The 72089-nt window shown below is 36.6% G+C and overlaps 1 long non-coding RNA gene and 1 pseudogene across 1 annotated transcript; both read right to left on the bottom strand.

Annotated features, from left to right (window-relative positions):
- Positions 1–38533: 38533 nt before the first annotated feature.
- On the bottom strand, positions 38534–39589 carry LOC110704701. Its single transcript, XR_002507990.1, has 2 exons — positions 39391–39589; positions 38534–38694 (listed from the first exon to the last, which is right to left on the bottom strand). It is a non-coding gene; the product is annotated as an uncharacterized LOC110704701 (long non-coding RNA).
- Positions 39590–46203: 6614 nt separating this feature from the next.
- Positions 46204–54323, bottom strand: LOC110704779 (annotated as a pseudogene).
- Between the last annotated feature and the right edge of the window lie 17766 nt (positions 54324–72089).

The following is a 72089-nucleotide window of genomic DNA, read 5'->3' as shown; positions in this document are numbered from 1 at the left end:
GAGGTAGTAAAAATGACTTTAAAAATTTTTCCAAGGACTAGAAAGTTGGTGCAATGTTTGTTCAAAACCTTGAACAAAAAGTGAAAACCAGTAAAGGGGGTTATTGTTTTGATTACTGTGTTGATGAAAGCAGGCACTTGACACGTGTTTTTTGGGCTGATGCTATTGGTGGAAGAGATTATTAATTGTTTGGGGACTCTTTATCTTTTAATTCTACCTATGATATAAATAAATACTCATTGGTTTTCTGCCCTTTTACTAGAGTTGATAATCATAAGAGATGTATTACATTTTGTGTTGCTTTATTATCTAAAGAAGATGTAGAATCTTTTGTGTGTGGCTATTTCAAACTTTTTTGAAGTGTATGGGAAGAGAACCCTCTTGCATAATCACTGATCAAGACCCTGCAATGGGTATTGCCATACAAAAGGTTTTTACCAAGACTAAACATAGGTTATGTATGTGGCACATAATGAGGAAGGTTCCTGAAAACGTTGGAACTCATTTTTGTAATGAAACCAAGTTCTTAAAAAAGCTAAGTGCTGTAGTTTGGGATAAAGAAATTGATCCCCGCCCATGTATTTGTTGATGGATGGAACAATGTTATGGAGGAATTTGACCTTGTAGATCATGAGTGGTTTGCATACATGTTCAAGATTAGGCATCTTTGGATCCCTGCATATTTCAAGGACTTGTTTATGGGTAGGTTATTGCGCTCTACTTCTAGGTCTGAAGGTGACAACAGTTTCTTTCGTAATTTTATAAACCCTCATGTGACCTGTGTTAAATTCTTTGTTCGTTATGAAACTGCTATTGATGCTCAAAGGCATGAACAGGATGAGTTAAACAGGCTTAATAAATCTGAGCCTCAATTGGTTACTCATTTACACATGGAAAAGCACGCTGCTGTTGTTTACAGTCGTGCCATCTTTTATGATTTTCAAGAAGAATGCCAGGCAGCCTGTTTCGCATGTCGTGTTGAAAGTTGTAGTTATCGAGATGGTGTGGAGTTTTCTGTAATTGTTGATCATGAGAAAAGGAAAAACTTTGATGTAAATTTTGACTTGGCCACATATGAATGCAGTTGTACTTGTAAAATGTTTGAGAGTCAAGGCATCTTATGTAGACATATTCTGCTTATTATGAAAGGCAAGTCTATACGTGAAATTCCTAATCTTTATATCATGAATTGTTGGAGTAAAGACATTCTAAAGAAAGCTTCAGGCATAAATGCTATTCTGGATGATGCTTCTAAGTATGATAAGAAGAAGCAATTGGTGAGTGATGTGTGGTCCAAGATTTTCAATTGTGTGAGTTTATCATCAGAGCAATCTGAGGATGATTTATCTGAGCTTATTAGGACATTATGTTCATTTGAGGATAAGATAATGATAAAGAATAATCTTGAAAATGCAACTAGTTCAAAAGAGGTGAAAGATGCTGATATTCAGGTTTTGGTTGGGTCAAATGAAGTAGATTTAAACATCTTGCCTCCAAATCAGTGTCTTAATAAAGGTTCTGCCAGAAGTTCAAAGCAGTTGAAGAGTGCAAAAGAAATAGCTTCTGAAGAAAAATCCAAAAAGGGCAGAACCTACAGAACCTGTGGGCAATCTGGTGTTTCACATGACAGTAGAAACTGTCTATACAAGTAGTTCTTCTGGTATTTTACTTTTACATGTGTTTCATTTACTTTAATCTATTATTTATTTACTTTAACATTTAACTTGATTTACCTTTTATTTTTGTGCAGGTGTTATCATACTTGTACTTTTTTTTTTTAGGTATTTTACCTTTGTACTTTTCTCATTTACTTTAAGTTAAAATTTATTTACATTACAATGTAATTTATTTACTTTAATCTGTCATTGATTTTTTAGATGTGTATTTTTGTGTAGTTATAATAATACTTGGAAATTTAAAGATGTTTTGGAAGATTAAGATATATAGAAGAAATATTAATGTTTTGGTTGGGTCAAATGAAGTAAATGTAAACATCTTGCCTCCAAATCAGTGTCTTAATAAAGGTTCTACCAGAATTTCAAAGCGGTTGAAGAGTGCAAAAGAAATAGCTTTTGAAGAAAAATCCAAAAAGGGCAGAACCTGTAGAGCTTGTGGGCAATCTAGTGTTTCACATGACAGTAGAAACTGTCCAAACAAGTAGTTCTTCGGGTATTTTACTTTTACATGTGTTCCATTTCCTTGAATCTTTTATTTATTTACTTTTACATTTAATTTGATTTATTGTTATTTTTATGCAGGTATTATTATACTTGTACTTTTTTTAGGTATTTTACCTTTGTACTTTTCTCACTTACTTTAAGTTGAAATTAATTTACTTTACATTGTAATTTATTTACTTTAATCTGTCATTGATTTTCTGATATTTATTTTGTGCAGTTATTATAATACTTGGAAAATTCAAGATTTTTTGGAAGATCAAGATCTACTGAAGAAATATTAATGTTTTTTTTTTTGGTTTTTTTTTTGGTTTTTTTTATGTAATATTTTTACATTTACTCTAAGTAATTGTACTGTAGAAATAAATTTCAGTTTATTTAATTTTACCTATTATACTTTAATTTTATGAAATATTTCATTTACTTTATGATATTGTTTTTTCGTGTCTTTCGCAATGAATAACATATCATATGAATTGTATTATCATGTAATATTTCATCTTCTACCACCGAACAACCATCGTATGGCCACCAACACTATCACATGACCAATAGTTGAAAAATATGGTGCACGACCTTCCAACCAACAATCTTTCGGAAAATTTGTACTTTTTTTTTAGTGTGAACAAGCATTGAACTACCACCTCCACAACCACCTCACAACCACATCCACCTCCACAACCACCTCACGAAGACTATTTTTTGAATTTTTTCTTTTACTTTTAACTTCATGTCTTTTACTTTAAATCGAACACCATATTTCTGACTATTTTTTGAACATTATTTATCTCTTAAATTTGTTCCTTTTAATTTAATGATAATTTCATATGCTTTTGGATTAATTTTTTTTACTTTAACATTACTTTTTGATTGATTTCTTTTACTTTTATATCTAGCACCATTTTTCACACGGAATAAATCTACTACTTCAACTCAGAGATATAATATGTATTCTTCATACCAAAATACTACTTAAACCTTCAAACTAATGTTTTAGATTAATACTATATAACTTAAATTACTCTAATGCCTATGATATATTCAAATCTTAAAAAAAAATTTACGATACTTCAAATGCCTTTTGCTTTCATCACTTCCCAATCCTCAACATTTGTGAGCAGTTTCTCTTGCATTTGATTGTTATCATTGAGAAGTAGGTCAACTACTGTTTTTATATGATGTTGTGTCAATCTTTGAAATTCCTGTAAAAAAATAAAAGATTAACCTTAGTTTTAATAATTATGCTCTAAGTAATTCATATAACTTACAGAATTTAAGAACTTCAGAAATAAGTATGGTAACTTACCGCTTTTATGGTTCCCAATCCTATCCCATTAACACCATCATACACCTTCATGTGCAGCATTAGATAGCTTCCTGAGTAATTTTCTTGACTTTGTTTTTGGAATGGAAGTTCAATTATTCTCAGGTTGTAGGACAACATATCATCTGCCTTTGGATGCTTTCTTTTTTTAAACAACTTCTGCATTTGTATGATTTGCAATGGAGTGAATATTAATGTAATCTGATACATTGAAAAATGAATTTAATGACATTTTGTTAATCTATTTATGCTTTACCGTTTTTGAGATAAAACTCTTTACAAGCTCCCATTCATCAATGTTCTCGTATTCAGTGTTGTCTAAATGGTCAATTGTTTCATTTCTAAAGTTTATGACAACAAGAAAATAATGATCTTCCTGCTTCAAAGGTATATATACCTGCACATAGAAAATATTTACACATATTTACTTTAAAGTTGTTTTTTTTATTATTTTAAACATATATCTTTCTACTTTAAATATTTATTCTATATCTTACACATTCAGCTGCATCCAAGTCCAATGATTGTGATTTTGTCCAATCAATCCACAGTTTTTACAGTCTTGTTACTCCCTTTTTCCCATGTGCATTCAAACACATAGTTAAAGCATCCTGCAAAAAAAATTCCCAAGTTTATTTCACATATTTATACAATGCATAGTTTTATATTATAAAAGTAAATATAAGAAACTTACCATGAAGTCAAGTCAAAAGAAGAATCTGACCATGTCATTTTCAGACCTCTCTTTTTAAGTTTCATTGTTATTGAGGTGGTTTGACTAAGCAGTGATCAGATTAGTTGAAGCTTTCCATTCATTAAGCAAAGTGTTACAATCTTCCCTTATAATTTCAATTGATTCTCCAAACCAACCTACTACTTCGATGTAATGTTAAATTAAATTTTAAATTAAATTTATGCCAAACAATTTAATATATGATGCAACAGGAGTATTAATTTATTTGCAAGTATAACACATACCTCTTGTTTGGAAAGTTTTCATCATCATTGATTTCTAAGTAGTCAATCACTTGCTTACATTTCAAGCTCATGTTTTCCATTACTTCCTTGTGTGTTTTCAAGAAATCAGAAACATATATCATATCTTTCACCTCTTTCTCCTGCTCAAGTTTTCAAACTACTTTGAACCTTGAAACTTTTTCCACAAGACTTTTTCTTTCAGTGTTTATCTCTGCCAAAGCAAGTGCAGCACAGATTTCTACACGATACACCTTTCTCCTATTTGCTAAATCAAGGTCATAATCAAAAGGGTCTCCAGTAAAACAGAGCATATGCATCATCATAAAAACCCCACAATCAAGAGTATATTTTTGGTGTTTTCCACTTGAACTTAACTTCATCAAACTCATAATCTAGTATTTCATTAGCTTTTTCATGATTAATTCTGTTCAGGAAGTTTGACATTTTCTCCACCTATAACATTTGTAAAGCAATATATAAGTAAAACAAATTTACAATACAGTTTAATTTAAATAACATATGTATTACTTTAATGAGAACATCATTTGCTTTATATTTTATCTTACTCTTTTTACAGGCATAATAATGTATATTTTTAATACAAACTTAATTACTTTAATAGTAATGTCATTTACTTTATATTAATAATAATTTACTTTTGAGAATTTAAAAAATCTTACCACAAGAGATGCAAGAATTTTGTAGAAAGGCCTATGCCTGTCATCATACTCCCTGTTATCCAAGTACTAAATGGTCTCTTTCAACAAGTTAACCACTACCAAACTATAGTGGTTACTTAGACAGATTGGAGCAAAGATCTGTCATTAAAATTACACTTATTAGTCTACAAATTCAAAATCATAATGCCCTACAATGTAGTTTAATTGACATGAATAAAAAAATACCAACTGAGCTGTCATAATTTTCTCCTTTGCATCACAGAGGCACATCCAATCATACCATGCCTGATTCAATTCTGCCGAGTGTGTTGAAGGAGATGGTATTTCTTTTTTATCTGTTTTTAGAGTTAGCTGGGAAGGATCTTGTGACATGAGAGATATCTCTAGAGGTATATGTGTATTATTGAGGACATAAAACATGTTACTTAATTAGATCATATACATTTAATTATGTATTTAGCTAAACATTTAATTTAACGCTTACATTGTAGTCAATGCCAAAGAAAAAGCATGTTGAATCTTCTTTCAATCGTGAATTATTCATAAGAAATGACCAACATTGAACTATATTGGATTTTATCATTTGAGGGGGGGGGGCAGTTGGAGCTAGGGATACTGTGTCATCCCTTGTTATCATGAGAAAAGCTTCATATTTCACAAGCTCTTCACTGTGCACATTTAAATGTTTATAAAGTAAATAAAATATTATTTAAAGTAAATTAAATATTAACTAAAGTAGATAGAATATTTTTAAAATTAAAAAATTTCATAACTTACGGTTTGAATGCACTGTACTTCACAAAGCAGTAATCAGCCACTACTTGATACAGCTCTTCCATTTCATTCATTCTTGATTTGTTGCTTCTCATTGACTTTGAAACAAAATTAAATTCATCTTTTTCTCCACAATCTACATTGATGTTTATCTTTGAAGCTATTTCTTGGTGAATGTTCTTAAGCACAATGGCTTCTCTTGCAACAAGTTGTTTATCACCATCACCTAAAATAAAACAGCAGATGTAGTTTCAAAGAAATCATACACTATCTACTTTTAATTGATTTGTATTTACTTTTATACAATATTTACTTTCTTTTGTTAACAACTGTTCAAAATCAAAGATAACAATTGAAAAGTTAAATAAAACAGATCAAACAGTTATTTATTAACTTTTAACCAATTTTATCTACTTCTATATAATTTCTATTTACTTTTATCTACAACTATTAAATTTCAAAGAAAACTACCCAAAGTTAATTCAAAGAAAACTACCCAAAGTCTCTTCAGCATCTTTGAGTGCCTTTTTACTTTGTTCTTTTGTGACAAGTGGCTTATCTTTGCTTGCGTTTTTCCTTGGTTGTTCACCATCTTCCTTAGCATTATCACTATCATCTTTTGTAGCATCCTCTTGAACAGCGGTATCCTTTAGGATACTCTCAGTGACCGAGATTATTACATTATTAAGGTCTTCATTTGGTTTTTCATGAAAATCATCACCATCATCAGCTATATTGACTTCAGTATCTGGATTAATATTCTCAGCATTCATTTGATGTTGATTCAGATCTTATTTGTGTTTAGCTGCCTGCTCTTGATAAGTATCGTAGAAAACGTTTGTAACATCCTTCAAATCATCATACAACCTAACCACTTCATCAAAAGCTCTTTGCACCCGTGGGTCATCCAAAAGTCTCTGTGTTTAAGTAACTATTTCAACTTCCTCTGCCAATATTGTATTTCTATTAGCAACATCTCTAAGCCTCTGTGTGATTGCATTGATATGATCTGCATGTAACATTGAAAATAGAGATGTATATCTAAGCAATAGCATTAAATCCTCTTCAAGTTCCTACAAGTTATAAACATTTTACTGTTATTAAAATTAATATACATACATTTACTTTTTATTTATTAATGCTTAGTTTTCATATGTCCAGGACCTTTTATGCCATTTAGCATTTACTTTTAAAGGTAAATTGTTTACTTTTAGAAGTAAATCATTTACTTTTTACAGGATGGACAACAATAAGTTTACAGTAAACATAATCAAATAGTTCCAACATATACTTGTACTCACTTTTCATTAATATCTATTTACTTTTACTTAATTTTATTTACTTTTAAAGTTAAACTATTAACTTTTAAGAATAAAATTACAAGTATAAAATAAAAGCAGTAAAAGTGATATAAAGTACTTACATCTCTTGCTTTTTCATGGATTTCAATATCTGAAAACAAAGAGCTTGGAATTTCATATGTAACATATCTTCTTGTTGCAAAATGTTGAGATGCGTTAAACCTTCCTTCTTTAGCACAAACTGGATAACTTTCTTTTTGCAATTCTCCCTGGCCAAACGACGTTTTTGCTTCCTTTGATATTCTGGTTTTTATTTTTTCATCCGTCCAGTGCTTGATCAAAGGTAGCTCTATTGGTTCAGGGTGTCCTCTGAATGCAATGTGGTGAAAGTAAGCAATCTGAAGGACAAGAATGCATCCACTGATTCCAGATCTTGCTTCCTTATTTTTGTTGTTTTTCAATCTCTGAACTGCGTTGCAAAGGTTTTCAAGAATATAGGAACACCAATCCAAATTTGGTATTTCCTTCACATTATCACAATACTTGATAATCTTGTTATCAATAACCCTATTTGCAACAGGTGCAAGGAAGGTGCTGCATACATACATCACAAAGTACTTCTTGAAATCATCACCTCCTTGTTTTAAGGTCTGAATTTTCTTTTCTAGAATATTGACAGTGATTTCATCTTCTAAACCAACTCCAATCATTTATAATCCTCAGATTAGTTAAATTTTGCTTTCTTAACTTCACTGTCAACTTGTTTCCAGTGGCATTTGGAAGGAGAAATATATCATGCACATCATAGGTGCTCACATAGAACTCCTTCATCATGTCTACTTTAAACATACAGCTCTGTCCATTGAAGTGGTGACAAAGCCATGGAAGCATCCTTGTTTGAACATATGTCAGTTTCGGTTTAAATAATCCTCCAAAGCCTATGTCTGACACTTCCTTTTTCTGATCTTCACTGAAATCCTTCATCAAATCTATTACAGCATTTGGTCTGCAGTGTGTATTTTTTTATTATAATACCACCATTGTCTTCCATAGATCCATCATCAACAATTACAATCTTGTATCTCTTTATCTTTTTTCACTTTTTTTTATTCTTTTCTTTAGAGGTGGTTTTGTATCGATGAAGGTTCATCTTCTGGTTTATGATCATCTTCAGCAGCTGGTTCCGGTTTTCTTTTTTTGCTTCCTGTAATTTCATAAACAATGAATTATATTAGGTATTTTATTTACGTTATGTCCTATTCTATTAACTTCTATAACCATCTTATCAAATAGCATTATCAAATTATAGTACAAAACACATCATATCATATATGAATCTAAAACAATATCATCACAATAAATACCCCTATACACTAATTTTCAATATAAGAAATATTTAACTTTTCTTAACCTTTTTAAGGTGTAAGTTGCTTAAGAATAGAGCATCACAAACACCCATACACATCATTAAGTAATTTATTTTAAAAGTAAATCAATTACATTAAAAAGTAAAGAACAAAGCAGTTAAAGTACATCAATTATTTTTAACCTAAATGATGATATAAGACAATAATTAATTTTATTTAACCTTCTAAAGGTTCAAGTTGCTTTAGCCTCTTCATTATCAATATTTGCTTTTTTGTCAGCTTTTCATCCTTATCACCTACTATCAAAGTGAAAAAGTAAGATAAATAAATCTTATCCTACACTACTATCCATGTTGTATTTACTTTACAAATATTCAACATAATATACCTACAACATGTTTCTTTGGAGATTTCTTAGCTGCAACAGGTTTATTTGGAGATTTATTCATAGCTGCAACAAGTTTCTTAGGAGATTTCTTTGTAGCTACAACAGTTTTCTTTAAAAGTGTTCTTCATTTTAATCTGCATGCAATTCACAACAAAATGAAACATTAGTCTTATCAAATTATTATAAAAATATTTCATTAACATTAAAGTATCATGTATTTACTTTTAAAACTGAAACATTTACTTTAAACACAACATTATGAAGATCAATTTTCCAGAAGATCTATTTGTTTTACACTAAATTTATACCTAAATACACAAACAAATACATAATTATAATTGCACGTAGATAAAAAAACTTACACAAAGACACTCAAACAGTACACATAAATACATACCTAAACAATATTTCGATTAAATTTCTAACCTAATTTAAAGTAAAACAAATGAAATTACAACAAATTCATCCAGAAATCACTAAAATAACTGCTAAATACACAAACAAATACTTGATTATAATTACATACAGATTAAAACCTTACACAGAGACACTCAAACACGACAATACTTACTTAAACAAGATTTTGATCAAATTTCTAACCTAACTTAAAGTAAATCAAATGAAATTACAACAAATTCATCCAGAAATTACTAAAATAATCTACAAAACACTTTCAAAAACAAAAAAGTAATCAAAAATACAAATCAAAAGTAAATCAAACGAAATTGGAACAAAAACAAACAAAATTCCGAAAATACCTGAATTAATTGCAACAAAATTGAACTTCGATCTACTCCAATTCAACTTCTGCTTCTTTAAGTTCAACAAATTCAAGCAAAAAACACACAAATAAGTAAGAAATTGCAACAAAATTAGACAAAAGAGTATGAACTTCAAAGTTTCGAATGAATACCTAATTTCGCCAATTTTCGCTAATTTTCTCGATTTTTGTTTTGAAACTGAAGAAATGTAAATTATAGAACTTGAATTGTGCTTATATAGAGTAATTAAGCAGTTGAAAATTGCGGTTATGGTGGTTTTTCAAAGATTTTGAGCAGTTGAAAATGGCAGAGGAGAGAAAAAGAAAAGAGAGAGAAAATGGTGCCTGAAATTTTCGTGCCTCATTCAATTTTATCTGAATTAATTTGGGTCGTTAGATCGCGCTCCTCTTCTCTTAGATATGACGGTCCAAATTAGTTCCTAGTTCCTATTATAGGATTGGTTCTCATTATAGCATGGTCATACATACATATACATATATATATATATATATATATATATATATATATATATATATATATATATATATATATATATATACAGGGAATTGCTAGAATGAGAATGAGAATATGATAAAACCAATTAAAAGTTGGCACATGTCCTACTTCCTAATTTTTTAAAAGCAAATATTCCTTTCTTATGTACTTTGTATTTATAAGGGACACATGGTAGTTTTTAACTGGCTTTCTCATATTCTCATTTCTCGTTCTAGAAAATCCCATATATATATATATATATATATATATATATATATATTTTATTTACAATATAAAATGATTCATTTCATTTTAAATAATTTAATCATTTAAATATAAAATAGGTGTGTATAAAATAATATGAGTTATTAATTGAGGCAATAAAGTATTTCAAATTGGATCAACATCACTTAAAGTATTAGACTAACTTGTTGGGAATAAAAGAGTTTTTAAGGGCCCAACAAGTTGGCTCCAAAGAAGAACTCAAGGAGGAATAGGATTAGTAATGACAATTGTGTAAATAAATATTTTTGTTTTATAAAGGGGATATAAATACCCTAAAATCTCAAGGATTTTGCATGCAAAAATCAGTTTGTCAGATGTCATAAAAACCTAATCTTTTTCTCATATATGTTTTCTCTCTCTTCTTTTTCCTCTTTTTCTCCTCCTTTCCCACACTTCTCTCTCCTCCTCTCCATGTGCCACCGACGCCACCACTGACCACCAGCGACCAGTAGCCTAACCGGCCACCGTGCCCTCCTCTTCTCTCCCCCCTCTTTCAGTTTGGTATTAAAGGAAAAAAAAACTATTTTCTCCTATTTTAAAATCTAAGCTTGTTTAATTAATTCAAAGCATGATTTTAATTATATTTTGATGTTGATTTTGGGTAGTTGGTGTTGTTAATTTATTCTTATAATTTTCAGATTTTAATTTAACTAAAAACCCCAAATTACAAACCTTGGAGTTTGGGAATTTAATTTTTATGATTAGGGTTTGATCCCAGGTTGTTGTGGTTGTTAAATTAATGATTAGAACATGTTTTTAATGAATTTTAAGCCCTAAATTAATTCTAGAATTTAGTTATACATACTACTTTTAATTATTATGTTAGGGTTTTATTACCCATAAAAGGAAAATGGTTTTTAATTATTTAAATATGATTTTCTGGTTTATTAGTGATGTTTTATATTAAATAAGTATGCTAGAAATTTTATTTAAGTCATGAAAACTAAGTCTTTTTGAAAGAGTTTTAAGTATCCACTTACAGAAAAGGTTTTAAGCCTTTTAAACCATTAAATTGGGTTAATTAGTGAAGTCTAAAGTATATAATAGTTGCTGAATTTTGTGGGAATAGTGGATTAATTATGGTTATGTATTTTATTTGTTGGAAGTTTCGAGCTAGGTGATTTTTAGCGAGTGTGGCCGAGTTTAGGCGTTATTCAAGCTACGTATGGGCATAAAAGTGGTTGTGTATGCATAGTATCATGCTAGGAATGTAAAGTATGTTTTAAGTGATGAATTGGTAGCACGTTTAGTTGATTAAATGCTTGGATTTGATGTTAGTTGATCGTGAATTATTATGCAAGCATGTGAATATGTTACTTGAGACATGATACAAGTTGAATATGTATGAATTATGGAAGTATGTTTTATTTTCAAATATCAAGGAAGCATGAATTTAATAAGCAAGGCTTATATATGTTTAAAAGAGCTAAGATTATAATTTGTTGAGCATGATTCAGGATTTTATTTCTCACCTATATATTATTGGAGTTGAGTCAAGGAAGTTAGTTTATTTATTTAATCACTCATATAAGTTGAGATTAAGTCAAGAAAGTTTATTAGTGCATCTTATGCACCAAGGTAGTAATCATGCAATTTTGTGCACAGTAATAGGCAAGAAACCTTAATTAAAATAAATTGTATGTGCTCACTAATTAATTCAAGAATGAAATGGAAGTATGTATTGTTTATTGATATGTTTATTCTTGATTGATTTGTTGGAATCATCACATGTTAAATTTGTAAATCACATAAAGTGTAAGAGGATACGCACCAAAACTCTTAGAATGTATATACCTTGAGTATGAACATATGGGGGGAGTTATGGGGTTTTATATTTAACCATAGCTTCTACAAGGGTGTAGGACGTTGTACTTTCTATTATTATTTATGCGCTGGAATTTCGTCACAAGTATGACATAGTAGGTGCCAATTGGGGTAGCTCCCTAATTGGAAGCTCAATATTTTAATATAGGCTATTTTAAGGAAGGAAACTCGTTCAATGCGCAATCCAAAGCTATTTATTAATAATTAATATTGTTATTAGTTATGAGTCAAATGTAAGTTGACTTGTGATTTGTATGGCAAGCATGTTTTAATTATTATTGATAGGATGATCATGTTAGTGTGCTAGTTTTATAGGTGTATATGTACTCAGCTTTTGCTGATTCGTACTTTTGTGTTTGTGTTTGGCTTTCCTTTGGATTGGCCCTACTATGACCCATTTATATGGTGAGTAGAGGGGTTGAAAATAAATAGAAAGTGACAAGTACTTGAAGCATGAAGAGCATGAACGGAATGAGTGAAGGAAGTTATCTGTTATGCTTTCTTAGTTTTATTTTTTGGATTGTTGATTTATTATTCATGGACTAACGTTGTTATGTTTTGTTTTAAACTTGTTTTTGAAGGGCCATGTCTATATTGGTTCTAACTTGTGAATGTTTTAAATTACTTACGTTTTGAGCTTGTGAACTCAAGTTATTTATTTTTAAAAGTTGGTTTTTAATTTTGACTTCCGCTGTGTGACTTTGAAATAGCCTTACCGTTATCACGGTGGCAGTAATATTTTGGTTATTTCCTAAAATGAGTTTTATTTAAAGTAAAAAGATTATTTTGAAAGAAGGAAATTTCCAAGGTATTACAGTTTGCAAAGTTGGCAACGACATTGAAGAATTATGGCTTTAAACAGTCATATTTCGACCGTTCTCTTTTTACTTTGACGAAAGCAAAAATGCAATTAAATGTGCTAGTTTATGTTGATGATTTAATTGTTGCAGGAAATGATAAGTCGGCTATGATTACTTTTAAAGCATATTTAGGGAACTGTTTCAAGATGAAAGACTTGGGAGTTTCGAAATATTTTTTGAGGCTAGAAGTAGCCCGAAACAAACAAGGAATTTTCATGTGTCAGAAAAAGTATGCATTGGATATTATTACAGAAACAGGGTTGCTTGAAGCAAAACCCACAGACTTCCCCATGGAACAACACCACAGGCTAGCCCTGGCAGACGGTGAGCTTTTACTTGATGTGGAGAGATATCGACGTCTTATAGGGCGTTTGATATATTTGTCTGTCACTAGGCCAAACTTGGCCTATTCTACGCATATTTTATTGCAATTTATGCAGAGTCCGAGAATTGAGCATTGGGATGTCGCGTTATGAGTTGTGCGTTATTTGAAGAAGAGTCCGGGTCAAGGAATCCATTTGAGATCAGATATTGCTTTACAGTTGGAGGGTTGGTGTGACTTTGATTGGGTGAGTTGCCCTCTTTCGAGACGATCCTTGAGTGGTTGGTTTGTGCTTCTTGATTTGTCTCCAGTGTCGTGGAAAACTAAGAAGCAACATACTGTTTTGCATTCTTCTGCAGAAGCGGAATATCGTTCGATGACAGCAGTGACTTGTGAATTGAAGTGGCTAAAACAGCTTCTAGGAGAATTAGGTGTGCGACATGAGAGTGGCATGCACCTATATTATTACAGTCAGTCGACGTTGTATATTGCGCAGAATCCTGTTTTTCATGAACAAACGAAGCATATTGAAGCTAACTGCCAAATTGTGAGAGATGCGATTATAGTAGGCACCATCAAACTTTCCTATGTGTTTACAACGTAACTGTTCAGTTGGCCAATATTTTCACCAAGGCTTGGGGGAAATTCAAGTTTGATTTCTTACTCCGAAAATTGGGCATTTGTGACCCGTAAACTCCAACTTGAGGAGGGTATTGGAGATATTCTAAGATATTATTGTGATATGCTAGGATATTATTGTGATATATTTTGGGTAAATATCTTATTGTGATATATTGTGGAATATTAGGGTAATGTCAACCCTATTGTTATATATACTTGTATTGTGGCCATGAAGATTAATGAGAATTATAGTGAATACTAGGTTAGTTCCCGTGTCATACACAGTAATTTTCAATAACCATTATTAAATTATCATTATTATAATTATTTTATATAAACAAAAAATAAAAATATAGTTGACAAATTTTGTTCAAATATGTTAATATAAAAATGATGTATACAATGATGTGTTATACAAATATGATAATTGTGAAATAATATTTAAAGATTGAAATGTATGACTAATATATTTGGATAAAGTATAATATAGATCTTTAGGATATTTTTTTTTGCTTATGTAATATTATATATGTTCTAACTAATTTTTTAGCTATAAATATTTGTCTTAAATTAAAGATACGTCAAATATTTTTTATTTTACGTAGTTAGTTGTATAAGACTAGGGAGTTATTTTCATATAAGATTTGTTTATTTAATATAATTTTATTCGGCCAAAAAAAAAAAAAAAAAAAAGAAACACACTTAAGGACTAGGAGATGACACGTGTTATTACTGGTGTGTCTTGATGATTATTGATGATTTTAGTGACTCTGTGATTAATCTAACACTATGTTTTGAAGTACTCCATACTAAAAATTGTGAAAATAATAGAATATTCCATTTCCCATTGAATCTCTCGAGATTCCAAATGGAAAAAGCATGTGAAAATGGAAGAAATATATGATTTAATTTGTTTTGCCTAAATGGTTTTACTGTATTGTAAAATATAAAATCATATTTTTTTAAAAAATAAGGTACATCTGGTGACAGTGTTATGTTAATATGACCACCAACAAATCTTAAAGGATGTATATATGAATATATCATTCCCATAAAGTCTTAAATAGACCTGGTTCGCATTATTTATTGTGAACCACTATTATCATTATGATCACTACATTGATTTAAAAAAAGGTTTTTATGTTAAAATAAAGATTGTTATGTAAAAATAAAAATTATTCTTTTAGTATAAAGATCATCAAAGGTTTATTTATTTATTTATTTATTAATTTGAAATGAATGTGTATTATATTGATCAATATGAATAATAAAAGTCACTATGTTAAAATTAAGGTCACTGTGTTTAATATAACATCAGTTGACATATATGTAATTCAGCTACACAATAATATTAAGGTCACACTAGTTTAAAATAAAGGTCAATGTGTAAACATTAGGGTACTATATTCAAAACAACGTTATTTCCGCGCGTATAGGTCCACAATAATATTATTGTGAACCATTCCACCCAAGTTTTTTTGTCCCATAAAATATTTAAGAAAAATTATTGGTTATTGTAAACTATATTCGTAAATCTTTTAATTTTTCTACAATACGTGTCAGTACCCTGTGCATTAGCAAGACATACACTAGTTTGGTTTAAATGGTTTATATAAAAGGGAAAAAAAGCCTAATATAGGATTTCAAGAAATATAGTAAAGTAGTCAATTCATCATTTTTGTATCTTCTAGAACACCAGCTAAAAAAATCCATTTAAATAGTTTTTTTCTTTTATTTTTTTTTTGAAAGAAAATAGTTTTTTTTTTTTTTTTTTTTTTTTTTTTTTTTTTTTTTTTTTTAAAGATCGAGAGGATATATATCCATTGAAACAGTAAATTAAATCTTGTTTATTCTAGTCATTTTATGCCGGAAAAATTGGTTATTCACTTGATCTTTAAGACATTGCGTTAGGAAACAATTTTAACAGGGGTTTAATTCATTTTAATTAATAATAACATTATATTAATAATAAGAAAAAAGAAAGAACACACCCAAAACATGTTGAAAACAAAGAAAAATGTAAAGGAAATGTCGCTTTTGGTTACAATAATGTTGATGACGATTGGCATTGTTGCGGCTAAATGCAAAAAAAAGGGTCATGTTTGTTTCTTTTCTCATGGATGTTGTTATCCTTCCAAATGCAATAGCTTTTTTTTTTTTTTTTTTTTTTTTTTATCGGTGTATGCCTTATAGGTCCTGGGATTTTAAATGGTAAAACTGCTGGAAATTAATAAGACTAAGCACTATCATTCGTACTCATGTAAAAAATAATTGTGTTATAAATTAGGTCTTGTTCACTTCACCTTAAAAATATAATATTAAGTAAAAAATAATTTTGGTTTAGTAATGATAAATTTAGTTAAATAAAAATAATTTCATTTCATTAAAAGTAATTTCAGTTCAGTAAAATTCAGTAACTATAAAGAATAAATATAATAGAAAATCAGTAAAATTAATTTCAGTTCAGCAAAAATAATTTCATTTCAGTAAAATTAATTTCAATTCAGTAAAACTAATTTAAGTTCAGCAAGCATAATTGTTGTTCAGTAAAAATAATTTCAGTTCAGCAAAAATAAGGTGAAGTGAACGGGGCCTTAGTAGTTGAATAATATATTTTTTTCTATTATTACACTCCGTATATAAAGAGAGGTATTGTGTGCAGACTGCTATACGCATAATAACGTGCGGCAAAATTTGCTGATATGTTTCATTTGTTGGTTGATATGTTTCATTTGTTAGTTGATATGTTTCATTTGTTAGCTGATATGTTTCATTTGTTGGCTGATATGTTTTTTGTGTTTCCTGATATATTTCTTTTGTTAGCTGATATGTTTTTTTTAATGTTTGATATGTTCCTTTTGTTGGCTGCTATAAGACATCAGTTGGATGATATATTTTTTAGTTGGCTAATATCTTTATTTTATTGGCTGATATGTATATTTTAATTGTTGGCTTATATATTTCATTTTGTTGGCTTATATGTTGCTTTTGTTTGCTGATTTCATCCTTTTGTTGGCTGATATGCTTCATTTGTTGGCTGGTATGTTCCTTCTGTTGGCTGATATGTATCTTTTGTTGGCTGATATGTTCCTTTTGTTGGCTGATTTGAAAGAAATGGTGTCCTTCCAACAAGTGTATTATTCTGATATAGGGTTCAAAATTACTACAGAGCTAATTCTTCAGTAAGGTCAAGTGATCGGAATGCCTAGGTGGAGGCCGCTTCTGATCAGTAATATTAAGGTATAATTAATATTACAGCTTAATCTTGACTGAACCCTTCGGGTCGAACCCAATCGAACAACCGATCCGAGACGACGAATCAATCTAAAGGATTTAATGAGTCGTCGGAGTTTTACGAACAAAGACATCGGATATCGAGCCTAGGGCGTCGAGGCCGAGCGTTGCAAAATAACAAGCAACAAGTACGAGCATAGCCGTAGCTAGGCTAGGCTAGCTCAATCGCAAGCCTAGGCGCACCATGGTGTGCAAGGCGCGCCATGCGTGCTAAGCGCACTAGGTTGCACATCGCAGCACTACTTGCGTGTGTGCGTGCCTTCGCATGGCACAGCAGCACAATAGTGTGTGTGCATGGGTTAAATCAAATAAAGGTTTAAAATAAAGGTGCTTCGCCTTGTGTGTGTACGAGTGCTAGTGCATGCTAGCTATGCTAGTGCTGGCATGCATGCTTGCTTTGCATCGCAGCAGCATACGGGTTGGCTTACGTGCTAGCCTTCGCATGGCAGCACCAAGCACCCCGCTATGCATGTGCGTGACCTAGGCTCAGCATCCCAGAAACACTACGCACCCAGCCAACAAGGCTGTGTGTGTGTGCGATAGCCAGGCAGCAACGCCCAGCACAAGGAGTGGCTCGCTAGCAGCACGCAAGTGCTGGGCTAGGTGATGCGTGCCAGCTGGGTAAGCTAGGCTGGTTGTGCTAGCTGGCCAATGAAGCAAGCTGCCAGCACAGCCATTGCTTGGTGGCGGTTTGAGGGAGTGGGGACCAAGTGCTTGGAGCATGGCTTGGGGAGCAAGGCAATGGTCCCCCCAAGGTTCATGGTCCTTACCTAACCCTCTCTCCCCCCTTGACACTTGTTGCATTATGATTGCATTTAATTAATTATTTAATTTGGAATTAAATAAATTAATGCTTTTGCACATGATCCCATATTGATCATGAAATGGGATTTAAGTTCCCATTCTCTTTAAATACCCATTTGGTTGGGATTTTGAGAAGAACACTTGAGTGGAAAAGTAAAGGAACTCCATTGTTGAGTATACCTTGAATTCGTAAAACTCCAAGTTTATATTTGTCCGGGCCTTGACTAACCTTCGAGGATTAGGACGCTCGGTTCAGGTTCGAGGGTACGATCCCGTTGGAGGCCTCGTGTTTTCGAGGTTCAAGTAAGAGCTCATAGTTGAGCGAAGCACGCGTCAAAGGTATAATCGTTTATCCTTTATTATGCTTTTAATTATGTTTTGCTTGTTAATTGCATTTATTATGGGGGCGGGTCTTGGCGGGTTTCATTCCGCGTAGTGTGGGTCACTACGAAACCCTACATGATGTGTTTCATTTGTTAGCTAATATGTTCCTTTTGTTGGCTGATACGTTTTTATTAATGTCTGATATGTCCCTAATGTTAACTAATATTAAACATCAATTGGATGATATGTTCCTTTTATTCCCGACCACCCTAACCCAACCCACGAAACTGCCCCCTTGCCTTCACCTACCCTGTATAATGACCCTTCTCCCTTTCCCAACCTCCAAAATCACCCCCTTCTGATCCATCCACCACCCTCAAAATTAGAGGGGAAAGTTCGGTTTGCGGTGTGGTTTATAGTTGTAGGGAATTTTTCAACTCCTTGAGCCCTATAGTGGTTCATGATTTTAGGCATTGCATCGTTCCAAGGAAAAGAAGCTAGAGATAAAAGAGTCGCCAACAAGTTTTAGGAACTTGTAAACCATTCACGGGTATAAAGATTATACCCCATTCACGATCAAGGAGATCGCTAACTCCATAGTGGTCTGAAACCACGACTGGATGTTCGGGGATGATGGTATGAATCCAACCTAAAAGAGATTAAACCCGCTCTAAATAGGCCTTTACTCAATTCTTATGATATTCATGTGCGCTTTTCGATCAGCATACATACATCAAGTTAATCCTAAACCTGATTAATCTACGTTGGTTAATTATTAATGCACGATCAAATCTAATATTGGTGATAACTTGAATTAAAATCATATTAAGCCTAAAATTGAAATTATTAATTATCATATTAGGCGTGATTTCAACAACAAATTCCTTTTAAACCTACAAAAGGGCGTGATCAAGGAATAGCAATAAACCATGAATAATCATCATCATAAGAACATCATCAAAACATCATTAATAGTAAGATCCTAGGCATGATACTAAACGGATTAATAACAAATCCTAGCATGATACTAGAAATCATAATAACATCATAAGCATGATACTAGGAACTAACATAAGATTGTAAACATGATTTCTACTCCAAGATCAAAGAATAATAAAAAGGGATAATTGAACTACTCACTTTGATACCTCAACCTTCTTGTTATTAAAATAATACACACGTTAGTAAACTTCAAGAAAGTTAAATCAATAAAGTAAACAAATTAAATGTGAATTGAAATATAGATTTGGGACCAAACCCTCAGAACTATCAACCTTTCACGTAGAGTTCGAAGGCAACATCGAGGATGGCTTAGAATATTCGAATCTCGTGAATGAGGTATTGTGACTAATTTGGATGTATCAAGAATGTGTTTAAGCTAAGGCTAAGAACATGGGAATTAAAGAATTTCGTGCTATGAACTCTGGGATTATGATGATTGTTGATGATCTGAAACGGTGGAAAACGACCTCTATTTATAGGGAAAAAAGAGAGTCGAAGCGATTAGAAAAGACCAGAATCCGAATCGGAATAGAACAACTCTTAACGTGGGGCAACAGACTTATCACGGTGTGCCAGTGTCCATCGCGGCGCAATGGAGCTAACGTGGCATGTTGGTTCCGTCGTTCTGCGATGATTTCTAAAGATAAAAAAGGCCGCATGGAATTTGATTTCCAATGGAATTAGATTTTTGAAATATCATTGGAAAGATCTTTTCAAGCCCCATCCACCTAAACAATAATTGGACCGGGATAATGGACCAAAATAATCAAGTTTGGATGTTTTTATATTTTGAACACAAAATGAATGATTTTGGGTTTAAAGACACGAAATGAATGATTTTAGATTAAAACATTTTAGGAAAGGTTAAGGACATGGTCAAGGCTTAGGAAAACTTCACGGGACTCTTCAACTCTTCACCGAACTCATTAATCAAAGAGGAGAAAGAAACTCATCACTGGGTTTGGTTTTTGTGGAGACACAATCAAGTGTCTACAGAAGCCCCCACTTTGACTGAGTTTGGAGAAACATAAGTTTTGAAAACAAAAGTCAAAGTAAGTCGATAGGGACGGAGAATGATTCATAACGTTCTGCGATCCTAAATCATCCTTTTTAACGTCGATACCTGCAGAAAGTGTCAGTTCTACAAATAAAGGAGTTAAGGGGAAAGGAAACGCGTATCTGGGGTTGTCGAGCACACGTCTCCGGGTGACATCAAATCAAAGTTTGTTTTGTTTGACAACCTCCACATTCTCAGGGAGCGCTGTCGAAAACCACTACGCTTTGTGCCATCTTCTCAAGTTAGGTGACAACCTCCATATTCTCAGGGAGCGCTGTCGATGTCCACTTGTCTTTGAACAAAAGAGCTTTGAAAGAAATGTTTACGCGTCTCTGAATAAGAGCTTACTCAAGGAATGTTCACTCATCTCTAACAAGGGAGCTTTGGAAGGGATTTTCCACGCGTCTTTGAAGAAAGAGCTTCGAATGAAATGTTCACTCATCTCTGAACAAAAGAGCTTTAGAAAGGTGCAAGTGTTCGATTGGCAGCGAACAGGAGCCTCAAGAATTGCTTTTTGGAATGGTGAGAGTGCTCGATTGACTGCTAACAAGAGCTTAGATGATTTAGTGAGATTACTTGATTGACTCCAAACAGAAGCTTCGATGAATTGTTGTATCTTGTAAAATCAAATATTGCAAAAGGACTTTGCGGCTTGGTGTTACTCGACTCATTGTGTGACTCAAGGTACTCAACTCGACTTGATGTGATGCGACTCAATGTGTATGTTGTGCATACGACTCATGTGTGTAGAGTGTAGACTCAACTCAATGTGGTGACACGACATAACTCAATGTTGATAGACATAGAAATCGTCATTAAAAGTCCTCCTATCAAATTAATCCTAACTACTAAAATAAGTGAATATAGTGGAAAGTAAGGGTCATATTTCCACGGGGAAGCGAAACAAATTAATCATAGAATTCATGAATCCAAGAGCCAAGGGGTGTATTTTCCTGGTTTTTTGAGAATTAAACACTAAAAATAACTAATTAACAAGGAAATCACGCAATAAAAATAAACGCTAAGGGGTACGTGAGTTCCAAACATGGTTGACATATCAAAATAATGAAGGAAATCAAGGTTAACTTGCCAAGGAATATAAAATTCCACCTAAACAATTCTTTCTCATGCAATTGTTCAAGAAAATCGATAATCGAGATCTAATACCTAAATTAAATCACTCCCGTGCATCCAAAATAAGCGACAAATCAAATAAGGGAATTAAAGGTGCACTCAATAATCCCAAGCATTTAATAGCACAAATCTTCAATTCAAGACATAGTAATCATCCATCATCATCTAGTCAACATTAATCCATGCTCTTCACCCCCTTCCCCTAGCTAGAAATCTAGCCTGGAGAAGGAAGAGAACCCATTGAAACAAAGCTAGAATAAATAACCAACACGACAAATCTAAACATCATTTATAAAAAAGGATGAACAAAACAAAACAAAACAACAAAACTAACCATAAACTAAGATGACAATCAAAATAGAAAGCAATAAACAAAATAAGAGAGATAAGGGAAAGAGATTACTAATTGAAAACACGGATTGAAATAACTTGAAGTTCAACAATGGACGTAATAAAGAAAAACCCAAACTTTCTCTCTCTAAAACTACTCCTAAACTAGAGAGAGAAAATCCTAATCTAAACCTAATCCTAATTAGAGGAGAGAGAAAATGTAAAACTCCCTTCTTGAAGTCTAAGGAATGGTTCTATTTATATTAAAAGATGAAAAATGGAGAAAAAACGAAGATAAAACGCGAACAAAACCCAAAAGATCGCGCTCGCGGTGGCTAGGGGCCGCGCTCGTGGAGAGGCTTCTCCAAGGCATCTCCAGAACGTAGCAAAAGCTGGGAAAAGAAGGGAGTCGCGCCCGCGGCAGTATTAGCTGCGCTCACGGCGGCTGCGCAGCCTCGCAGTGTCTTGCAGATTCAAACAGCCATAACTTCTGTTCTAAGAGGCTTCTTGGGGCGTGTGACCTACCGTTGGAAAGGTCTTCAAGTGTAGTTTCCAACGCAATTTTAATAGCCTCAATTTGATGTGTAGATCAAAGTTTATGGATGAAAGAGTGAACAAGACTCAGTTTAAGGCCTTCTACGAGCTTCAAGCTTTCTTGCCTCAAGCTTTTAGCTTTTTTCTTAGCTTCAAGCTTCTTCTACTGAACTTTCTTTCCTTCTCTAGAGTCATAAGTATCGATGAAAGCGTCAAGCACCTTCACAAATAGACCAAGAGAGAAAAGAGTGAAAGAACACATAGAAAAACACGCAAATCAAGCTAGAAACCGAGCAAAAAGGCATATTATTCACAACTAAGGCCTAAAACCATAAACTAAGACAAAGATAACTAAAACAAGGCTAAAAAGAATAGAAATAACAAAGAAACACTGAAATAAACCTAAAACTAAGGGAGAAAAACTCCCCAAAATGTGTCACAAATGACACATATCAAATTCCCCCAAGCTTAGCTCTTGCTCGTCCTCGAGCAAGACAAAAACAAAAGAGAAAAGGAGAAAGATTTATTTAAGCAAGACTAGCACACTAAAGGAGACGAGAATGTACACTAACTCACTTTCGTAGGAATCACGGATGCATTTAGCGTATGCATCGAGCACTTTCAACCCCTATGTCAACAAAGAGGATGAGTAAGATCTCGTGACGGTTTCCTAAGAGGTTAACCCACAACTCTTGGCGGCACGCTCAAGAAAAACCCAACCAAAAGAGAACATAAAGAAGACAAACAACCAAAAATATAAAACAAAACATGAATAAGAAGAGCATTTTAGAAAGGCAAGCATAGATGGATGGCAGTCTTTCTAAGCAATGAGAGTAAGCACCCTATTGGATGCCAATGATTGATGGAAAGATAAACTATGATAAGCATAGAGAACTCTAACATGCTCCACTCCCCCCGCATTCCAAACATTCTTACCGCGTTCTCTCATCTAGATTCAAATTCACCCTTCACGGTAGCATCTCGTGACTCCACGAAGGAGCCGGAACAAAGATGAGAAAATAAAAACAGGGGGAACTCGACATCTTACCAAGTCATGCTCTCTCCATATGCTTGAAATCTAGCTCTCTCCACCGACTAGTGACTCAACTAAACTAAGTCAAAAGGAATTTAAAAGGGTCGTAACGTAGGCTAAGGGGTAAAGATGAGGAAAAAAAATTGAAAATTTTGGTGGTATTTCCTAAGTGAAGCAAAAGAGGGGCCCTCTCTAAAAAACGAACTCAAGAAATCACCAAATTTCAAACAAAAACACACCTCCCCCAAGCTTATTCAACAAAAACTCACAAAAATATAAACAAAATGCATAAAGCCTCTCCCCCAAGCTTGAATTGAGCATTGTCCTCAATGCTCAAACTAGGGAATGCAATTCATCAAAATCTTTTTGTAATTTTCATTTTTTTTTTCTTTTTTGAACTTTTGCTAATTGAAAACTTTTATTGCATTGTCCTTGCCTTTTATTACTATGGACGGATTTTTTTTTCTTAAATTCACACTTGCTTTTAATAATAGAAATTCACAAATACGACCTTGTATTCCATTTCAACCCATCACCTTTCCAATTTTTCAAATCAAGTTGAAAACAAACTTTTGTGACCCAAAAAGCTTCACAATTCTAAGGGTGAAAAATGAAATAAAATTCCTTGAGGTTTGTAATGCGCGCATAAACAACGAGGGATAGGCTCAACATGGCTAGCAAGGTGCAAATGCAAACAAAAAAACATAGAAACACCAAAGGAAAAGATAAACCTAGAAAATTAAAAATAGTCACCGAATAAGAATGCCTTTTTCGTCCCTAGATTTAGTTAGGTCGCGAGCTTGGGTAGCTAGACGTCAAGTTCTCGATCTAAGCATGCCTTGGTAAGGATCCTATGCCACACATACACGAATGTTGAAGGCTTGAACAATGACACTCACATCAGGCTACAATAACTACCTCTAGGGTTTCAAATCCCCTAAGGAGATAAACACCATCTTACCACAAACAAGTGAAGTTAGGATTGGTGGGCCTTACGAGTTCTAGAACAACTACCTTAGCATAGACGTATCCTAAAATCAACCAATGGCAATCCAAGAAAGTGAAAACTCTAAATTCCTAGAAAGAAAGACATTCATGAATGCAAATCCATCAGTCATTGCTTAACTAAAACACACAAAAATCACATAAAATTCACATGGTTTGTCTTGAGCAAAAGAAAACTCTATATAAAAGAAGGGAGTTTAAAAGGTAGAAGGGCATGCAAGCAATTAATTCCAAATCGACAAACAAGGATCGTTCGGCATCAATACCAACGATCACCAGATTCCGAAGAATCAAATGCATACAACCTCGAACCGTTCAACTCCAACCTGCGCTAAAACCTAAACTAAACACACCAAGAAAGAAAAAGGAGAAATAAGAAAGGTCTCACCGGGCGGTTGGCTTAAAAGAATAGAGCATAAAATAGAATTCACCAAATGTAACCCCGCTCCAAGCTTCTAAAAGACAACCTACAAGGAAAGACAAGACACAAAAAAAACATTAAAAGAGAACAAAGAAAGAAAACAAAGAGAGAAAAAAAAACGGAAGGGGAGAAAAGGATTAGAAATCCTCTGGGTTGCCTCCCGGGAAGAGCTTGTTTATGGCGTCTAGCTTGACCCTTCACCTCATTCAAGGTGGATTAAAGAACATTACCTTCATCAACTTGAAGATGGAATCATAGATGCCCCCAAGCTTGGGCACGATCACTCCTTGAGGTCTCACATCACCACAAGGGAAAGGAGGGGATAAATCAAGAGCCAATGGTGGCTCATCCTTTCTCTCTCTTCTTCTTGTTGTTTCTTCTTCTCGTTTATCTCTTCTTTCTTTTCCTTCTAAATGCGGAATCAAGCTTGGAATCCTCAATCTTGGGAGGGGCAACCTCACCTTCCTCAAGAGAGCTTTCAAACCAAGCAGGAACTTCAACAAAATCATCATACCTCATCGTCTTCTTATCCTCGTCCTTGACTTCCTTGTCAACACAACTCTTAAAACAAACATCACATGCTCCCTCAAAAGTTTCTTGGTTTGAATTGCTTACATCACATGGAGGTAGACTCTCATTGGCTATGATTACTTCTTGATTTTCAATTAGATGGGACTCCTCCTTGCAAGCTATCACACCATTGATCACATCAACCCTACATACTCTCATAACCATGGGGCTCTTCAATGCAATATTCTCAACAAGCCTACTAGGGAAAAGAACTGAGCCTTCAAACTTGTTTGGTTCACTAAAGTCAAATGGCTCCACTTTTTGTCTTTGAACCTTCTTCTCAACTACCACCTCTACAACCTTGTCCTCCTTGCTCTTATCCTCCTTACAATTCTTCCTTTTTTGTTCATTCTCCTTAGATTCATGATAAGAAACCCCCGATCTCAAGGTGATGTCGTTGCAAGTTTTGGGTAGGTAAGTGTGTGAGGGGTTAGAAAATGGTTGTAAGGGGAGTTTTGTGGTTGATCAGAGAGAAGAAATTACGGCTAGTTGAGCTAATTGGGAATCAACAAATTCATTGTGAGATTTGATCTCTTGGATTTGTTGAGTGATAATTTGAATTTGTTGAAGGATTTGGGTTTGTGTGTGGTCGGGTGGGGATTGTTCTTGATAATTTTGAGGATATTGGTCATGGTGTTGATCTTGAAAGTTCCCAATTTGGTTGGAAGGGTAGGAACAATTTATGGTTGGTGGTGTGAAGAGAGGTTCATTTTGGGGATAGGAGTTTTCTTGCCATTGAGGTTGTTGAAGTTAAGAAGGTTTTGAACCTAAACCAACACTTGAGTTCAACTTGGAAAGACCCTCATTCAAGAGCTCAACTAAGTGTTGAAGTTAGCCGACTTTCTCAAACTCATAAAGGTCTCCTTTCTTCCCTTGGGACCTTCTTTGACCACCCCAAGAATAGCTACTAGCCACCTCTTCAATTGTAGCTTCAACTTGGCTTTGAGGCATCTTAATCAATTGGCCACCAGCACCCGCATCTAGATTGTCCCTTGACATTGGCTCCAAGCCATCATAGAAGATTCTCAAGAGCAAATTATGGTTGAATTTATGATTAGGGCATGCTCTAATTAAATCCTTAAACCTTTCCCATGCTTCTCCAAGAGTTTCATCCGGATCTTGCTCAAAGGAAGCTATCTTCCTCCTCATCTTTACGGTTTGCTCATCGGAAATGAACCTCTTGAGAAAGGCCCTTGCAACTTCCTTCCATGTAGTGAGAGAGTTAGGCTTCAAATGCTTGAGCCATTTCTTTGCTCCTTCGGTGAGAGATTGCCGAAAGAGATGCAAATGAATATAATCTTGGCTCACTTCATTTGTTTGTATCATTGCACACAACTCGAGGAATCGGTCCAAATGCTCAATGGGGCCCTCGCTTGCACCTCCAGAAAATTGCTTAATTTGCACCATCCTAACATATTGAGGATGGATTGTGAAATTAGTCTCGGTGGTCGGAAGAAGTATACCACTTGTGAGATTGCCATATCTTTCTTTGAACAAAACAAAGCTAAGCACACTATTAGCAATGACAAGTAGGAGGAAAAACAAAACAAAAAAGAAAGCAATTAAAGATGACTCTAGAAAACACAAAACAAATGATAAACAAGTCGCTTCCCCGGCAACGGCGCCAAAATTTGATAGGCGTAGAAATCGTCGTTAAAAGTCCTCCTATCAAATTAATCCTAACTACCAAAATAAGTGAATATAGTGGGAAGTAAGGGTCATATTTCTACGGGGAAGCGAAACAAATCAATTACAGAATTCATGAATACAAGAGCCAAGGGGTGTATTTTCGAGATTTGAGGATCAAACACTAAAAATAACTAATTAACGCATTTAACAAGGAAATCACGCAATAAAAACAAACGCTAGGGGGGTACGGGGGTTCCAAACATGGTTGGCATATCAAAATAATGAAGGAAATCAAGGTTAACTTGCCAAGGAATATAAAATTCCACCTAAACAATTCATTCTCATGCAATTGTTCAAGAAAATCGATAATCGAGACCTAATACCTAAATTAAATCACTCCCGTGCATCCAAAATAGGCGACAAATCAAATAAGGGAATTAAAGGTGCACTCAATAATCCCAAGAAATTAATAGCACAAATCATCAATTCAAGACATAGTAATCAATCATCCATCATCATCTAGTCAACATTAATCCATGCTCTTCATCCCCTTCCCCTAGCGAGAAATATAGCTTGGAGAAGGAAGAGAACCCATTGAAACAAAGCTAGAATAAACAAATAATACTACCAATCTAAACATCATTATAAACAAGGATGAACAAAACAAAACAACAAAACTAACCATAAACTAAGATGAAAATCAAAATAGAAAGCAATAAACAAAATAAGAGAGATAAGGGAAAGAGATTACTAATTGAAAACGTGGATTGAAATGACTTGAAGTTCAACAATGGAGGTAATAAAGCAAAACCCAAAATTTCTCTCTATAAAAATAATCCTAAACTAGAGAGAGAAAATCCTAATCTAAACCTAATCCTAATTAGAGGAGAGAGAACATGTAAAACTCCCTTCTTGAAGTCTAAGGAATGGTTCTATTTAAATTAAAAGAAGAAAAATGGAGAAAAAACGAAGATAAAACGCGAACAAAACCCAGAAGACCGTGCCCACGATGGCTAGGTGTCGCGCTCACAGAGAGGCTTCTCCAAGGCATCTCCAGAGCGAAGCAAAAGCTGGGAAAAGCAGGGAGCCGCGCCCGCGGCGGCTGCGTAGCCTAGCAGTGTCTTGCAGATTCAAACGGCCATAACTTATGTTCTAAGAGACTTCTTGGGGCGTGCAACCTACCATTGGAAAGCTCTTCAAGTCTAGTTTCCACAAAATTTTAATCGCCTCAATTTGATGTGTAGATCAAAAGTTATGACTGAAAGAGTGAACACGACTCGGTTTAAGGCCTTCTACGAGCTTCAAGCTTTCTTGCCTCAAGCTTCTTAGCTTTTTTCTTAGTTTCAAGCTTCTTCTATTGAATTTTCTTGCCTTTTCTCTGATAATAAGTATCGATGAAAGCGTCAAGCACCTACACAAATAGACCAAGAGAGAAAAGAGTGAAAGAACACAAAGAAAAACACGCAAATCAAGCTAGAAACCGAGAAAAAAGGCATATTATTCGCAATTAAGGCCTAAAACCATAAACTAAGACAAAGATAACTAAAAAAAGACTAAATGGAATAGAAATAACAAAGAAACACCGAAATAAACCTAAAATTAAGGGAGAAAAATGCCCTATAATGTGTCACAAATGACACTTATCAAATGTGCATGACTCGTGTGTGCATTGCGCTGTAATTGTGCTTGTGCGACTCGAAAATGCTGAAAAGCATAAATTTTCTTTCATTTTTGTGGAGGGTACCAACTTTCTCCCGAAAAGAAAGACGTGAAAATGAAAAGTATAAAGTGTTGGTGAAAACGAAGTTTTTGAACTTCCTTAAAAAGAAAAGGGTGAAAAGAATGAATCGAGTAATGATGCATGTTGAATGAACTTAATCAAGTGTATGTATTAATCGTTGTATTCTTATGGTGCAAGGATTGTAGCATCCTAGAATGTCTCAGTTGATGAAATTAAAGTATTTTGGTAACTTAGGCTCGGAGGCTAAGTACCATATACTTTGTGATGCGATGATAATTATGATAATGAGTGATTCTCAGATAAAGAGGCATGCTTCAAACTTGTGTCAAGATTTCATGACAAAGGGTTCCTAAGGGAAGGATTATTAGGCTACATATTTGTGATGTGTGTGAGAGTGACACTAAGGTTAGGCTACAAAGGCTATTGGTGTGGAAAAAAAATTGAGAAGAATCAAGTGATGGTGACTCTTAGGCTGGGTAGGCTAATAAAGTAAGGATCAAGCCGCTAAGTCTAGCTCTAAGTGGATAGGGATGAGCATTGTAGATCCCTTTGTATGATCATGCATGAACATGTGAATATGAGTGAGTGCTTTTTTATTACGGCTGCACCCAAATATGAGGTTGCCTACGTATCCGTTAGGAATCAGGCCAAACGTAGCTCTAGCCGAACCTCACACAAGTGTGTGTACACCTCAAAGAGGTCTTTCAAGGGTTATTACGGGGTTAGGCTAAAGGTTGAAGAAGAAAGGATAAAGGCTTAAGACCCAAAATAAGCCCCCAAGGTGTGCAACCTTGCATTTAAATCTTGGTATTTGTATGCTTGAGGTTTCACAATTTTGAACTTATTACTTTTTCTTTGTTTTTGCATTTGAGATTTTCTTTTGAATATTCTTTGGATAAGTGTGGACAATCCCGACCATGCGGCCTATCACTCACTTGGCATTCATGTTTCTCAGGCACGATGTCGAGCACTCGATAAGAGACGCAATCTAAGACGGGTTCATATCAAAGACATTGGAACACTTGCCCTTTTATACACTTTTATTTCTATTTGCTTTTGAACATTTCAAACCTTGGAAATTTGGTGAAAATCACTCAAACTTTTATACTTGGCTTTGAAAATTGCATAAGTTGCACACCATCCCATCCCAAAGTTAGGTAGATGTGGGTTAAAAAAAAAAAAAAGGTCAATCATTAGACGAGGCTCAAAGTGGTTTATGAAAAGAGATTTTTTGATTGAAAGGGTGAAGGTGATATGATGTGCTTACAAAGGGTGCCTCAAATCATTGGTATACCTTGTGCTTAGCTCGACGTGATTTTTTTTTTATTACATAAAAATGCAATGCATTGATCATATGCAATGAAACAAAAGCTCATTTTATTGAAATGGAAGGGGTAAAATCAAACTCATGAAGTAAAATTTAAGAAAAATGATAGAGGGTGCCTATGCTAGACTTATTGAGGGAAAGGGAAATCAAAAATAAGAAAAGAATCATGAGATCTTTTCGGTGAAGCCCACCTCGTGCTTTGTGCTTATCATCACTTGGCCTTCTTGTTCGTAGGAACATGAAGGCAATTCTAATCAATGAGGTCTTGAATGCGATCCTTGAGGGTGAAGCATTTCTCACTAGTGTGACCGTTGCCTTGATGGTATTTGCAATAGGAGCTTGGATCCCAATTAGAAGATCATCTCTCAGGCACTGGATCTTGGATTGGACCAATAGGATGAATGTAACCTTGACCATGGAGGTAGCTGAAAGCTTCATCATAAGTCATTCCTATTGGTGTATATTCATCAATGGTCCGTTTAACACACGACTTAGGAGCATTGAGTTTTTTCTTTAGCCTTTGATGGGAAGAAGGAGAAGAAGGATGGTCGTTCTTTTCATTCTTCCAATCTTGGAGATGAGGATTTACTTCAATGACTAACATTCGATTTACAAGGTTTTCCACCATACTTGTAAGCTTAGTAATGGAATCTTGGAGCTTATCAATGTTTTCCTTTAGATTTGCTAAGTTTTCCTCGATGGCATCTAAGAAAATTTCCTTATCCTCCTCAATCATGGTCACTTCATTAATGGCAGTTATATAGACTGCTTCGATCATAGGCTCATTAATAGGTGTAATGAAGAGAGAAGGGTCAAAGGTTATTTGGTCCTCTACAATGGCTAGAACCTCAAAAAGTTCGTTATCATCAATCATATCTTGTGTGAGGAGGGTGTGCCCGTCGTTAGGGATCCTTTTCCTCTATGCCCATGGCCTTTTAAAGCCTAGGACTTTACACTTTTAAGGTGTGTTAGGATTTGAATTCCTGACTGTTTGGGGGATCATGAATTAGAATTGATTCTATCATTACGCTTTTTTGTAAGAAACTAATAAGGAGTCACCAATGATTTTTAGGAAAACTCATAAACCTCGTTCATGCCTTTCTCCCAAGTAGAGTTCAATTTGGCATGAATCATAAGTTTACCCATGCCTAAATTGGTTTACTTGTACCAAAAATGAGTTTGGGAGCGAGGGTACTAAAATAACATTCCCTTTAGGGGGGAATCGCTATCCTAGCCCAAGTGCGGCCTCTATTAGCTCTTCCTTTTTTACAATTTCATCACCAAACAATATATGCAATATGATACCTAAAACTAAGTTAGTTGAATTTATTTACACGCGTCAATCACATAAAGATTACGTTGCAACGATTGTCATTATTCTTATTTATTCCAAATTCGTAAAGAGAATAATAAATAAAAAAAATTCGCCTTGGCTTAGGTGATAAAACAATCAATTAATTATTCAATTCTAGTCATTAATTAAGAATACTATGTGAAATTAATCAATTAAGATTTATTTAAAGTGATCAAACAACAATAATAATTAATTAATTAATTAAAGTTATTTAGGATAGGAAAAGTAATGTGATTATCGGGAATTTACCACTTTTCCTTGCTAAATCTTCGTTTAGAACACTTATGGACTCCTTGTTCGGGAACCTCCACCATAAGAACAAAATAATTAAAAGGGTGGGTGTTTAGGACAAGAGGGTTGGTTATTGCATAAGTTCACAAATATGTTACTACATAAGTTCACATATCCAAATCCAGTGAGAGAGAAGAAAATCAGCGACTCTCTCAGCAGTTTTGTCCACAAGATGAAAACACGCGTCTTAGGACTGGGGGCACGCGTCTAAATGGGTGCAGCTTCAGTTGGGGCCGCTCTTTATACATGGGGTGGACAGACACCCTAACTATCCGGTAAAGCTAGATAGCTTTCTAGCTAGCCGTATTTGCTTCCAACGGGGGTTGTCTGGCCCCAATGGTTCAGCGCGCATGTCGACTCGTTAAGATAACGCCTTTAATAGGAATAGGGGTTCTACCATTTTCGACGGGAGGCAGATCACGTTGCTAGTTCAAATTTTCACAACACATACGCCGTACAATTTTACGCTGTACGTACGCGGTATTTTTGTTAAGGAACGCCAAAAATATGAAAGACATGACATTTCTGTAAGGGCAGTATAGAAAAATGCAAAATTGTCTATGGGAGCTTTTACGTAAAGCACCACTAAGAGATATTTTGTAGACGTTTTTTCGAGAAAAAACATCCAAAACGTATGCTTGGGGCAGGCACAAAGCACGGTGTGCATGCAGGATGATGCAAAAAACTATCAAAGAAGAAAATAAACTATGAAATGCAAAGCAAATAAAAAGGATCTTGATAATTCACGCGTTATTACGTCTAACAACGCACAAAACCGTTAGAAAAAATTTTAAATGGATCAAAATCCGGATGTCGGTCTTTTAAGTGACTAGTATGCACGCTCAACTTAGTAAGTTGCGATGTCCAGGCGCGCGCAAGTTTCTTAGTTGCGCTCGGGTGTCATGCGCAACTTACAGAGTTGCACGCGACATTTAAAATCAGAAAAAAAATCTTCTTCCTTCGCCTTTTTTACTTCTTTCTCTCTCTACAAAGCTCAGTTTTTGTTGTTTTTTTAAGCTAAAGGAAGCAGCTCTTGCACCCCATTTACATTTTCCAAACTCCAATGTAAGTATGTTGTTGTTTTCGCTCATTCTTTGGCCGAAATTGGGGAAAAATCAAACCGAAGAACCCTAAATTTCGGATTTGGGGGTTTTCAAATCGGTCCATAATTCTTGAAATTGTTTGTTCCATTTTGTTATGCTATGTTTAAGGAGTTTTTTGCAACAAATTTCATGAAAACTGGCTAAGTACTGAACCTTGTATGAGCATGTTCTTGTTCAAGTTCATTTTTTGCACTTTTCTTCGATTCTTAGTTCGGATTTGCTGTTTTTGCTTGCTCATTTTGTTATAATTGTTTTTTAAGAGATGAATTATAGTGTTATGCCTACAATTATGCTCATGAATCATGTTTTGAAAATTTTGATTTTGAGAGATGCGCGAAATGCATGTTTTTTCTACTTTTTGCAATTTTCAAGCTCCAAAATAATTGTTTGGTAGATGATAACTAAATTTGGGTGATTATTATTCATCTATGAACTATTAATTTTCAAGACTTTTAGAAATAATCTTTAGAATGGTTAGTTGAATCAGTATAGGTTGGCTTTATGGGCGTTTGAGCCCCCATTTACTGAGTTCAATTATAAGTGTCGTAGCCCCCAAGTACTAGGTGGCATTCGAGTTAGTGTTTTGCCCCTTTTTGCAGTCAATATGCTGCCAAAATAGGTCTAGGATTCGTTCTTATGTTTCTCTTAGGACTTAGAAAATATATCCCATCAATTGATTGTTCGTAGCATGGACTCTCCCCTGTTTTTTTATGCTGAGGAGATCTTAGGAGGACCAATTCTTAAAGAGGTGGTTCTCCCTCGAAAGAGGACGACACGTGCTCGTAAGGAAGGCCGAGAGCGACGCGTCGATGCTGAGCAACGTCGTCACGAGGAGTTGGTTTGGGAAGCTCCTCCCAGCTGGGATCAGCAGGTCCTTAAATGGGACCCGGATCACCACATTTCGATTCGGGGTTGACGCGGCATAGTGAGTTTCTTTTTTTTTCTTTCTTTTTCTTTCTTTTTTTTTTCTATTTCTTTTCAAACCCATCATAATCAAATTTATTTTCAAAGTGAGCTTATACGGTTCGAGTGACTTGGGGGTCGCTTTGATACTTTACCTGAGGCAGTGGAGGAGGTGATAGAGCTTTCGGGGGTCGATCCCCAGCTGGCGGCTCTTCTATCGAGTTAGCTTGCGTCACTGGCTTTCCTTCGCGGGTTGCTGAAGTTTTGGTGTGATTCCACCAACACTTTTCACTTCCCGTGGGGAGAGACAACGGTTAGACTTCTCCATGATCACGAGTTTTCCTTTTGGAGGCGAGCTCGTGGTTTTGGGGAACGTGAAGGGGTCAGACGAGAGACTGTGTGACCTCGAGAGGGATTGTCTTGCGGCGGCCCTCCACGTGTATGCGCAGTCTTGTCTGTACTTGGTCCTTCCCGATGAGTTGTTGGCTGATAAGGTTGATCGGTAGTGTACTCTTGAGCAGCTAGCTCGGATATATATTGCTCATGTTCTTTCCGTCACTATTCTGAGTGGTCGGGGAGAGCATTTTGCCGTCGGGTTACTTATTTGCCTCAGTGAGCTAGGGCAAGTGGGTAACCTGAACTGGGCGGAGGTTTCGTATGCCCGTATGCTTACTGCTATGGGCAAGGCGACCCGAATGATGGATTCCACGGAAACTACTGAGGTGTCTCGGATCTCCATTTCATGGCATGACCGTATTCTTTAGGTGCGTGTTTATTTCTTTTATTTTTTTTATTATTTTTTATTTCATCGATCTTTAAGGCGATTGTGTTTTTGTTTGCTTATTAGGCCAGGGGGTAATCGTGCCTACCTTTCTTAGCCCCTAAGATGATCGGGCCGACTCGTTTCCCTATTGGCCATCGTTTGGTCATAATAAGGAAGAAACGAGCTATTACAGCCGGCGACTTTCGCTAGAAGATTCTTTCGGCGACTCGTGTATCGTCGGTGAGTGATAAGTGTCATTTATGACACATTTTAGGGTGTTTTTTATCCCTTAATTTTAGGGTTATTTTGGTGTTTCTTTGTTATTTCTAGTCCTTTTAGTCTTGTTTTAGTTAATATTGTCTTAGTTTATGTATTTAGACCTTAGTTTGCAATAATGTGCTTTATGCTCGGTTTCTTGCTTAGTTTTGCTTGTTTTCCTCTTTATTCTCTTACTTTGCCTTGCTTTAATCCTTTATTTAGGTGCTTAAAGTGTCTAAATGTGTCTACCTGACAAGGAGAGACCAAGATGCAAAGTAAGAAGCTTTAAAGTGAAGAGCAATGGAGAAGAGGAGGAAAAGATAACAAGATTAAGCAGAGATGATGCGGAGATAGCACAGCTGCAGCTACCACGGGTGCGGCCTGTGGTGCGCGGGCGCAGTGATCTGGGTTTTTCTTCGCGCTTAATCCCCGATTTTATCCTTTTTCTTCTTGTAATATAAATAATGCTCGACCCTATTTTCGAGTGGGATTTCTTTGAGCAGATTTTTACACTTTCTCTCTCCTCTAATTAGGATTAAGCTTAGATTAGGATTTTCTCTCTTTAGATTAGGAGTAGTTTTAGAGAGCGAAAGCTTGGGATTTCAATGGAGAATTAAGATCTTGAAGAAGCAATTATGTGGATTCTCTTCTCATCTATTCAATGAGCTTTTCTAACTTTCTCTCACCTTTGTTCTTTCTTTAATTCTTGTTTTTGCTTAATTCTTTGTTGATTAGAGTAGATAATTAGATTACTTGTTTGATTCTTGCTTTAATTCTTGTTTACCTTGTTTTCCATGTTTTTCTTCATTATGATTGCTAAGATTTTGTTCTAGGGTAGTGGGTGATGAATGATTGTGATGTTTGGTGATGATTATGATTGTTTGATTGAGATTATTGGATTATTTGAGATATTTGATGATTTATTTATTAATTGAAGTCTCTTTGGCCCATTGATTTCATGATTATATTTGTTTCTAGACTATTTGTGCGGAAGTGAGGTAGTTTAGGGCGTTTATTCATCAAATAGCTATTATTGACTAGTTGTGCGGGAGTGAGCTAGTTGATAATGGGTGTTTGACTATCTAGTGTGCGCGGTAGTGACCTAGGTAGTTAATTTACCCCCCTTAATTTCATTGTCTCAATTGAATTGTTGTTGGTTATTGATTGCATCATTAACGTTTTGATCCCCCACCCTAGTGTCTTTCTTTTCTTGTAAATCTCGTCTTTGCCTTATTTTATTTTATCCCTCTTTTATATGTTTCTCAACCTAGCTTATCGCCTTAATCAACTCATTTCAATACCCTTAGTCCTTGTGGTTCGACCCTCTACTTGCCTTATACTTGTATTAGGTAGTTGAGTAATATAAATGTGTTTGATAATAGGAGGTTAGTCCAATGACCTTATACTAACCTATTATCAGTGAGTATGGTTTTACAACATATGTCCATATTATTTTGTTTTAGTCGTCATCATTTTTTGACATGAAGTTGTATTTTGTAGTTCGACTTTTGCCCTTGGGGATCCCTGAGGTTGTCCGGGCAGGTGCTGTTCGCTGTCGTTTTTTAGCGCTCTATCAGGGACTCTCCTTGTTTCACCGGACAGTCGCGTGGTTTATAGGCGAGCGCGTTGTCTGGCAGTTTTCGTCCGAGGAGCCTTTGGTTCCTCTAGACCCTCCGATTCAGATGCTACAACCGAACCTGCTATCTACGAAGGATCGAGCTCAGGAAATCCTTGGTTATCCTACGGAGCAGATGGTTTTGCCTGGGGCTTCCTACCAGACTTTTGTTGCATCCAGGCTGACTCCTTTTCCAGCTTTTGTTCCAGTTAGTCTTTCTTTCTCTAGATTTTATTGTATTTTTTCGACGTTCGGATATTGACCCTTTGTTTGTTTTAATCTTTGTAGAGGGTCGAGCTGGGCGGTTGGGGTGCCTCTTGTGGAAGAGATCTCGTACACCGACACTTTTGGATCGGTGATCCACGAGACTCTTCCGGCAGCAAAGGATGAGGCCATACCGTTGTCCCAGAGACTGTTGAGTCGGTATGTTTATTTCGCATATGTACATAAATTTTTATCTATCCTACACGTTTTATAACTTTCCTTTTGAGAACAGGTTCCACGAGAGACTCAGAACGGCATGGTGAGGACCCTTCAAGCTTTCCGAACTGCTTATCGGAGGGCCCCCGTGGCTTTGTCATGCCGTGATCATCGAATGGTCGCGGTAATTTTTACTTTCTTTTTTTTTTATCAAAGTTATTACATGAATGTGTATTAATATCTGATTTGGATTTTGCAGGATGTGCAGCAGCCTTTCAGGAGTCGCCGAGCACCCTGATTCTACTTTTATTTTTTTGATTAATGGAAAATGTATATATACTTTTATATATACGATATTTGTACATACGACGTATTTTGTATATATCGCCATTTGTCTTTTATCGTATTTTCATTTTCCATAAAAATATTCGCGCAAAAATTTGCAAAAATTTCCGAGGGAGGGAAAGGGTTCCCGACTTACCCCCTTAAAATACAAACGAAAAAAGGAAAGGGAAGGGAAAAAAGTAAAATAAAACAAGAAAAAGGAATAAGGAAAGGAAAAGAAAAAAAAGGAAAAAGAAGAATAAAAATAAAAATAAAATAAAGGAGAAAAATAAAAATAAATAAAATAAATTAAAAGGAGAATAATAAAAAAAAAGGCAAGCGTGTGAGTTAATCATAAAACCGTAATAAAAGTATCCATTATTCATTAAGTGAAACACGAAAATAACCGAAAATTCGCTGCGACATGCTAGGCGCGCGCAACTCTGTGGTTTGTGCGCGGACGTCGCGCGCAGGTGATTCAGTTGCGCGAGGGTGAACTTTCCTTTGAGCGTATTTTGCCAAAGATTGGACTGTTTTGGTCTATTTAAACACGGTTACATCTTAGAATTTTGATCATCTCACATTCATTCGACACAGTATTACTCAAAAAGGATTCTTATTACTTTCTCTTTTTTTAGTATTACAATGGTGAAAACTTTTTAGCAACGTTTGAAACAATGGGTTACCTCCCTTTCTAGTGAGGATGAGCCAGCTTTTAAAATATACCATCTAGACGCCCTACTAAGTTATATGCAACTCAACATTCACTACACGAATAGAGCAAATTGGCAATGGTTCAAACCCCCCCCCAAAGGCAACGATTTTGAACCGTTGCGTATTAGAGGGTTGCCAAATCCCAAAATAATTGGCAACGGTTCAAAACCGTTGCCAACTCAAGCAATTGGCAACGGTTAACCGTTGCCAACTCAACAAATTGGCAACGGTTAACCGTTGCCAATTGCTATGGCGCCTTTTTTTTAATTAAATTTAATGTAGTTGGCACCAGTTCACCGGTGCCATTGACTTGTTTTTTTTTTTTAACACTTCAAAATCAGCATAAACATACACCATAATCGTTATTCTCAAAAAAAAACACCAGAATCGTATCATCATTCAGCAGTAATCACTAATGAACAACAATGAACACCATAATATACATGAATATATTATATTAAATAAATTGTTATTTTACAATTTATAAAAAATTATATAAATAAAAACGTAACAATGAACAACAAAACACCAAATCCTTGGATCTTGAATCCTTCGTCTATGAGAAATTGCTGTAGTTGTAATACTACCTGCATCAATTAAATTAAAACCCCAAAAATCAGAAAAAATTTCGAACCAATAACCTGGAAACTAATAAACCCAGAACTTTAAACAAAGAAAAAACCATTGTTACGTTTTAGTCTGGAACCTAATAAACCCAGAATAAACCAATAATCTAGAACCTAATAAACCCAGAAAAAACTAACAAAAAAACTAGAAACAAAAAACCCAGAAAAAACCAAAGTAATTCGAACCTAGAAAATTCGAAAAAAATCCGAACCCAGAAACCTAGAAATTTAAACAAAAAAACTAAAAAAATTCGAACCAATCAAATTCGAAACCCAGAAAACAATCCGAACCCAAAAACCCAGAAAAAACCAAAGGAATTCGAACCCAAAAATTCGAAAAAAGTCCGAACCCAGAAACCCAGAAATTTAAACAAAAAAAACCAAAAAAAATCGAACCAATCAAATTCGAAACCCAGAAAACAATCCAAACCCAAAAGCCCAGAAAAAACCAAAGGAATTCGAACCCAAAAATTCGAAAAAAATCCGAACCCAGAAATTTAAACCCAAAAAATTCAAGAAACTAAGAAACCGAGAAAAAATCGAGAAAAAACAAAAAAAACCAGGTATTCGAACCTAGAAAAACCCCAAAAAAAACGAAAAAATTTCGAACCCAGAAATTAAAACACGAAAAAAAGCAAAAAAAATTCAAGAAAATACCTTGCTTGGTAGCTATAATTGAAGAAGAACGAAGGATTTGAGAGTTTAGAGAGATCTGAGATGCATGCAGATGAGAGATGAGAGAGAACGAAGGAGCTCTGAATGAAAGATCAGAAAATAAAAGGAGAGAGGGTTGATGAGAGAGAATGAATTTGAGAGAGAGATAGAGGGGCTAAGGGAAGGAGAAGCCGAATTTTTTTTTTTATAAAATCCTTTTATTTTTTTTATTTTTTTTTTTAAAAATAATCAGTTGGCAACGGTTAACCGTTCCCAACTCTAACCCTTTTATTTATTTTTTTTAAAAAAAATTTATCAATTGGCAACGGTTAACCGTTGCCAACTCTTACCTATTTTTTTTTTTAAAAAAAAAAAAAAATAAACAGTTGGCAACGGTTAACCGTTGCCAATTCTAAAATTTTAATTGGCGCTCATTTTAGTTGGCAACGATTTTCATGAACCGCTGCCATAGGGGGGGTGCCTATTTAGTTTTTTCTACTAGTGATTAATTTTGATTTTCTTCATGCCGCCGTAATCATTGAACTCTAACCACCATCTTTTCCTCTTTAAAGGGGATGAAATAACCCCATTACCTGGCGAGTTCGAAGATATACTAGGCTTCCCAGAAAATACTCTCCCTGTGACTTATGCCCCTAACTTGTCAGATTTCAAACCTGCTTTTCAACGATTTTTTGGCTTGAATGACAATGATATGGCCAAAATTGATATGGAGCATGGCGTGAATTTAACTCAATTCATCAAACATTTTGTAACTCCTCGAAACAATTTGACTAAACAACGTTTTAAAATTCGTGCTTTATGTTTTTGTCTTGTTGTCAATTGTTTACTAAGGACAGGCAAATAATATGGAGATTATTCAATGGTGTCCATAGTTGAGCAAATAGAGGGATGTCATTCACCCAATCCACTAGCCTTGGCGGAAACTGTGCTTTGCTTGAATCGACTTAGAGGGGATCCAAACGAGAACGGTTTCACCGGAAGTCCACTCCTTTTACACGTACTTTTTTTTTACGTACCTATCAGCCCGCGCAACTTTGAAGGTTGTCCTGGCATGCACGGCGCAAGTTTCCCAATTGCACGGCATGTGCGACTCTTTCTGTTGCGCGCGCCACTTGTTGTCGTGATGTTCGCAATCTAATTTTTGTTTGTTTTCAAAAAAAAAATTTAGCTCATGGATCGCTTGCGAATCGCCAATCAGCGTGATAGGCGTGTCGCGTACCTAACAAAAATAATCTAACGAGACCACTACTATGTAGACGGGCAAGTAAGGATCGAATCTTAAGAGACTAAGGTTCACCGAATTAAATAGACTCAAATTATCGCTAAGCAAGTAGCAATCAATGGTGAAATAAGCTAAGAACTAATGTATGAAAAAATAGAATTAATCAAAAGAATATAATGAATCAATAAACTAAAATATCCAAGATCAATTATCACCACAATTACGATCGATGCAATTATCTATCTACACCTAGCATACAAATCCAATTAACATGGGGAAAAGTAAACCCTAATCAATACCAAGGACCTCTCTCGAGTATCAATGGCTTCTCTAACCATAATCAAGTCTATTCTCATGGAATCATGCAAATTAGAGACATTAAACACTTTACTTCTCTTCCCAATTATCAATTCAACTACTCTCGTGATGAATCTCAAACCCTAAATTGATTTACTCAAATCCATTAAAACCCAAATCTCGTTCTGATTAGAACTATGGAATAATAACAATACTAATTATCTCTAATCTAATATTGGCATAATCACAATCAATTTAGCATAATTAATTGCAATAGTCATTAGAGAATTTAAAGAATTAATTCATGCATCAATCACAATTGGGCTACCCTAGATCTTGGAATATAAAAACTACTCACGCATATTAGCAAACCCTAAAACAATAATCAATGGAGAAAACATAATTAAAAACAATAATAATTGAAAGAGAAGAGAATAGAGATGAATACCAATGATGCTTCGATTGAAATAACTCAAATTGTTAATCAACAATAATCAAATCTAATGAAGTAATTAAAATGCTTAAAAGAAATAAACTAGGGTTCTAGAGAGAGAAATAAAACTTAAGGAATTAATAATGTATGTTCTAAACTTGATTACAATGGGTATTTATACCCTTAATGAAATAAAAATAAGAAAACAAGTAAACCGGAATCGCAACACATTGCCCAGTCAGACCGGGCAATAACACCCCGATCGGGCATATATGAGTTCTTCGCAACACGTTCTTCTTCTTCTACTAACCCTCGGCGCCCGATCCAACCGTGCAGTGGCTGCCCGATCGGGCACGAGGCACATCTTGCCAATGCTGCCTTGTTCTTCGAATAACCATATCAACCACCACGCGCCTGGTCCAACTCGGCATGGGCTGCCCGATCGGGCGCGTGGGATTAATTGCCCAAACAGCTTCCTTTCTTCAATATTAACACCATCCAATAAATCCTTTTGTGCCCGGTCTGGTCGGGCATGCATAGCCCAACCGAGCACAGTAGAAAAATGATGTTTGCTTGCAATTCTTCTCAGGCTTAGCTCATGTTTAGCTCGTGTTTACATCCTTGTCCACTAACATCTCCGTAAACACTCAAAAACGTGTCCGAATCATCCGAGAAACTCTAAGTTCTTGTAAAACTTATAAAAACACACCGAACACATTAGAGAAGAGAATGTTAGCGGAAAATGGCTCTAAAGAGCCTAAAACCATGCAAGAATGTAATGAAAAGTCGGGATAAATCTATGTATAAAACGTGTATATTAAATTCCCCCAAGCTAAACTCTTGCTTGTCCTCAAGCAGGATAGTAAAAAATAATCAACAACCAAACAACATACTTCACCCCATAATGCAATTTTTAAAACACGGACTCAAAATCGAAATTAAACAAGCATGCATCCTAGCCAACCAATCAAATCACTCAAACCGTCGATCCACCTAATTAGTCGTCAAACAAGACTAACCATGTATATTTCAAGAATCGATGACTAGAATATCTCACCTCGGTGGTCACTCAGCACACTTTTTATGTGGCGAGCTAAAAATGAGCTGGATCTCTCACCGTTCCCACCAATAATGCATTCCCTCCATCTCACAACACTCGCGTGTTTAGAGGGTTATAATATCACTCAACCTAATCAAACGTCAACTCGAAATGTAACATATACTCCAGCATTTTGACAAAAGACTCGCTTCACATGAACACAATGCTATGCACGAAGATCGGAAGGACTTTTTCAAGCTTGTAACGTAGGCCGGGAATAAGAATGGGTAGGAAGTAATTTTGGAAATGAGGGTTATATTAGTCTAACCGGGGAGCTATCAAATGCAATGAGTCACACCCTCGATTCACCAATTTGATCAACAAAACGCATACCCAACTACAATGGAAACACCTATTACCCCTTTCACATACTTTTCCAACTTCAAGCTTTTTTCTTCTTTTTTTTTCAAGAACAAGGATACTTTCTTTTCTTTTGAGTTCAAAATTTTTCTTCCTTGTTGCTCCTTGCTCTTTGATTCATTCTCTTTTTTTTTTTTCAACAACAACCTCCATGCTAGTTTTCCTTCTTTTCTCTCTTTTTTCATATATTTCACATCAATTGCAACTTGAAATAGAATCACACAAAATACCACATAATATAGCTCCCCCAAGCTAGACTTGGGAAAAGTAACCAATTTTGGGGCCAAGGGGTAATTTTTGTGAAGTTCATGAAAAATATAGTCAAGCTACAACATGGGTGAGCAAGAAGGGAACAAATATTCTAAATTCGTCTGGAGGTCACCTAATGAACAATGGCCTTCGTCATTTCAACGTGCACGTGCAATGCATTATGACACACTACTAAAAAACTAAATTAAAACTAATATCAATGTCACACCAGGAACTAAACACACATGAATGAATAAATAAGGCTCAAGCCTCACGGTTAAACACAGTCAAGCTCCTAAATCATACATGGTTAATAGCTTTGACTACTACTAGGGACCAACCAATTCAAGGTCAAATCATGATATTTTAGTCCACAATGCAAGTCTTTCAATCGAAATTAAATCAAAACCTTTTGAGCATTAAGGATAGGGGCACAGGGAAGTAGTTCAATGGCCATTCATTATCATGATTTTCGTATTTTTCAATTTTTTTTTTTTTTCCAGATGAAAGCATTAAACCTTACTGCTAGCCTAAACACACTAAAGTAGAAAGAAAGAGTGAAATATATACCTTTTGTACACAAGGACTTCCCCGCAAGCTAAATGATTAACGGACGTCAATTTCGTTAGTCATTAAGGGTTAATTGTGCCACGTGACATCTCTTGATTAGTTATTTTTTTAATTTATTTAATTAATTATTAATAAAATCAAAATATTTTTAAAAAAAAACCAGCCAGCTACCGCCGCCTCCCCTGAACCCAACCACCGCCGCCGCCGCCTCCCATGAACCATACGCCAACACCGATGTCGGCGCAAATCCCACCTGAACCCCTGCTTCGGCGTTAGCCTGACCCAACCCCTTGAATCGGCCCAAACCACCATCCCCGCAACACCTAAAACCCCTCCCTCCCTCCCTCGAAAAAACCTCCCTCCCTACCTGTCGGCACTCCAAAACCCCCTCCCCCGTACCGGAGAAAGCAATTCACCCCCCCTACCATCTTCGCCCTTTCCCCAACTTCATCGCCGCCAGCTGTAGAAAATCACCACCCCGATACCCTAAAACTCCAAAATCGAAACCCTAATTTTGGTTTTAAGGTCTCGATTTTGGTTTTAATAAGGTTTTAGCGTGCTGGTTCAAGGGGAAAGGGGGCGTTAATGGCTGGGAGAGTGGCGAATTAAGTTCGCCGGCGTAGAAGAGGGGGTTTGGGCACCGGTGAGTGGTGATGGAGGGTTTTTCGAGGGAGGTGGTTTTCGGGTAAAGGAAGGATGGTTTAGGGGAAAGGGAGGGGCGTCGACGAGGCAAGTGGTTTTGGGGTGGCGCCGACGTTGTGGTTTAGGGCGGAGCGCCGGCGAGGGGTGGTTAGGGTGGGGGCAGGTGGCTGGCTGGGGAGTTTTGGGTGGTTGGGTTTATTTTTTTTATTTTTTATTGATTAAAAGAAATATAGACTAACGAGTTAATGTCCTTTACTAATTTGCGCATTTGGTGACATTGTTGTTAAACTCAGGTGTATATGGTGTATTTGAAAAATTTCATAGGTATATTGTAAATTAACGAATTAGGTATTTATTAAAATAACCATTGTTTTAATCCTCCATCAAGCGTGACCAAGGGCGTCAGAATTTTGGTAATGGTCAATACACTTTGACTGAATCTAAGTCAACAATATTTTTTTGGATAATTTGTAAATTTGGATAATTTGTAAATTACCACCAAAAAAATGTACCTGATTTTAAAATAACCACCCATTTAATTTTTATTTTTATTTTACCACCCCTTAAATTAAATAAGCGCTCAGATTACCACCCATTTCATAATTCCGGTGGTTTTCCGTCTGTGGACCCCACCTAATGGGTGGTAATTTAAATATTTTCCCTATATTTTCAATTTTTTCTCTCTCCATCTTCCTACTTTCTTCAACCTTCTTCCGACCTTCTTCAACCTTCAATCCTACATTTTTCTCTAATTTAAGCAACAAAGCTTGGAGTAAGCATGTCATATCCAAGAACCTGATGAGCTGAAGCCAGGTGCATACTCATCAATCATGGAGAAACATCATTTTGCAAACGACTCCTGCAAAATACCAGTTATAAGGAAAAAAAATTGAGTGCTGAAGTGGAAGTTTTGATCGTGGCATTTTGTAACAAGCAAAGTAAACCCACGAGATGAGCAATCAAGACATTAGGTGTATGGGAGCATATTATAAATGACCAACTTAAATGGCAACACTTTGTGTCAAGAGTAAGGATTCAGGACTAGCTTGATAAGGTTGATAATATTCAAGAAATGTGTAAATGGACACCATGGGAGGCAGAGGAAGGAGCCGCACTCAACAGAAACACTTTAAGTAAAGGGGAAAGAGGAAGGAACCCTAATTTCATAACAACCCCAATTTAATTTAAGTAGGAACCCTAATCTCATAAAACCCCCAATTCAATTAAAATAGGAACCCTAATTTAAGAAAAACCCCAATTTAATTGAAGCATGAACCCTTTCTCTCTCCTCAAAACCCCTCTTTCAATTGACATTGTTGCAACCGCAATCTTCTTCTTCGGGTTGGGTTAACAGGCCGTTGATTGCAAGAGCTGAGCCAGCTACATCGCCTATGGTTGAGACGTCGGAGAAGGGAGAAAATGTAAGTTTCAGCGTGGAGAGAGAAAAAAAGCTCGAGGAAGCTGTTGTGGAAAACCCGAATGATGTCAAAGCATTGAAATCGTTAATGGAAGCAAGAATCAAGAACAAAAAGCTGGGAGGGCTATATTAAAGAGAAAAATCGGGGGGGAAATCAGTCAAAATAGCAATTAGTAGCCGTTAGGTGAGACTCAGACGGAAAACCCACCGAATATTTGAAATGGGTGATAATCTGAGCGATTATTTAATTTAAGGGGTGGTAAAATAAAAATAATAATTAAACGGGTGGTCATTTTGAAAAAGGAGACATTTTTGGGTGGTAATTTACAAATTATCCATTTTTTTTTCTTTTTTCAGTTAAATAGTGTTATACTTGGACACTGACAGAAGTGAGTCCCATTCAAAACATCCATTTCTCTTCGGCAAAAGTATGACCTATAAGAAGATAAAAAACATTCATGATGCAGTAAATTAGCTAATACTACGTACAAAATAGCACTAAGTACTTGATTTTATATATTTTCATTCATTCCATTTATAAAAGAATATATATCTAGAACAGAAATGGCAGCACATACTAATATCCCACAGCAAAAAGAGGCTGTACAATTTACAAGTTCACCGGCGATGTAAAAATTACCCCCTCCCCCCCTTCTTTTAGTCAGCAAGACATTGCCGGAAGAAAAAATGCGACTAAGAAGCTGCACTAACTGCCTCGGGAAGAAAATCATTTGCTTCATCAACACCCATTTCAGTTCTGAAGAGAAGTCTGAGGTGAGGAAGAACAGGCAAGTCTGCCATGTTGATGCTCATCATGTCAAAGCCTATACACGTATTATGCATGTGGACATCTTCGAACACAGGAATCTTTGGTTACCGTTGGTTGAAGTGTGTAAGAATTATGCGATATACACCAGCTGCTTCACCCACTTCAATGGCTTCTTTTGTAGGGCTATGGTTTCTAGCCACATCCTCATCCATCAAGGCATCCTCAAAGGTTGCCTGCATATATCATACTTTGTCAGTTTGTCAATTTCTTAAATCTTTGTACTCCTATCAGAATGAAAAATGGTCCGTTTTTCCTTGAGGTAAAAAATCCTTAAATAATCTGAAAATGAGTGGGAATGATAAGTAGCATCAATTAACTTAAGTTTAATTAGCTGAAATAATTTAATCCAATTTTACTGAAATCCAAATCTGTCTACCATGTACGAATGTACGATAACATCAAATAACTTTTCATCTGAGCTAGAAGCTTTCCAATTTACCATCTTTCAGCTACTTTTTTCAAACATATCCTCCAAATAAAGTTCAGAATATCACACTGGTTAACACCGAGTGCAATAAGATCTGTCCTTTCCAATGGGGCTATAAGATTTATGATGCTAGGCTTTAGACTATACTGGACTAAATCCCAACAACTGATTGAATAAGTAAACACATTCCAAAGCAAAATGACAGAATGAACAGCAATTTTGTTATAGATCTACCTCATGTATTAGGACGGTAACGCCATGAGATGCTTCTATCAGCTCCTGACAGGGCCTTGTGTCCCCAAAGTACACCACTTTCCATCCTGGTATCATTTCACTAACATTGTTGATTCCGTCACCAGCCTTCAGGACAATGCCAAAAGCTTGTGGGCAGTGCACAACAGGGAAACTTATCAAGGTCTCTAGCCCCGCATATTACAGCACTTTACCCAAGTGCGAAAGTCTTTCCATGGAAGCAGCATTTCCAACTGGGCTACTAGGTCTCTTCCAATAGCTCTGCATTGGGCTTCCTTTAATAAAGAGTGTAGAATCAACATTAATTCTAGAATTAGTAGGAGATGATGACCCTTGATCTGAGTTAAGAGAACTGGCAAAAGCATCCCAAGAGGCTTGAGTTGTATGCCTGCAATCAAGAAATTGCATATCTAGTTCTTCAAGTTTTTGATACGCATTTAGAAATCTCATCAGCTGTCCTAGGCCCACAACTAACAAAGTTCATGAGGAACTCCTTTCAATAAATCACGACGTAGAGCAAGAATTCTTGCTAGTCCTGTATGATGGTCAGCATGAATATGAGAAATCCAAAAACACCTCAAATTTCTCACAGCATTATCTACACCTTCTACACCAAATCTGCTCAAGAGGGAGTGAAAAGAATGCCAGACAAGTAAATCAATGTCAGATTAGGAAAAAAAAAAAAAGTATTCTCTAAATACCAGGACAAAAGAAGATAAGTAATTACACCTTCTCTTCAACTGACCCAATGTGCCTTCACCACAATCAAAAAGCAAACTCCCTTTTGAGAAAAGATTGATGAAGATAGAGCTCACGTTACGGTATTTGGAAGGCTGGGATGATCCAGTGCCCAGAAGGACAATCTCCATATCCTCTCGGGTTATATCTTGCAAACAACTGGGCAGACCAAGCTCATCAAACCATGGCTCTTCCACAATAGAATTATTATTTTCTAATGACATTTCTCTGTTAACTTCCACAGGACTATTCCACAATTGCCTAACTTGCTGCACTGTATTGTCAATCTCAGGAATTTCGACGCGTAAGTCATCAAAAACTTGAGCAGGTCCAGTATACGCAGGGACTGATGATCTGTCCAAACCGAGGTTTGCATATGGATGCAAATTGAACTGTATCACAAAATAACAATAAAACTCATTATAATTACAGAATTATATAATAAGGGCAGCATTACGCATATAATATTGACGCTAATTATCCCACATTTCAGTGATCTCATAGTGGTCTGAACTTATATATTAGTCCGAACTTATAATTCACTCAATATAATCCCACTTTTTGTATCCATATACTTAATATGGACCCTTATGGAAAATGAACGAATACAGCAAGTTATAATCCTACGTGGCCAGTTGACAAAGCAAGAAAATCCAACGTGACCTATGTGGAACTCCAACCCCTTCTCTCTCTTTCTCTCTCTCATCAGTAAAAGAAAAACACATAACCCCTTTAATTACTCTCTTCTGTAATAAAAATTTGAAACTTCTCTCCATTCCCCACATGTTATTCCACAATGATCGAAAGTCATAGGCCAGGGTGTGGCTTCTGTTAGCAGTTTTTTTTTTTTGCTGTGTGTGTGTGTGAGGGGAGGGGGGGAAGAGATGTGAGAGAGAGGGACACCAGTGGAGTCGCAAGAAAGGGGCAGTGTGCAGGTGGACGGGTCAGTTGTCAGGAGGTCTGGGTGTTGGTGCAAATGTGGGTAGAAGCAAAAGAGCTGCTCTAGCTGTTGCATGAGAAAACAGAGGCATAGACAGGCTCCTACATTGGTTTTGTTATTAAGATTGTTGCCTAATCAACAAAGGCAAGAAAATAGCCAGCCACATTCACAGTGACATGCAACAAAATTGGTTTAGTATCCTTTCATTATTCAATCTTTGAACTTTGAAGTTGGACCTTGGACCCAATTTTCCATGGATGTGAATTTATGGTAGCTATGGGTTTACACAAAATCAAAGCTGATGTAGGGCTCTGTCTCTTTTTTGGTTACAAGAGAGAGAAATAGGAGGAGAGAAAAAGAGGATGAAAGGGAAGAAGAAAATAGGAAGAGAAGGGTATTTATAGGCTTAGCCTGCCACATGGATTTTTAATTTTAATTTTAAAACTGCCACTTGGGAATTTAACCTTTTATAACTGATTAACTGGTCTTTTTTCATGACGGTCTATGTTTAAGAAGATGGATACAAATGTGACATTAAATTGAGTTAATTGAAAGTTTGGACCAATATGAGAAGATTGCTAAACTAAAAGGTAGGACTATTAGCATCAGTTTTTCCTCTAATAAATAGGTGTAAGCCACAGCTCCTCAGCATATGAGTTGCCTGTCTTTGTGGCTGAATATTAAGTGATAATACTAGTGATGATCATATGAAAAGGAACAAGGGAAAACAGACAATCAAGGTGCACCCCACCGCTTGAATGCCCATTGACCTTGTCAATATCCTAACCAGTAGCCATACCTTAAGAAGATTCTCAGCAGCAATGGTGGTTTGAGGGTCCTGTAAGAAAGAGAAGCCAGTTTCTCTTGCATTAAATGTCCATCATGTTGAGATAAAGTCTTAGGGATACATAATGGAAAAGGTAAAACAAACCTTTGTTGAAAAAGTAGAGTTTAATGAAATATTGTCTGTGTCAAGAGACCAAAACCCAGGAGCAGGGAAGAACCGAGGACACAAGTAATTAAGTCTTGCTGCAATCTTAGCACTTGATTTTAGAACTGGTATTTCAGCATTTTTCCTGCAAAGACGAGCATAAATTTCATAACTACAAGCTTCCTGAGACCATCACAGTTAGCAAACCCTGAAGGAAAAAGGCCATAGAAAATGTAGAGGGACAGAAGCACAAGATTTAAGAAGAATTCTTAAAAAGAAAAGATAAAATGAACACACCGTTCATGTCCAGCCATGATGTGCAGGGCATCGCCAAATCTCTTCATCCAATTTTGATAAGCAAGACTACTAGCAACAGATGATGGACTTAAATGAATTACACAAGCCACTGCCCTAGTATTTTCAGACAAATTACCAGAGAAATCTGTGTAGAACTTATTGAGAAAATCCACTGACAATAAATTCTGTAAATGAGAAGCTGTTGGACAATCAACAAGAAGTACAATAGGTCCAGGAATAGGAGGATCCATCACGTCAGTAGGATGAACCTGTGAAGAATGAATATGTAAGGGACTTTACACAAAAAAAAAAAATCAGGCAGGTAAATATTGAATTTATCAGCTTTACCATAATATCACGATGATCAGATTTCACTGATTTTCCTTGCTGCAGTTCCCGATACTTTGGTCCAGCTCTCAGTCCAAGTGCCTTAGCCCTTTCAGGATCAAACTTTCCCTGAATTTCGGGTAGCTCACAAATATAGACTACGAAAAGATCTCTAGGTTTTATACTTGTTTCTGATTCATTGTTTATACTTTCCTTATCCTCGTTTGGTCGCAAGAGAATAGCTGATAATTTAATAACCTCATCACAGATAAGAAATGGGTCCTGAAATTTTGACAAATCAGACACTGCTATCTCATCAGGGCCATGCAAGGGACCAAAGCTATGAGTGTGGAACATGGCAGCATTTGGAATGAAAGCCTTCATCGCCGCAACCAATTGCTTGAGATTTGAAGGGCCCCACATGTTGACCTTCATGTCAATAACAAAAGTAACATTCTATAAGACTCACAGGCTTCATTTCAATGGAACAAATCTACCAACAGAAGATGATACATACACATATTCCTTCTTCCCGTATTCCATCCAAAGTCAACAAAAGACCTGCATAAACAACATTCGTCTTATGAGCCTCTTAATCATCTTCTACGTCACAAACATTATCTTAGATTCAATTACTTCATCTAAGAAAAAGCATATAGCTTGTGCTTCATGCATTGAGTACTAATAGGAGCAAAAATGGACACTTGGAAGTCCTCCAGCAGTTTCTGAGCAGACTCGAGACAGAAATCTGTGATCTATCTGAGAAAAAATGCACCGTTAGAGCAACAATTTTCACAATATCTAGCATAGTGACATATTAAATTCCCACTACAACGTGTTATGTCATAACCTATTTGCAAAGTCAGTTTAAAAACTCTGACCATGAGCTTCTGTGTGAGTGAGTCAATGATAGAAGAGGATTGACCTTTGACAGCTTAATCCTGTGCTCTGTGCAATAACGCTGCAAACCCTGAGCAAAGCAATGAATTACTAAAATTAATATCTCAATCCTGCTTTAGAAATTGATAGCATGCATATAAGATAAAGGCAGAAAATATAGTAGCCAAAAGCGTAAGGGGGAAAGACAAGAATTCACTTAAGATTTAAAGAATGGAATACATTATGTTCCCATGCATACAACAGCTAAATCAGTGTTTCCCTCACCTGGGAAAACAAATTATAACAAAATGCAAAACAAAGGGCTAGTTGGTTAAGGTCTTAAGTCTTAACAGTGGACTCTAGAGAAGGCAAGACACTATAGAGGCACTTTCCATTTTAACACTAAAATAACCTTCTCAATATTCTCTACCAAAGCCAAGAAAATTAGTTCGGCAGGAGTACATAAATACAGGACTAGCAATAAAGGCATGCCAAAACTTCATATACTTATCTGCAGTTCAATAGGTAACTTGAGTTCATCAACACAAAACCCAGAGAAAAATTATGAGCCTATATTGAGAACATCCAATAACTGGGGGCTCGGTCAGTGAATTCTTCAAGGGGAAAAAATAGAGACACATGCTCTTCAAGGAGAATACGACTCAACTGGCTAAATTGTCCTGCACATTATTATTGTTGTGCTATAAACAGTCAAACTTGTTTACTACAATTCTTTAGAAATATAACCTTAAATCAGTCTTAATCAGTACCAAACCAGAATGCAGCTGAAACATAATTAGAAAAGAACAGATTTTTGGAGCCAACCTTTAATTTCCTTCTCTCTAACATTATTTTAGAACCAACCCAAGTCCTGTCCTAAAGAATAAGCTTCAGATGGAAAAGAAAATATATACCCAAGTGTCTCATATCAAATCGTCGAGCTGCCTCTGCCATCTCATAATATGGGAAACAGACTATGCATTTGGAAAATTTTCCTTTTGACAGAGCCTTGACTTCAAATTTAGGTATACACCCTTCTGCACCCAAGGCCGAATGCTCAAAGTTTCCTCTTTCAACTTCTTTTCTTTTTCTGGTCAAACGAATACACTCCTAGCCACTTTATAATTTTTTATGGGGTGAATCCCCTGAGATATACTTAGGAGTGTGGTTTGTTAGGAAGACATATGGTTTCTCCATTCTACAGAGTACAGTTACTTCCTAAACAGAAGATTAAAGAAGCTGTACTCGAGGAATTTAAGTGCTAGAATCAGATATTGGATAGATATTTGGAACAGAAAAGTTTATGGGTTCCATTTTATGATCAACTGACAAATAATACAAGAATTACTTTATGCACACCAACCAAAAATTCAATTTTCATCCATTTCTTTCACAGATAAGATTTCCTACAGCAAAGGTTTTCGGGAATCCTGCATATGTATTGAATGGCATCTACATTTTAATTATAAACACAAATCTTTTGACTTAAGAAAGCCATTTAGCACCATAGTGTGTAATTATGGGAGTTTCTGTAAATGATCCAAATCCATTTGCATATTTGGTCACAACAAATTGTTCACCTTGAGAGCACTATCTTGAATGAAAAGATGCAACAAGAAAATACATATCTTATTGAAATACAAAGGGAACCCTGGCATCTTCACAACCAACGATCTACATACTACATTGAAATTAAAATAATTGTATGTATTTTCATAAAAACACTTCTGACCAAGATGTGAAAGTAAGCACTGAATTATTAATCTTGAATTATACCACAAGATGGGTGACTAATATAGACCAAGAAGGCAAGAACCATGCACCCAAAGGATATGGTAAACTAAAACATGTTTTGTTTTGGTATGTATCTTCAAACTATTTGTTATCAGTTAACACTATCATTGCAACAGAATGCAAATAATTGTTACATGACGAAATAGGTGAAGCATGGCTGATTAGTTGCATAAGACAATAAAAGGTATTGAAATCCATGGATTTGCAGTGAGTGCAGTTCAATAGAATCCTTTCCAACTGATAAACATGAGAGAGCAAGTCTAGAATAATCCTATTGTTACCTCTCCGGCATTAAAGATAAACCTTTGCTTGTCAAAGAAAAGCAAGACTGAAGGAGATTTATCTTGAGTATCCATTCCAGTGCCCAGAATCTGTAATTCACAAACATGGCATTACACAATTTGCAGTATCAAACCAACCTTAAATTAAATAATATTTCATTTTGCAATGTAATATCTTTCAGCATCACCTAAAATCAATTTGATAAACCTTTGACAATCCAATTAATTCATTCAAAACCAACCAATCTTTCCAACATAATTTTATCAATCATACCGAATTTATCAACCCAAAACCATAATATCCTGAACATTGTCATAACATCACATCCCATAAACCCTATATCAAGTTTCAATAACTACAATAAACAACCCTAATCAAAAACACAAAAAACCCTCAAATACCCAAATGATGAACAATTGAAAATTTCAATTTCCATTATTGAAAATGCCCAAAATCAACAACAATTAATAATTTAAAAAAATTCCAAAATAATTCATACCTGAACATAGCAGATAGTATTAACAGGATTAAGTTTTCTAACTTTGAGTTGAAGATTCTTAGGCTTATCATCTTTATCTTTGCACATTGCCCTCCTCTTATTAAACCCAGAAGACTCAGTTTCCGCCATTATTGCACCTTCTTCTCCCTTCTTTTTCTCAGCCAAAGAACTCTTATATCTGCTCTTGTACTTAAGGGGTTTTGCAGGAGAAGATTGCAAATTTGTTTGCTTCTTGGGTAATGAGAAAAAGGTAGTGAGGAGAGAGAAACGCCTGATTGGAAGATGAAGATTTCTGGGTTTGAAGAAAAGAGGTGAGAAAATTGGAGGAGAATGGTTAATTAGGAGGCGGAGAGTTGTGATTTGGGACATTGTATTTGTATTTTATTGGGTAGTTTCTTCTACCCAAAAACAAGGGTTTAAGGATTACAAGAAATGTTCTATTGCTTAAACCCCAATTTCATGGTCTTCTTGGTTGAGGGGACCCATACATGATACATCATTGCGGATTTCGAACCGTACTCTCACTTTGAGTGGATATGGGTATGATCTTAGATGGGCAGTGAGCGGGTATGGATATTACAAGGTACTTGTATTAAACTAAGGAATAGAATGAATGAATATAGTTGGTTATGACTTGTGGTAAAATAAGATGATATTTTATTAATTTAACAACCTAACACAAAGATGGGAATGAGTGTAGTCATATACAGCAAAATTAAACCTATAATGTTCTAATGAGTTCCGGAAGTCATTAACTTGACTCTTATTATTGAGTTTGAGCTTAGAATTACAAAAGTAAAGGTAAATAAACATATTATGTGTTATGTCCTTAATTATACAAGATATTACAAAAATGAGAACGACACAGTCACATAGGAAAAAATATGATGTGTATCAACGAAATGAACTTTACTACACCATTACTTGACCTATATATAAGTAAAAGTTTATGTCTTACAAACATGGAGCTTAAAGGTAAATAACTTTTACTCTTTCAATGGTCTACTTTGACTTTTATGGTCTCAAATGCACATCTTTGACCACGAATATCTTCGATATAATTTGAGTAAAAAGTCTATACAAAAATGATATTTGATAATTTATTATAAGATGAATCCAACAATTAACATCCCACATAAATCCAACAATTAACATCCCACATGGTGATATGCTTTTAATCTTTATAATACTAGTAGTATACTAGATTTAAACCCATGCGATGCACGACTTTTATTCATAGTTAAACTTAACATTTAATATTTAATCGAAATAACAAAATATTAATACATAATATTACTATTTTTTTTAATCTTATACAATTAAGGTTCACACATATACAAACAAATTTTAAATCTTCCACGCTTCCATCATCCTTTGTAAATCAATCGTTGATCGTGCTAGTTGATAAGTTGCGTAATTAAACCCGCCCCCTTGAATTGCAAAATTAACACTTATGAGTTATGACTAACTTTTTAATTATGATCACTGTTCATCGCATTCAAGAATTTCATGGTGTTCAAATTCTAAAATATGTTTCGTTGCCTGCAAAAGTTTTACGTTTGTTTATGTGGAACATTAGATGATTTATATAGGATTGAAAAATACTGGATTTAAAGGGGTGATAAAGTTTATTAGATATGATAAGTTTTTAACATAGAACTTAATCTTTTAGTCGAATAAATGATAAATGATGAACATTTTTTTGCTGGAAAAAGAGAAAAGATATATTTTTAGTTTCAATGATTTTTTCTTATTTTTTGTATCTAATTCAAAAATGATATTTTTATTAGTATTTTTTTGTAAAAAAAAATTATTATAATCACTTCTCATATTTCATTATTTTTTTTATTTAATCCATATTTTTTTAAAAAAAAATCAATTAAAAGTGAATTTCATTTTTTTAAGTTTAATAGTATTTTTATATAATACGAAATAAATTAAATTGTTTATTTTCTCTTAGATAAAATTTTCAATTTTAAAAGATAATATTTTATTTTTATAATATATTTAAACCTTTAATTTTAATCCTACGTGGTGCTTTAAAATAATAATCCTATGCGGCATAATCCTATACGTAATGCTCTACAAAGACTAATCCTACATGGGGCTCTAATAATTTATTTAAAAATAAAAATCCTACGTGGCTCTCTTAAATCTTGGGAAAAAAATTCCCCTATATATATATATATATATATATATATATATATATATATATATATATATATATATATATATATATATATATGTTAGATTTTTATAGCCAGGTTTTTGAATGACCTCTAAGGTCAAAATATAAAAATAGAAAAGAAACAGAGAAAGTAGTAAATGTTGGGTTTCGTAGCGTCCAACGCTACGCGGAAGGGAAACCCACCCAAAACCCGCTCACTAATTAAAGCAACTAAATATTTAATCACATAATTAACAACATAAAGAGAGAAGGAGAAAAGACATTCTTACCCTCGTCGCGTGCTTCGCTCGCAAATCGAGCTCTTATTTCGAAAGCTCGAGCGTCACAATTGTGACCGCCTCCAACGGGTCGTACCCACGAACCAAACCCGAACAAGTCCCGAAGGTTAGTCGGGGCCCGACCAATAAAAGCTAGAGTTTTACGAACTTAGAGGTTTTCTCACCTAATGGGAGATGCCTCATTTAGTTCCACTCAAGTGAATTCCCATATGCCCAACACTTGGGTATTTATAAGGGAATTCTACTTGATTTCCCATTCTCCCCCCAATGTAGGAGAATTTGCATTTCCATCATAAAAATGACAAGCAATTAATAATCAACAAGTGTCACATGGTGAGGAGAGGTTAGGTGAGGACCACCACCATGGAGGGGGACCATTGTCTTGCTCCCCAAGGCATGGCTCTAAGCCTTGGTCCCCACTCTCCTCAAATCGGCTTCAAGCAAGGAGGGTGAGCTGGCTGCCAGCCTTGCTGGCCAGCATGCACTGCCAGCACGCATAGCAAGCACGCATCAGCCCCCAGCCAGCACACGCGTGCTGCTAGCGAGCCACGTATGCCACTGTGCTGGGCGAGGCCCCCTCGCTGCTGCTGCTTCCTGCTTGGCGCTGCTCCTAGCTTGCTGTGCTTGGTGCTGCCATGCAAAGGCACGCACACAAGCACGCAGCTATGCGAAGGGCATGCACATATACGCACACACGCACGGCTAGCACAGCGTGCTGCTGCTGCTTGGTGCTGCCATGCAAAGGCACGCACGCATGCTGCTGCCATGCGAGGCACACACACACGCAAGCACGCATGGTGCTACGATGGTGCTGCCATGTGCGTCTAGTGCTAGCGACGGTGCGCCTAGAACTCATGGTGCGTCTAGGCTTACGCCTAGCCATGCACAGTGCATGCTAGCTCGAGCTAGCCTAGTGTCCACATGGCTAGGCCATTGTGATGCTACGGCTACGCTCGAACTTGTTGCTTGTTGATTTTTCCCGTCTCGTCAAATTCCAAATTCGACTCGACTTACAACGATCGGTCTCAACGCTCCGAGCTCGATATACGATGTCTTTGTTCGTAAAACTCCGACGACTCATCAAATCCTTCGGATTGATTCGTCGTCTCGGATCAGTTGTTCGATTGGGTTCGACCCGAAGGGTTCAGTTAAGATTAAGCAGTAATATTAATTGTACATTAATATTAATGATCGGAAGCGGCCTCCACCTAGGCATTCCGATCACTTGACCTTACTGAAGAATTAGATTTCCGATAATTCTAAACCCTCTATCGGAATAATACACTTGTTGGAAGGACACCATTCCTTTCAATCTCCCACTTATCCTTCCGGACAAGTGTGCACGCAGTGTATAGCCCATTTCCTATGTCGCTTAATGTCTCTTCATGAACTATAAGGTAAGATTCATCGTCATCCTTATTACGTTCAGAAGTGTTTCTCGATCTCCGAGTTCGACTGTCAATTAGCAGATGATTTCTAAAATTCATCTGAGCACGGCCATGCATTTTCACAGTCTCGCTCTTCGAGCGGCCTTGTAAACAACAAAGACACATTCCCTACGGTTAAAAGGGGGACATTCCCAGTCTTGTACCGTAAACTTCCCTTACTAAGAGGACCTAGTCGCTTGAGTGTTGTTGTTATAATCCCCAGTTACGGAAGATGTTTGACAACATCAAAACGACTAGAACTCAAACAAGAGAACTTCACGATACTCATGGTCGAGGAAAGAGGTTTCGATAGTTATAATTAGAAATGTACTTATGACAATTTTGAATCTCTTAAAGTACTCTCATAGGTCGATCCGGTGCAGTTCCAAACTAGCACCTGTGCAAATGATTTATGTCTACTATGTCCTTGCAGCACAAGAAACGGTGCAGTAAATCATACTACACACTAATCTCCAGTGGTCATTAATTGTCCATCAGTTAAATGACCTCGATTAGGGATAATTTTCGATTTTAATATTCAATGTTCACTTAACAGGTGTTTCTTTATCCAAGACATGGTCTTGATACCCTGTTTTGAATATTCTTAGAAAACGAATGGACTCATTATTTAATTCTAAACTACAATTAAATAGTTTGTGGAATTTTATTAGTAAAATTTTATTCCACTATGAAACTTCCAAACGTTTCATCTTATGATAAATGGTTTTCTTCAAATGTTTCAAGAGTAATACTCTTCATTGAACATTTATAGAAATCACACCCATATTTAACATGCTTGATTTCTTTCATGCAATTATGAATGTTGTTGTTCACCTTTTGCATAGGTTTAGTTACAATTTACTTCACAAATCTCAACATCTTCATTAATGAACACTTTCACAATAAGATGATAGAATCTGAGAGTGTTATGGATTATCTGTGATTTAGGATTTATTGTCCATGTGATGGCTCCCACTCATTTTCATGATTTGAGATCTTCAACATGACAATCTACAATCAACGTTCGACAACGAACTTTCCATTGAACACTTTCTTATTATTGCCTTCCAGGCAACAATATTCTCAACATATATTTTAGTAAACATTCTGATGTTGCTTCACTCGGATTTTATTCCGGACGACTCACAATGATTTGGGAGACGCTAATCACTTGTGATTATGGAAATTTACCTTAAATTTTTGCACATTATATTATACATGGATCCGCGTTCATGTTACCATTCTCAAGCCACGACGCATTCTAGCTCGTGCTTATAAACGGCTTCCTTATTAAGGATCTAATCCTTGCTAAGGATGTGCTTGCAACATCAATTCTTAAATTACAACTGTTTCTATGCGTCAAGAACTTGCCCCCTTTTACTTATCAAAGTACTTTGGTTTTTCTTGACCATAATCTTACGATTCATCACTTAGATTGATTGGTAGTTTATACTTCTCATGCTCTAAGCATGTAAGTTGAGTGACGATTCTATATCACAGCATACATGATTGTTTTAATCGCAGAATTATTCCCAATATGTTCCATTCATGTGACCTTTTAGCTCATCCAGTTTCACAGAGTCTTGATAAACTATTTGCTGTGTGATACGGTTGAAAGTCTCTACTAGAGCCTTTCTTGTTTGACTTAGCATTTTCCAAGCTTATACTTAGTGCAAGAATTTACTTAGTTTTATGCATATGGGTCAAAAGCCTTTTCAAGTCCTTCATGTTTAACACGGTAAATTCCTTTACTTGTTAAACATTTCATTAAGTCTATCCAATAGATCTTAATTCCCACTATGTACTAAGTGTCGCCTTTTGCTTGGTCCATTGTCGAAAATCCTTTCAAACCTAAGCGTTTAGTATTTGATAGTAATTTCACAATAGAGTTCACAAACTTCTTGTTGGACCATACCAGATTCACTCTTGCTCCCACTAAACTTCTTGTTTATAAGAATTTCTATGATTCTCCATTAGCCAAACCTTTTATTGACTTTATGAGAATGCATGTTCCGATTCCTACATGAAATGCTTCATTTAATCCCACAATGGATTTCTTGAGCTTGCTTTCAAATCTAGCATTTATTTAGAATTACAAAACCCTTAGACTATTTCCATAGTTTCTTCCAAAATCCAATTTTAGGAAGGCGGTTTTGTATTTTGACATATTTCATATGCGCAATTTTGCTAGAACAATCACGAAAAGAATTTAGCGTTCCGATTGGTGAATAGGTTTTTATCAAAATCAACGCCGTGAATTAATTGTATCCTTTTCAACCAATCTAGCTTTGTATGCTTATGCATTTCCATATTTGTCAGTTATCCTCTTGAAAACTTATTTGCGATTGATGGGTCTGTCACCCTTCACGCAAAAGAATCAACTTCCAAACATGATTTACAAACATGGAGTCTATTTCGGATTTTATGGCCTCTAACCATTATTCGGAATTTGGATTTGTCGTAGCTAATTTACAAGACACTATTCCCTCACCATCCAATGGTGAATAGTATGCTTGTAAGTCTTAGGTTTATTTCTAACTTAGTAGAAATTATAGGATTCAATCCAAGCCTTTGGTGAATTCTACACCTATACGGGTAATAGGTTGAGCATTTACATTGTCTGTTTGATTCTGACCAATCTTATCAACTGCTCCTAAAGCATTTTGATTTTCAGTTTTATCAGGTTGACACTGTTGCTCGTCCTCTCGAACTTTGTCAAGTTCGATTTTCCTCCCACTTGTCATTTTGGAAATGTGTTACTTTCCAGAAAGACACCATTTAGAGCAACAAATACTATGTTCTCAATTAGATTGTGGAGGTAATGCCCGTAGTCTCACTTGAATACTTACAAAGAGACATGTATATTGTCTTTGGGTAAAAGTTCGTTGTGAAACAAAGAGTAAGCTACTTCTCAAGCTATCTTAGCCCTTATTGAGCCACTTAGCTCCCACTGAGTCAATGAATTCCCACTGAGCTAAGAGCCTTAGACATATACTTGAAAAGACGCTAGAAACTATTTCTATCCAAAACTGAATATGGTGTCCTTTCTTAGCTTCGACACTTTTGTTTAGTGTAACATTTAGTCATTTGTGCAAATCTTTAAGAACTTTATAGGAAGGGATGTGATCCATCATCATTCGAGTCATTTCCAAATGGCATCGAGGTCTCCGTCAAGAAACACTATGTTCTTTGTGGAGCTCATTGTGAAATTTCAATTTCATAAGTTTGATGTGATCACACTTGGCTCAAGAAAACATCGCTCGATCTAATCTAGCTAGACGTTGTGATATCTTGCCAAGTCGATTCTATACTTCACTGAACATTTGAGCTACTCAAGGTCCAGTTTGCTCACATTTGATGAATATAGCCATATTCTTACAAATTCTTGTGAGACATTGAAGTAATGAATTCCTTTTTAGCTTTCGGAGTCAATTGTCTATACCAAGCACAATAGCTCCTTTGTTTGTCGATTTCAACAAGTAAGACTTGGTTGTCTTAGAACGATTCCGAATCGATCATCTATCAAGATTCTATCTAATAGAGCCTTGAGTACGTTCTTATTGTTAGTGACATTGCTAAAGGGTTTGGAACACATATCATGTCCATGACTTGAACTTTGTGAGTTTCATGGTTGGGAAATGTTTGTTTATAATCAATCATTCTTGACTCATGGCTTATGCGACCATGTCATTCAAGTAAACCTAGCAACTATTGCTTTTACTTTTGAATGTGAGTCTTTCCGTGTGTAAACAGATCGTTTACTGATTATGGAACACAATAACCATTATTTGTTCCAGCCTTAGTTTTAAAAGGACTTTAAACAAAACAAGTGACCTTACAACTGATGTAGCATTACTTGCTTCATTCTAAGCTTGTAAGTCAATAACTTAGCTTGTCTTCAATAGTTTGAGGTCACTTTCAAAGTGGAACACTCAAGTAGTATCCAATACTTGTGAAAATAACGAGTTGCTAAATTGACCATAATAACATGAACTCAAGCGTAGAAAAGGAATCTCATACTTTTCTTTGTTCCTTGTTTCCTATATTTCTTACAGTACATCATCTCATAACTTTAAGAATCGTTTCTTTAAGTTCCTCGACTTTTATACTTTGTTAGGCATAATTAAGCATCTAATGCGCCGCAAAACAAAATTCTATCTTTTCAACTAATTCGTACCTGAATTACTTCATCAATGAGTCCTACTCATAAGCGTATGAAGTGAAAAGATATGTTGGTTTGTCAACTATTGACAATTTTTTAGTCTTTCAACTCAATATTTCATGTTTGTCAAAACTACCTAGTATTTTGAAAACATGATATCCAACCGTCCTTTTGGACTTTAGTCGTTTATGAGAAGTTGTATCTTAGAAGTGCCCTTTTCTTTCTTCGAGAACCATTCTCGAAAGATTTCTTTTACCAATCAATGGAAACAATATGATTTGATTACGAATTCTACAAATATAAGTGCAAAGTATAACCATTTATCAAGTTAATATCATAATAAGTTTGAAATTTAAATCCATACATGCAAACTTTCAATCTTATTACGCGTCTTATCCACGCATTATAAATTGTCCCTTTTAGGCGAGAATAAAACGATTCTAAGAACCCAAAAATCAGAAAGTGATTAAGTATGCTTTGGCTTGTCTTAACACTTAATATTTTAGGGTAAGCAATCCAATTGCTAATAGCTCCAAGCTACTCTTGGTTCGATAAAACGTCGCATCTAATGCTTCCTTCACATTTTATCTCCATTGCCACGACATCTAAGGACTCCTTACTGATATCGTTGAGCTTAACCAAGACAACTTGTATACCTAGTATACCTTACGTTCCTAGGGAAGTAGTGATGCCTCGCTTTGGCGTAGCCCATCACATACGCGCATTAGTTCGGTAAGTGTTGTTCTTGGAATGGCATATTTTAGCTGAATATTATAGGTACCTAGGGTTTCTATGTTGGTTGATTTAAGTGAACTTAATTAATCATCGCAAAATTTGAAATCCTAGACATGCATCTAGCATTCAAATATATATATAAGAGCATAACAATATATATAAAGCATAAAATTAGATGCATTTGGCAACTAGCATGACCCCTTGAAATCTTCAAATCTTCAAGAGTCTTCATCTTGGCTTGTCTTCATAGAAACACCATCTTGAGACATCTTCGCCAAAACAAAATTACTAGCTACTACGACTAGGATCAATCTAAATATTAAGGTACAAAAATACGCAACGGTACGCAGACCGTATTTAGATTTACAAAAATACATAACGGATCGCAGTCCGTATTTACTATCCTAATCGGGCCCCACTAGTTGCCATTTTCACGAAACCTGTGAAACAATATATCTTCCATTCATCCATTCACTATATGTGAATGGCCCATACATTTTACAACGAAAAACAAGTAACAATGCATAACACGCGTAAACTAGTAACTAACTTAGGTGGTTAATCCGATTAACGCGCCTAATTAAAACTAGTCAAAGTTGTTAAACATTTTATGTGATTAAGACGCAATTATATCATGCAATTGAGGAAGCTCCCACCAAATTCCGCATCCAACTTAATTAATCTAATTAATTAAGCCGTTTAACCCAAATTTTGTCAAAATTAAAATTTTGCAAGAGCCGGAAAATTCGAGGTCTAACCTCGTAAAAAATTTTAATTAAAATTAAAACGGCAAAAATTTGCAAAACACACAACCCACGCATCGAAAATTCAGCCTACTCTAATCCTAGTGCCTAGCATCCTAGCCATGGGCTAGGCTTGCTAGGCACCAAGGCTACGGCTGGGGCTTCTTGGGCGCTTGCAGCATGCCTAGCATGGCATTGCTGCACTTGCCAGCACAAGCACGCATCGCAACATGCTGCGCATGCTAGCATGCGTGCTGGCTGGTGTAGATGGGCCTACTTGGGGCTCCTTGCCTTGCTGCCCAGCAGCCATGCAAGCATCCCAGCAGCCACGCACCACAAGCCGCAAGCATACCCTTGTGCACTCCTACCCTTGCCACACAGACACAACGCTTCGAGGTGGGAGCACCACCATGCGCGCCAAGGCAGCCACATGTGGGTTGCGTGAGCAGCCCGACTAGCCTTGGTGGTGTTAGGTGATTTTACCTCGATTTGCGTGCTATTATTTTGGAATTTTAATCCCGATATTCGTGTGACATAAAATTAATTCTAAATTAATTTTAGAATCAATTTAGGGAAAAAAGAAATTAAAATAAGTACAACTTAATTAAATTCAATTTTAATGGTGCACAAGCCTAAATTATTCCAGAACCATTCTTTAAATCAATTTAGGTTTATCTTGATGCTTCAAAATTAAAGGGCTACACTCATAATTAATTTGATCAAATGTAAATTAATAATGAGATCTGACAAAATTAAGGGGTTTGGAAAATTAAACCCTTTCATCCAATGAAAAATTTTCCAACAATAACTTGTGTAAAATTGAAAAAATTACATCTTCCAATATGAAGATTAATCAAAATTCAATCACAAGTTTTGAACTTTAAGGACTTTAATCAACATAAAAATGATTAAATCCAAAAATTAATTCAACGTGTTAGCAATCAAAGTTCCAACCAAATAAAAAATTAAAGATTGGATCTTTGCAATTTTAGGGGCTTCAAAATTGCAAGTTCACCATAAACAGTCACACTCAAAGCAATTTATTTGCAATAATGTGAATAATACAAGTTTATGTGAAAAGTGAACACACCAAATTAAGCACCAATTATGACTTCATAAACATGCTTACTGAGGTTTATAATTGCAGTAGATGAGGGATGCAACCATACAATTAATCTACCTTCATCATGCAATAATTAATCAAGGTTAAAAGATTTTAAAAAAATTCGTCAGAAACGAAAAACTCCTCGAAAAACATATTTCTGGGTGGATTTTGGCTTCTAGACAACCCTAAAGGGTCTGGAACGATTTAGAACGTTGATTCCACCCAAAAAACACTATTTTTGAGTCAAAATTTGGGTTCATCAGCCAAAATTATAAAAATACGAGATTAAAATAATTAAAACGAGCTTATAATCTAATTAGAAAGCACAACCAGAAATTTAAATCCATTTTAAATCACCTTAATTAATTATTAGTCACAATAATTAAAGTGAGCGCGGCTCCGATACCGCTGTTGGGTTTCGTAGCGTCCAACGCTACGCGAAAGGGAAACCCACCCAAGACCCGCTCACTAATTAAAGCAACTAAATATTTAATCACATAATTAACAACATAAATAGAGAAGGAGAAAAGACATTCTTACCCTCGACGCGTGCTTCGCTCGCAAATTGAGCTCTTATTTCGAAAGCTCGAGCGTCACAATCGTGACCGCCTCCAACGGCTCGTACCCACGAACCCGACCCGAACGGTCCAAGTCCCGAAGGTTAGTCGGGACCCGACCAATAAAACCTGGAGTTTTATGAACTTAGAGGTTTTCTCACCTAATGGGAGATGCCTCATTTAGTTCCAATCAAGTGAATTCCCATATGCCCAACACTTGGGTATTTATAAGGGAATTCTACTTGATTTCCCATTCTCCCACCAATGTGGGAGAATTTGCATTTCCATCATAAAAATGACAAGCAATTAATAATCAACAAGTGTCACATGGTGAGGAGAGGTTAGGTGAGGACCACCTCCATGGAGGGGGACCATTGCCTTGCTCCCCAAGGCATGGCTCCAAGCCTTGGTCCCCACTCTCCTCAAACCGGCTTCAAGCAAGGAGGGTGAGCTGGCTGCCAGCCTTGCTGGCCAGCATGCACTGCCAGCACGCACAGCTAGCACGCATCAGCCCCCAGCTAGCACATGCGTGTTGCTAGCGAGCCACGCATGCTGCTGTTCTGGGAGAGGCCCCCTCGCTGCTGCTTGCTGCCTGGTGCTGCTCCTAGCTCGCTGTGCTTGGTGCTGCCATACAAAGGCACGCACACAAGCACGCAGCTATGCGAAGGGCATGCACACATACGCACACACGCACGGCTAGCACAGCGTGCTGCTGCTGCTTGGTGCTGCCATGCGAAGGCACGCACGCAAGCTAGCACACATGTTGCTGCCATGCGAGGCACGCACACAAACGCAAGCACGCATGGTGCTGCGATGGTGCTGCCATGTGCGTCTAGTGCTAGCGACGGTGCGCCTAGCACACATGGTGCGTCTAGGCTTACGCCTAGCCATGCACAGTGCATGCTAGCTCGAGCTAGCCTAGTGTCCACATGGCTAGGCCACTGTGATGCTACGGCTACGCTCGAACTTGTTGCTTGTTGATTTTTCCCGTCTCGTCAAATTCCAAATTCGACTCGACTTACGACGATCGGTCTCAACGCTCCGAGCTCGATATACGATGTCTTTGTTCGTAAAACTCTGACGACTCATCAAATCCTTCGGATTGATTCGTCGTCTCAGATCGATTGTTCGATTGGGTTCGACCCGAAGGGTTCGGTTAAGATTAAGCTGTAATCTTAATTGTACATTAATATTACTGATCGGAAGCGGCCTCCACCTAGGCATTCCGATCACTTGACCTTACTGAAGAATTAGCTTTCCGATAATTCTGAACCTTCTATTGGAATAATACACTTGTTGGAAGGACACCATTCCTTTCAGTAAATGGAGAGATTATTATATATATCCGGGTGCGCCGTATATCCATGAGTATTTTGTTCTCATTTTGATGATTGTTTTTCATTTTATCATCAAATGAAGAGCAAAAACTAACCTTGGATTAGTTGGGTGTACAGTGCACCCGGTATGTATAACAAATTCCTTATGTAAATATTAGTCCATTGGTTAGTGTAGGCTTTCGTAGTGACCCGACACTACGCGTAAGGAAACCCACCGAGACCCGCCCCTTAATTAAAACAATTAACAAGCATATTAAACTTAATCAAACAAGATTAAGAACAAGAATTATACCTTTGACACGTGCTTCGCTCCCAAAGAGCTCTTACTTCAAAATCCCGAAAAGACGAGATCTCCGACGAATCGTACCCTCGACCCGACCCGAGCGTCCTAAGTCTTGAAGGTTAGTCAAGACCCGGACAAAATAACTATGAGTTTTACGAATCAAAGGTTTACTCTTCCTTAGAGTTGCCTTTTTAGTTCCACTCAAGGTTGTTCATTTCCCAATACCCAAGCTTGGTATTTATAGGGAAATGAACCCTTGAACTTCATTCCCCAACCAATGTAGGAGAATGAGTAATTTTGCTAATTAATTTATTTCTAAAATAAATTAATAAATAAATCCAATCACAATGCAACAAGTGTCAAGGGGAGAGAGAGATTTAGGTGAGGACCATGTACCTTGGGGGGCACCATTGCCTTGCTCCCCAAGGCATGGCTCTAAGCCTTGGTCTCCACTCTCCTCACAAAACCGCCTCAAGCATGCTGCTGGGCTGGAAGCCAGCTGGCACTGCCAGCATGCCCAGCCTAGCTAGCACCAGCCCACCAGCAGCCTTCGCATCCCAGCCAGGCAGTGCTGCTTGGTGCTGGGCGATGCTTGGCACTAGTGCATGCCAGTGCTAGGCGCTGGTGCGTGCTGGTGCTGCCCCTGGCATCCCACGCACCACACGTATCCACGCTTCACCCTTCGCACATGCTCGCACACCCAGCATGCGTGCTGCTAGCGAGCCACGCATGCTGGCCCCCTTTGCCTCGCACACCACGCACACACCTTCGCAGCATCTCGCGCACATGCACTAGCCACGCACCATGCGTACTAGTCATGCACAGCGTGCATTGGCCTCGCACCACACGCACGCCCACGCATCACACAGCAGCTTTGGTGCGTGGTGATGCTGGGCTGTGCGTGGCCTAGCACTATGCTGGCGCCCAGACCCTCGCATATGCATGGTGCGATGCTTGGTGTTGCCATGCGAAGGCTAGCACACAAGCCAGCACACATGCTGCGGCAATGCTAGGCAGGCACCCATGCTAGCACTTGGTGCCAGCGATGGTGCTACCATGCCAGGCACGCATGCACGCAGCACCCAGTGCCTACGATGGTGCGCCTAGTGCCTGCGATGGGCAGCAATGGTGCCCAGCCTCATGCAAGAGCTGCGATAGCTGCGATGGGTTGCTAGGTGCGCCTAGTGCGCCTATTGCTTGCGATAGGCTGCCAGGCCGCGCCTAGGCTACGATAGTGTCTAGCACACGCATGGTGCGCCTAGGCTTGCGATGAGCTAGCCTAGCCTAGCTACGGCTACGCTCATACTTGTTGCTTGTGATTTTGCGACGCTCGGTCTCGACGCCCTAGGCTCGATATCCGACGTCTGTATTCGTAAAACTCTGTTGACTCATTAAATCCTTTCGGATTAATTCGTCGTCTCGGATCAGTGATTCGGTTGGGTTCGACCCGAAGGGTTCAGTTAAGATTAAGCTGTAACATCAATTGTACACTGATATTACTGATCGGAAGCGACCTCCACCTAGGCATTCCGATCACTTGACCTTACTGAAGAATAGATCCGTAATAATTCTGAACCCTCTATCGGAAGAATACACTTGTTGGAAGGACACCATTCCTTTCAATCTCCCACTTGTCCTTCCGGACAAGTGTGCATACAGTGTATAGCTCATTTCCTATGTCACTTAATGTTTCTTCGTGAACTATAAGGTAAGATTCTTTGTCATCCTTATTACGTTCAGAAGTGTTTCTCGATCTCCGAGTTCGACTGTCAATAAGCAGATGATTTTTAAAATCCATCTGAGCACGGCCATGCATTTTCACAGTCTCGCTCTTCGAGCGGCCTTGTAAACAACAAAACATTTTCCCTATTGTTAGTAGGGGGACAATCCCAGTCTTGTATTGTAAGTTCTTCTTACTAAGAGGACATAGTCTCCTGAGTGTTCCCGTTATAATCCCCAGTTACGGCAGACGTTTGAAAACATCAAAGAGTCTAATACTCAAACAAGAAAACTTCACAGTACTCATGGTCGGAGGAAACAAGTTCCGATAGTCATAATGAGAAATGTCCTTATGACAAAATTAAATTTTCTTAAAGTACTCTCATAGGTCTTATCCAGTACAGTTCCAAACTGTGCCTGTGCAAATGATTTATGACTGTCACGTCCTCGCAGCACAAGAAACGGTGCTGTAAATCATACTACACACTAATCTATGGCGGTCACCAATCGTCCATCTGTTAGATGACCTCGATTAGGGACAATTTTCGATTTAATATTCAATGTTCACTTAACAGGTGTTTCTTTATCCAAGACATGGTCTTGATACCCTGTTTCGAATATTTCCGTAAATCAATTGGACTCATTATTTAATTCTAAACCATAATTAAATAGTAATGGAGTGAATGATAATTTTGCACAAAAATTAATTACTCCATTAATGAATGGTTTTAATACAGTGTCTTACATTAAATATCCTATTTAATTAAAACACATGTACAGGGAATTTCAAAGCCAGTCTCCAACATGCTTGATTCCCATTGCCTCAATGTGCTTGTTGTGTTTCACTTGAGGCAGCGGTTTAGTCAAAGGATCGGCTACATTATCATCTGTGCCAATCTTACAAATTCTGATTTCACCTTCGGATTTCCATTCCCTTATCATGTGAAATCGCCTTTGCACGTGTTTGACCTTCTGGTGCTCTCTCGGCTCCCTGGCCTGAGCGATAGCTCCATTGTTATCACAATAGAGATCTATCGGCCCCTTGATTGAGGGTACAACACCAAGTTTGCTAATGAACTTGTGAATCCAAACAGCTTCCTTGGAAGCTTCCGAAGCGGTCAAGTACTCGGCTTCAGTTGTAGAGTCTGCAGTGGTGCTCTGCTTGGCACTCTTCCAGTTAAACGTTCCTCCATTCAGACAGAATATGTATCCCAACTGTGACTTGAAGTCGTCTTTGTCGGTCTGGAAGCTAGCGTCGATGTAACCTTCAACAACCAGTTCTTTATGGCCTCTATACACAAGGAATTTATCCTTGTTCCTTTTTAGGTACTTAAGGATGTTCTTGGCCGCAGTCCAATGCACCTCTCCTGGGTTCGATTGGTATCGACTCGTTGCACTTAGGGCATACGATACATCTGGCCTTGTACATATCATGGCATACATGATCGATCCGATTAGCGAAGCATATGGGATCTGATTCATTCTTTCTCGCTCAACAAGTGTATGTGGACACTGTTTCTTGCTGAGAGTTACGCCATGGGACAAGGGTTAATGCCCTCTTTTGGCATTCTCCATGTGGAATCGAGCCAGTACCTTATCAATGTAAGTACTTTGGCTTAATCCAATCATCCTCTTAGATCTATCCCTATAGATCTTGATGCCCAATATGTACTGTGACTCTCTTAAGTCCTTCATTGAAAAGAACTTTCCCAACCAGCCCTTTACGGACTCCAACAATTTTGTGCTATTTCCAATGAGAAGTATGTGATCGACATACAGGACTAGGAATGTAATATCACTCCCACTGACCTTCTTGTATACACAAGATTCATCTGGATTCTTGATAAAACCAAACTTGCTAATGGCTTCATCAAATTGCAGATTCCAACTTATGCTGGCTTGCTTTAGTCCATAAATAGATTTCTTCAGCTTGCAAACCTTTCTAGCGTTGCCTGGATCGACAAAACCTTCTGGTTGTGTCATATACACAGTTTCTTCCAAAATTCCATTAAGGAAGGCGGTTTTAACATCCATTTGCCATATTTCGTAATCGTAATATGCAGCAATCAATGGGTGTATAACCCTCGGGAAAATTCACCAAGTCCCAGACTTGATTTTCAGACATGGAGTCCATCTCGGATTTTATGGCCCCTTGACATTTTGCAGAGTCGGAGCTCGTCATAGCTTGCTTGTATGTCGCCGGCTCATCACCATCCATGACTAGGATGTCCTGATCATCGGTAAAGACAATACTGAGGTATCTGTCTGGTTGAGATCTTTGTCGTTGCGACCTAAGAATGGTAATTGGTTGAGCATTTACATTGTATGTTTGATTCTGACCAATCTTCTTAGATGCTTCCAAAGTACCAATCTTCTTGTCCATGCACCAACACTTGATAAGCTTCTCACTTGGTTCCTGAAAAGGCAACATAGAGTGAGTCATACTTGGTATCCAATACCTTATGATAAGCTTAATTCACAAGTGTTTAGGAAGATACCTGAGGTAGTCGGAGTGATCCCCTCTTCCTTGAAGAGCATGCATTCCCTCTTGTAGTGGCCTTGCATGCCACAATGGAAGCATCTCATCTTTGCCTTGACCTTCTTGAAATCCTTCTTCTTAGCTCTCAAGGGCCTTTTGGTCATTCCATAGGCGGTGGCTTGGCTAAGAAGTTGCACCACCTCCTTGAGGGAGTGTGTCTCCTTTCCCGCGGCGATATGCACTCTAAGTGCATCAAAGCCCGAGTGGAGTGAAGCAAGAAAGATATGCCCCGCCATCTCATCCTCTATCGAGATTCCGAGAAGCTGCATGTGTTTGAAGAGCCTAGTCATACCAATCACATGAGGTCGGAGGGGCATGCCGGGTCTCAATTTGGCATTGTAGACCTTGGTCCAAAGCCGTCGCCTTTCCTTAGCAAGACATCCCACGTTTGGTGGCTTTATCCTCATGTTTGAGAGTGACCTAGTCAAGTTAAACACGAGTCCATCAAAATTTCCATTGTCACTTTTGGTGACTCTTACATTGACAACGTCCTCAAGTGCTTTGAGGAACATGTCCAGAAGGTAGGAGGAAAGAGTTTCCTTCCAATCTTCCGGGATGGAATTTTCCATGAGTCGTGAGACCCTTTTGCAATTTGAAGACCATTCTTCATGAGCCTTGTCGGTCATGATTCCCTTGGCAAAGAAGCTTGGAATGGGAGTATCAAGGGTATACTCCAAGGAACAATTTCGGAGAGTTCTCCTGAGTTCCACCTCCCATTCCTTGAAGTTGACCAAGTTTAAGGAAAAAGTCAACTTCTCGGGGAGTTCCGGGCACATTTGGTTGTTGTTTGAGTTACTTGCAAACATTGTTCTACAATTGAAAGAATTTAAAGTGAAAAACCATTCATACATCAATAAGTTGAAATTTAAAAAGTTCATGCATATATTCAAACTTATTGAGCATTTTATCCACGCAATTAAAATTGTCCCTTATGGGCGAGAATAAAATGATTCCGAGATCCCAAAGATCAAGAAATGGTTAAGCATGCTTTGGCTTGTCTTAATCATTAAATATCTTAAGGTAAGCAATCCAATTGCTAATAGCTCCAAGCTACTCTCGGTTTGATAAAATGTCGCATCTAATGCATCCTTGACATTTTATCTCTTTTGCCACGACCTCTAAGG

The sequence above is a fragment of the Chenopodium quinoa genome, unplaced genomic scaffold (assembly GCF_001683475.1).
Source record: "Chenopodium quinoa cultivar QQ74 unplaced genomic scaffold, ASM168347v1, whole genome shotgun sequence".
Classification (NCBI taxonomy): Eukaryota; Viridiplantae; Streptophyta; class Magnoliopsida; order Caryophyllales; family Amaranthaceae; genus Chenopodium; species Chenopodium quinoa.
The sequence above is the reverse complement of the archived record's forward strand: the minus strand, read 5'-3'. Positions and strand labels throughout refer to the sequence as shown.